Source organism: Callospermophilus lateralis, chromosome 2 (genome assembly GCF_048772815.1).
Source record: "Callospermophilus lateralis isolate mCalLat2 chromosome 2, mCalLat2.hap1, whole genome shotgun sequence".
Lineage (NCBI taxonomy): Eukaryota > Metazoa > Chordata > Mammalia > Rodentia > Sciuridae > Callospermophilus > Callospermophilus lateralis.
In genome coordinates this window covers 205,833,438-205,903,361 of record NC_135306.1, presented here as the reverse complement: position 1 = coordinate 205,903,361, position 69,924 = coordinate 205,833,438, and the positions used below count along the sequence as shown (strand labels likewise).

Sequence of the window (69,924 nt, the reverse complement as noted above, 5' to 3'; positions counted from 1 at the left end):
CAATTCATGGACTACAGCATCTGTTCTTCCTCTTCCTAAGACTTATAGGCAAAGAAAGATTCTCTTCCCAGGATGATACTGAAGTTTACATACTGAGCATCTTCTTTTTCACCCCCATTTCCTCTGCTTTGTACCTTCCCTTAGAATGTCTATGACACTGGGTAGCTTCCTGTTTCTCCTGACTGAGTCGCCCTTCACACCGAGTCCTTGATTTCTCACCAGGAGCTGTCATTTCCTTTCTATTCATGTCCAGTTTTCTTTTGCCTAGATAACCAATAAAATCTGTACCTCAAAATGGTTCTGCTCTCCGTGATTGGATTTTTACCTTCTCTTTAAGCAGGACTAGATTTGTCCTGCAAGCTGATGTCCACTGAAACAGAAGTATGCTTTGTGGTCTAGAGGGCTTGCGGATGGAAAAAGCATGTAATTTAGTTGCATATGACCAAATAAACCTATTGATTTGAAGACCAGCCGATCAACTTTATTTGAAAGACAAATAGGCCAATTGGGAAAAGGTTCTTCTTCCAGGAGCTCATTAATGAGGACACTGGCTTCACATGTTCAGTCTTAGGTCGGTCTTTGGCTTCATATGTTCAGTCTCAGGTCGGTCTTTGGCTTCACATGTTCAGTCTCAGGTCGGTCTTTGCATAATAACCATACTCTGAAGTACTTTACCAGGAATGCTGGCACACACAATCTTTTCAGCTAGTAATTTGGAAACTTAGTTGAGCAGATTTTCCACTTATCTCTAAAGTTGACTTGATTTCCATCTGTTCTAGCTTTAAAGTCCTTTCTGTCTTCTGCTTCCCCAATTTTCATTCTCACCAGTTGAAAAGAGGTTGTGGGATCAAAAGTCTAAAAGGGGTCAGGATGACTGAATTCTTTTCCCTTCTTACCACTTACTTAAGGTGTTATGTTCTAGTTTTCCACAACTAAAATAGGGAAATTCTCCCAGGAATATAGTTAAAATAACATCTATGAAACAATTTGAGAGTTTTAGAATCTTTAAGTTAGAAGAAATCTTAGAGGTCATTTAATCCAGTATTTCCCCACCAGAGGAGCAATGTTTGTTCCAATTTGTTTCCTTCATCCCCACTCCCCCTCCAGAATAGCCTCTCCCTATCTCTTCAGTCTCTTCCTGGTATCCACAATAGAGAACTGATCCAGTTTGCATAGTATATTTGGTTTATTTAGGATTGGGAAACTGACCTATTTTGCCTCCCCATTTCAAGCAATAGTCACTCCAACAGTCATAACAAGTTGATACCTAGCTTTTACTTGAATATCTTATGATAGGAAATTTGCTACCTCAGAGGTGACCCATTCCAGCTTTGGACAGCAGTGGTTTGGTAGAGAGTTTTTCATTATGTCAAGCTAAAATCTCTCTTCATCTCCCCAGCCCTATATCTTCCACCCATTGGTCCCAGATCTGCCCTTTGAAACCACAAAGAATCCATCTAATCCCTTTATAAAAGGGCCTGGGGAATACTCAGGATTGTTATTGTTAACTTGTCACAGTGGTTCAGACCTGGCCTGAATGATTGTATTACAGATGCCCCGTGCTGGGTACACTAGCTGTGTTCCTAAAACATTGTATAAAACAAGTTTTGTGTGAATCAAATCATTTTAGACATACTGGGAAGTTGACTGTTTAAAAGAAATCCTATTATCAGTTCTTTCATGAACTGAAGATACTTTTGTAATGCAAATAATCTCCCCATTTACCTTTTATGCAAATGCAGATTTTTCAGACATTATATTTTACTTAAGGAAAGATTTGCCTACATACCAAACATGTAAAATAATGATGTAGGCAATAGCTAACTTTCAGTGGGCCCCTACCTGGCACTGGTGCCATGCACCTCACAAGCATTGTTTAATTTCTTGCCACAATTTCCTTCTATAAAATTATCTTCTCCCCACCCTCCACCCTTTTTTTAACAGATGAGAAACTCAGGCTTAGATAAGGTAAATACCTTGTCCAAGGTCATACAATTAGAAAATGATGGGCCAGAGTTCAAACAAGGCCAGAGAGTATGGAGTTTGACATCTGAACCACCAGGAAGCTTCAGATGCCAGCAATAGTTGAAATGACTAGTTAGTATTAACTGTGTTCCATGGCACAAGCAAATTAGGCCAAGATACAGAAAATTGACCTCAAATATCTGCAGCTTCAAAGATGAACACAAAACCCGCTCTGGCACTGTAGCTTTCCCAGCACAACTCACATTTTCCAGTGCAATTTGATCAAGGAAACCCAGTGATGTACCCTTCAGCTATTATCATTAAATAGATGCTGTCAAAATTTATTTCAGGCATATGGTTGTGAGGAGACACTTTTTCAAAGGGCCTATATATTCCCAGGAGTTAGTAACATGAGCTGCTTGGAAGAAAGAAGTGATTCATTATTGACTGATAAAATCAAAGGTATTGAGAATCATAGTTAATCCCATCCTGCTCCTGATGGGATGGGTTGGAATCATTCAAATGGGCCCAGTTTTTAATGACATTTAGGTTGGCAAGTTAAAAATAGTTTGGGATGGATAGTCCCTAAATAAGTGTTGTTTTGAATCTAACTGGACAAAGATAAATGGATGTAATATTTCTGTGTCCTCAAATCAGTTCCAGTTTCCCTAGTCAATAATATCATGCACTTGCAACATTGCTCGGATCAGAACACAGCCCTTGGGACTCCTGGGACTCCAGAAAAATTTTTTATGCTATATAGGGTGCTTAGGCAAGGATTCGCTTCCATCATCCAAGCTGCACCTCAACTTACCCCACCTGTTATGTTTATTTGATGTAAGACTTTATCTGCAGTCTCATCTGCAGTCTTTTGTTTTCAAATGCATGTTCAGCCTTTGCAAATCACCACTCAAGCTGGCTGGGATCAAGCCGTCATCCTGGTCTATACCAGTCACAAGAAATTGGGCCAGTCTTATAAGGTGCCCAGCTCCCCTTGCAAACCCACCTACTAATCTTTTCTTGTGTGGCATGCTTGTTTACAATTTCAAGGTATAGACTCAGGTGAGGAAACATATACTTTTCTTTATTCTCAGTCCCTATTTCTATGGATGGCAGAAAAAGAATAAGCCTCACCAATTACAGACAATTCGATTATTGTAAGTTTTAAACTCAGTTGCTTAGATTTCTCTTCTCAGTCCCCTTCTCATGATGTTCTAGTTGGGAGTTTATGTACCATTCTGACATCAGGGAAGGGGCATCAAGGCCAAGTGTTGTCTTCTGTCTCTCCTGCCTAACTAATAAAATGTAGCTTTCTTCCCTTGGTCTTGGCCACTGGGCTCCATGGCCATTGCAGTTGCCGCAGAGTCCCTGGCAGGTGGAACCTGGGCTCTTGCTATAGACAAATAATGGCAATGGTTCTGAGCTTCTGCCTCAGCTCTCCCTGGTACTGCTGAACCTCATCTGGGCCCTGGTCATCCACCCTCAGCCTCTTCGTGGTTTTTTACTTGCACTCCACGCCAGTCCCTGCAGGCACCCTGGCTTTCAGTTCTCAGCACGTGTGAGCATGCGCTCTCTCTCTCTCTCTCTCTCTCTCTCTCTCTTTCTCCCCCACCCCCACATCTATCTTTGTCCAGTTTGCACTATCCATCCCAAACTATTTTTAACTTGCCAACCTAAATGCCATATCTATATATCTATATCTATCTATCTATCTATCTATCTATCTATCTATCTATCTATCTATCTATATCTCCCTGCCCACCCCATGACACCAAGGAACTTCTTTCTGGACTTCTTCCAAATGTCAACATGATTGGGACTTAGCAGATAAGAAGGCTGGGTGGGGCAACGAGAGATTATCTTAAGCCCTTTGCCTGCTTTGCCTGCACAGGTGATGAATGATGCCCTTTTCATTCTGTGGCAATTGCCCCTGGACAGCCTGGGCTACTCTGAAAGGCTGTGTCTTCTCAGAGTTCCAGGAATGAAATGGAGCCTAAGCCTCTTCCATCCCCCACCCTGTGGAGGTGAGGACAGAGCCCCAGGGGTCCATCCCTCCCCCTTTCAATTCTACTCCAAGCCCAGAAAGGATTATATTTTCTATTTGGAGGGGAAAACTCACATGTTCTTCCCAGCTCAACAGATGATGGCATAAACTCTGGGCTTTAGGTTTAGCAGGTTCTGTCTCTTGGTATTTAAAGTGAAGCTTCTGGAGAAAAAAAAATATCCCTCTCAAGCACCTGGCTCTTGCAACTTAAAAATTGGAGCTTTCAAGAACATCATCCCCACAGCAGGAAGTAGCTATAGAAAAATAAAGAAAGAACGTCATCCCATTATAGATTTTTTTTTTTTATGGTGCTGAGATGAACCCACAGCCTCTCACATGCCAAGCATGTGATCAGCCACTGAGCTATACCCCCAGCCCTCTGCTATAGATTTTTGTTTGTTTTGTTTTAGGTGGACACAATATCTTTATTTTACATTTATGTGGTGCTGAGAATTGAACCCAGTGCCTCTTGCATGGTAGGCAAGCACACCACCACTGAGCCACAACCCCAGCCCCTCTGCTATAGATTTTTAAAGGTCTAGTTTAGGGTTTAAAAGCAAAGAATTTAATTCTGATCTCTCTGTAGCATCCATGTGCAGAAGGCAGAGCATCTTCAAAGTGCTTATTGCTGCCTAAGTAATAGGGGATAGAGTAGAGGTAAAAGAAATGGGAAGCATGTCGTTTGAAATGAAAACATTTAGTTTCATCTATTTATAATATTCGTCTTCTCCCCCGCGGTCTTTCCTTGTACTCTTAGTTTATTGCACAAATATCTATGGTTGTGCTCTGCCAAGGCTACAACCATAAAATAAATGTGCTCTCTCCCCTCATGGACCTCACCTTCCAAAAGGAAAGACAACCAGTGGTGGTGAGGATCCAGAATGGAATGCTGTCAGAAGCCCCTCTCCCAGATTTGGAGCCTAGAGAAGGCTTTCCAAAAGAAGGACCACCTATATTGAGACCCAAAGGATGAGTAACCATTGGGTGAAATGGAAAAGGAAGAGGGATTCCAGACAGAAGGAAGAGCCTATTCAAAATCCCACTCGCAGTGGGAAAACTGCTGGATGTGCCTATGGTTAGGATACAGAGCACCAAGGGAGGAGTGGAGGCTGGAAAGGTACACAGCATGCAGAGTCTTCGTTAAGAACTTTCAGTTTTATTCTAAATGGGCAGCTACTGAAGGGTTTCCAGCAGATCTGTCAGACTAATGTATTAAAGACACTGCTTGAGTTGCCCAGGGCATAAGATGGCCCAGGAAGGGTGCATAGAATAAGAAAAGTCCTAGACACACCATCATTAACATTATCAAAGACAATAACAAAAATTAAGTTATGAGGGGCTAGGGTTTGTGACTCAGTGGTAGTGCACTTGCCTAGCATGTATGAGGTAATGGGTTTGATCCTCAGCACCACATTAAAAAATAAAATAAAATAAAAATATTGTGTTAATCTACAACTAAAAAAGAAATCTTAAAAAAAAAATTAAATGACAAACAGAAGAGGAACCCACAACAGAAACAGAGGAGGGACCACAGGAGTTGAAAGAAAATAGAGAGAGTATGGCAATCCTAAATCAAGAGAATCTCCAGAAGTTCAGGGAATAATTGGAATCAATTGCTATCAAGGGGGATAGTAAGACATCAATTTGAAATAACAACTGGATTTAACAATAGGGTTATTGACAACCTTGTTGAAATCACTTTAAATCAATTGCAGCAATGATCGTCTATCCCAGTTACCGTCTGTCCCTACACCAATGTCTTCCAAATGTATATCTTGAGTCCAGATCTCCCCTCTGAACTCCACACCCATATACAATTGACTACTCACTATCTCAACATGATTGATTAAAAGGTATCTCTAACCCGGATCCAAGACCAATAATCTCCCTGCCCAAACCTGGTCATCCTGAAATATTCCTCCATCCTTCCAGTTGCATAGTCCATTTTTGACAAACCCTTTCTTCTCACCACCACCTCCACATCTAACCCATCACCACATCTTGTCAATTTTTCCTCCCTTTGCACTTTGATCTCCACTGCTAACTTCCGAGTGCAAGGTACCATCTTCTTTCTCACCTGAACCACAGTGGTAGCCTCTTAACTGGTTCTCACCACCCACCTCTGCACTCCTTCTACCTCCTCCCTACTCAGCAGCTAGAATCTTTTTTTTTTTTAGTTGGACACAATACCTTATTTTATTTATTTATTTTTATGTGATGCTGAAGATAGAACCCTGCACCTCGCACGCCCTAGGTGAACTCTCTACCACTGAGCCACAACCCCAGCCTCGAAAGTCGTTTTTTTTTTCATATACAAAATTGTTTGTACCCCTTGTTCCACCCCTTCAATAGCCTCCCCAGGATTTAAAGGTAAGAATAAAAATTCTTCAAATGATATATAAAGTTCTGCTTGATATGGCCCTGGCCTGTCTTCCCAGCTGCAATTCACTGCACATTCCCTCCTACCCGCTGTTTTCCCTCCACAATGGCCTTCTCTCCATTTCTTACATGCACCAGGCATCCAGCATCAGCCCTGGTACCATCTAGTCTGTCTCTGTGGCTACAAACATGAGCTCAAGTATCAAACTAGGTTAAAATCCCAGCTCTACTCCTTTCTGGTTCAATGACTCTGAATAAAACTCAATCACTAAATGTCTCCTTATCTGTGAAATGGGCTTAATGCTTACCACTCCAAGAATTCAATAAAATGATATAGGCTGATGGCGCACACTTGTAATCCCAGCTACTCAGCAGGCTGAGGCAGTAGAATTGCAAGTTGGCAGCCAGCGTCAGCAACTTAGTGAGACTGTCTCAAAGTAAATATTAAAAAGGGTTGGGGGGCTGAGGTTGTGGCTCAGTGGTAGAGTCCTGGCCTAGCACGTGTGAGGCACTGGGTTTGATCCTCAGCATCACATAAAAATAAATAAGATTAAGGTATTGTGTCCATCTACAAATAAAAAAAAAATTAAAGGGGGGCTAGGGATGTGGTTCAGTGGTAAAGTGCCTCTGGGTTCAGTCTCTAGTACCAAAAAAAAAAAAAAATGATACATGTAAAGTGTAAGAAATATAGTTCCCAATTAATATTATTGACTGACTGCAATATTATCCTCCATTCTCTGTCTGGTTAATGTTTTTACTATTTCAAATCTCAGCTCATCAACCCCCTTCCCTAATCAGGTTACTATTGTCTGCTAAACTCTCTCATAGTGTTCTGAACATTCATTATACTTTGTTATTATATATCTGAGGGGTTATTTTATTAAAGTCTGTGAACCCACCAGAGAATCCTCCAAGAGGACAATGTCTACATTACCATCATTATATTCCCAGATCTTAGCACAGTGCCTGGCACATGATAAGATATATGGTTTTTTGAAAGAATGCTTGATGGAACAGAGAAGAGACAGAGTCAATGAGTGCTAATAACTCAAGAAGACTGTGAACATAAAGGGTAAGGGTAACATATGCTACCATCGAGGTTTTTTGTTTTTTCAGAACTGGGGATTGAATCCAGAGCCCCTCTACCACAGAGGCACACCCAGCCTTTTCAAAATTTTATTTTGAGACAGAGTCTCAGTAAATTGCTAAGGGCCTTGCTAAATTGCTGAGGCTGGCCTGGAACTTACGATCTTCCTGCCTTAGCCTCCTAATTCATTGGGATAAAAGGCAGGCACCACTGCACCCAGCAAGGAAGGATTCCTTATTTTTTCAGCAGGCAGAGACTTGAACATGTTTAAATGCTGATGGGAAGGAGCCAGCAGAGAGAACTCACCAGAAGGTGTGAGGGCCATGAGAGTGTGGGAGGGGATAAAACTTAGCAGGAGCCAGAAGAAGTAGTCTCAGATGGAAGGAGGGACACCTCTCCCATGGCACACAAACAAGAGCTGTGAACTCAGCTAATTCTGTGAGCTTGGTGGCAGAAGCCAAGATCTTTCCATGAATCTTGGGAATCTAAGCAACAAATCTGGATTATCTGAGAAACTCAGCATATTTAGTGGACATCATCCACTCACTTTTGCAACTGACGTAAAAAGGAAGCAGACATTTTCTTCATCGTTGACTATACTGATTCACTATTGAGCAAAATAACAAGTTTCCAAAGCAACCCAGTCGCAGAGCTGACAAGTGATCTCAGTGTTCCCTTTATTGAGCATGCTTCCTTTCCAAAATGGGTAACAGTAAAGTCATAAAATGGTAAAATATGGCTGATGCTGATTGAGTGCTTACTATGTGCAGGGTGCTGTTCTAGTACTTCACCTGTAATAACTCATTTGATCCCACATTTTACAGGTGAGGAAACTGAATCCCAGGGAAGGTAAGTATGTGTCCTAAGTTACATAAATAAACTTGATTTTAATTTAAGGGAACCTAACTCCAAAACTGATGCTTTTAATCATTATGCTATATTGCCCCTCTGAACCTACTAGGAATCAAAAAAACCTTTGGGGCTGGGATTGTGGCTCAGCGGTAGAGCACTCTCCTAGCATCCGTGGGACCCGGGTTTGATTCTCAGCACCACATAAAAATAAAGGCATTGTGTTGTGTCCATCTACAAAAAAAAATAAAATAAAATAAAATTATATTCTCTCTCTCTTAAAAAAAAAAAACCTTTGAGTTTTTAATCATAAACTAGTAATTGTGTGAATTTGAATATTCACTTAAATGTCTGAAAATCAGTTTACTCATTAATAAAATGAGAATAAAAATTAGAATGCTTACCTTACAAAGGCTTTTTTTTTTTTTTTTTATGGTACTGGGGTCAACCCAGGGCTGTGTACATGCTAGACAGATGTTCTACCACAGAGCTATATCCCCACCCTCTAGAAAGTCTTTTTGAAAGATCATGAAACACTGAAAGTAGGAAATTATTCTACAAAAGCTATTGTTATATTAATGATAAGACCTAATAAGGCCTATGATCTTTGACTTATAACTGGGCCACCATTTAATAAGCTGACTTGGGACCCTCAGTTCCCATAATCAGTACAGCAGCAGCAGTTTTATGGTTCCAGTTCCTTTAGCAGGTCAGCTGATTCTGATCCCATCAACTTTAAAGTTCCTGTCCAAGCCTCCTTGATGACCATTATGTACACCTTGGCCTACTTCTTCCTGAACCTTCCAACATACACTAACACCTCTGAGGACAGTATGACCTTGCTCTTTTGATTCCATTGCCTAAAGGAGTGACTGTCAAAAAATCATCATCATCATCATAAATAGCCTGAAGTGCACCCCAGAAAGCCAAGTTCCATTCGAGTGGTAGAATCACAGCATGGATAGCTGGGAGAGACCTTCAGAGTGGTCTTTTAATGTAACTCCCCACTGGTCTCCCAACCCATTTTATAGACTAGCAAAACCAATGCCTGGTGGATGAGATGACAACTAGTTAGGGGTGGTAGCAGGATTTTGTTTTACCTTGCAAATGTTTTCAAGTCCATTTAACACATGCTATTTTACTTTGCCAAAACCATATCTGGAAAGTAGTTCAATTATTTATTTCAGTTTGCAATAAAGAAAGAAGCAAAATCCTAAAATTCAGTTACCCCAAAAGCCATCATGTAACCTTAAACCCACCTGGTCAGGGTAGCTACTACCAGAGGCAGGAAGATAGTGAACAAAAGGCCAGCCTGGCAATTTAGTGAGACCCTTGGCTTATAAACAAACAACCCTCCCAAACACACACAAATACACACCAAACCTTGAACCCAAGAATTCACTGAAAGCACGTTTTTTGAATTGCCCTTCCTTGACAATTCCAGGCAGTCCCGAGTAGAAATGAGCCCATCTCTTCAGGGGCAGATAGGACCTAATGGCTTTGAACAAAGCCCACCCTGTTATTACCACTTCATCCCTGAGCCTAGTTTAGTTTTCTAATCTGGAAGAACAGCATCTACTTCTCAGAGCTGGAGTGGGGGTGGAGTGTCACATGACATAATGCACTTTTAGCACCCACCGCCAGCACCCACCCCATTCGTTTGTTATAACTCGGGTACATTTCTTCCTCTCCTAAGCAGAGAGCTGTTCACCTTGGTTAATGACCTTAGACCTTGGACCACTCAGCCACTGATAAACCAAGGAAAAACCCAGCCTGTGCCAGGCCTAGAAATGTCCACCCCCGCCCCCACCCCCTTTAAGACAGGCCGGAATTCTGTTGGTTGATAAATGAGAGGAGCCGAGAAGCCGCTGCGATGACTGTTCCGAGAATCTGATTTGGGAGAAGGCGATCTCCAGGAGCACCATGGCGATGCTTTGGGAAAGCAGGCCAGCCTACCTGCCGGAAGGAGGACTAGAGAGAGGGGGGATGACAGAGAGAAATGCTTAAGGGAGATGGCCTGGAGGTGCCCAAAGAGGAACATTTGAAAAGGAAAACAGAGGCCGCATCTCGGGAAGACATCTCCGCGGTGAGTGACAGGAAAAGAAGGATTGCGCTTCCCGGGGATACGGATTTTGGGCCAAAGGCGAAGGACAAAGGTGGGGTATCCAAACTAAGACCGAGCCGCGTAAGCTGTGGGGGGTACCCAGGCTGCCCAGGGCTGACGCGGGGCTGGCTAGCGAGGACCGGAAGGCGGGGGTTAAGGGGACACCCACACGGAAGGCGGTGGGGGTCGGGAGCCGGCTGCGGAGCCGCCACCGCGTTGGCCCCGGGGAAGGTCAACGACCCAGGACGGGGAAGCTGTGGGGAGAACCGAGAGGGGCCGCGGTTGCCATGGCGCCGGGCGGGGAGGGGGCGACTCGGGCCCCGCCCCGAGCCCCGCGGGGCCGCGGGCTCCAGATGGTCCCCGGCCTCCCGCGGGAGCCGGCGGCCTGCGGCAGGGGGAGGCTATTGTCCTCCTTCCGCGGCGCCGCAGTCCCGCCGCTCGCGCCCGCGCGCCGCCGCCACGCGCCCCGCCGCCGCCGCCGCCGCCGCCGATCCCGCGCGCCCCCCGCGCCGCTCGCGCCCCGTGACAGCGCCCGCCCGCTGTGCGCCCGCGGCCCGCAGCCACCGGCCGCCGCCCGCAACCGCCCCACGCGGCCGGGCTGCGGGCGCGGCGACGACCGGTGCGCCCCCGTTCGCCGCGCTCCCGCCCGCCCCGCCGGCGCTCGGCACACAGGTAGGTGCCGGCGCCCCGGCCCGCTTTGTCCCGGCCGGCGAGGAGGCGCGCTTTGTGCAGCCGCGTGCCGGCGGCGGGGTCGGGGTCTGGGCCGGTCCCAGGGAATCGGGAAGGAAGGATGCGGCGCCTGGCCCTGAATCCTGCGGGATACCGGGGACAGGATGCACAGTGTCATGTGCCAGCAGCCAGGTAGCAATGTGAGGACGGTGGGGGTCGAGACTGGGGGGCGCGGGCCTTTCAGGAGCCTAGAGAAGAGTCTGGAAGAGTTGGGGCTTGACAGACGCGCTGATGGATAGGGGTCGGATGGCTCGGAGCGTGTCTGACAGCGCAGGCAGTTCTCTTGCTGAGGCTTCGCAGGCTGACTAACCGGCGCCGGTCCGGATGCCGAGGACGCGCTTGGCTGGCTCTGTCCCGCGTCTGCAGGCAGTCGGCTCCCTGCCTTATTGAGGGCTCGCTCTGGAGCCGCGTGGGCTTCTCCTGACCCCTTGGGTGCCAGCTCCACGTAGGCTCCCTCGCAGTGTGTGGAAGAGGGAGACACGTTGGCGGCGGGGCCCACTGTGGCACTCGCAAAGGCTGAACGAAGCCTCTTCCTTTGGAGCTATGGGGAAGCGTCTTGTAAGGTTTTTCGGAGGCCGGGACATTTACAGGGTTGTGGAGTCGGCCTGTCATACCCCAGGGAGGCGTCCTGGCTGGGCGATTCTACCTCCAGCACCACTGTCCATACCACCATCCACTCTGGCAGTGACTGACTTTGCCCTATTAACCTCATGACATTGCTCCTTGTCTGAGATGCAGGCTTGCCCCTGTTCTAACCTGCTACAGGCTGTCTCAGTGGGTTGTTTCTCAGCAGCTTCCCCCCCTGAGAGCAGCCACAACTCCAACACTGAAAGCTGGCAGATGCCGGCATCTTCCTTGAAGAAGAGGGTGGACTGAGTTCCAAATCTGTATCTTAGCTGGAGGTGTGAGGTAACCTCTTGGCACATTCAGGAGAGCAAAGAATTAGTGAAGGAAAAGCTAAAATGGAGCTTTCTGCATCCAATGGAGAAAATGATGTAAACCCAGGATTGGGGAAGGGAGTGAAAGACTCTAAATGACTCTGCCTAAGTGGAAGATTCTGCAGGAGAGAGTCAAAATTCAGACCCTCTTTAGTCCAGTCCCTAAATTCTTCAGAGCAGAGTGAGTCCTGACCTGGGAAATGGTTTGGGGTTTTTGTTTTTCCTGCCTTCCTCCTCTTCTCTGCCCTGGGAACATCTATCTCTTGCCTCCCTCAGAGCCCTGGGTTTATTGTGATTTCTTTCTCCTTTTTCTTTTTCTGCCAGTCCACCCTTTATACTTTGAAATCAAATAAGATTTTTACTTTGCCAAAGTCCCCATCTCTTCTAATCTATTATTCATCCTGCTGTCATTTATTCCTTTCTGCCTTTCCCTGGCTGCTCCAGCCCTGTCCTCCTTCAGCACTTCTGTGATTCGCTGTGTCAGGGCATCTGCTCAGTTTTGTTAGCTCTAGAGCCCACTCCATCTTCAATCTCCTTCTCATGGATGGGGTTCTAGAGGGGAAGTTATATTGGAATTTAGCATGGGATGGGGACTGAACACACCTAGAAGCTAAATCTAGTCACACTCACCCCTGAAAATGTGTCTTCTCAGTTCTCATAGCTCCTCTAACCAATTCCAGTTGCTTGTCATCCTAGGACAAGAGTGACCCTCAAAGTGTGCTCTCTATGCCAGCAGCTTTAATGTCACCTGGGAACAGGTTAGAAATGCAAATTCCCCATCCCTGAATCAGAAACTTGGGGTAGGGGGAACCATTCAGTAACTGGACCCTCCATTCTAGGTAGCTGTGATTCCCGTGAGTTTTGAGAATCGCTGGTCCTGACCATAGAGCTCAACCCCGAACAGTTGAGGATCAGCTTTTGCACCCCAATTTTCATTCTTTCCTTGATCCTTTCTCCATTCCTAAGAAAGACATTAATTGGATGGCCAAAAAAAATTAAATAAATAAATCGTACTCAATTCATTCAATGTCTCTTTATTGAATACCTATTCTGCTGGGCCCCCAAAACACAAAAAGAAGTTAAGACCCAGCCCTCAATGAGTTAAAATTGGAGCCAGCAGACAGAAACATAAACAACTAACTGATATAATATGATAAGCGCAGCCATAGCTGCAGCTGAAATGCTGTGCAGAGCACAGAGGTGGACCCATCAACTGTCTCTGAGAGAGGAAAAGAATTAATCAGAAGCAGGATAAGGTGAGAGGAAGAATTAGGGTACAAGATAGCTTCTAGCCTGGGGGCAGGATTTCTAGCTTTATACACCAGCTAGAAGAAGAGGGGGAGGGAAGACAGCTGCTCTAGAAGCCCCACATGTACCCAGCTGAGCAGAGTCTGCATCCGACAGTGCTTGGGTGTAAGTTCCCGCAGCACCCCAAGCCTGCATCTGGCGGAAGTTGACATTGTTCTGACACTAACAATATAAGCTACTTGGGCCCAGCTAGAGGTCAGTGGCTAAGAATAAGGGATTGGACAAATTGTAATCTGGATTAGTTGCTGCACCACCCTATTGCCAGAGTTCAGGAATCCCCTGAGAAGAGGGTATAGGGAGGGGGTGGGTTATGAGGCTGGGGGAGCTCCCCAGCAGCCTATGAGCATAGAGCCTCAGGTCACAGGCAAGGAATGGTGCTCTATGAATGGTGCCAGCAAAAGGGAACCAGAGCAGGATCTGGGTAGGAGAAATTCAAACAGAAAACTATAGGAATCTGGAGATGGCAGCCAGGGACACTGACAGAGAACATTTTGTTCAAAAAACTCGGAGGCTGCAGAGTTGGAATGCTCAGAGAAGGCAATTTTCAAGGCGCAGAGATAGGGCCTCAGAGCCACAGTGATGAACAGCATTCTCAGGAAGTCTCTGGAGTTACAGCACAATGCTATTATGGAGATCTCTGACCCCCCATAGTGCTGTCTTGGTTCCTTAACTATATCATGGCATTCTTGGGAACTCAGGTTGCAAAGCACAGATGTCCCTGACTGAACTTTGACAGGGGGAGGTTCCAGTTTCAGGTTTTCTCCCCAAAATGATGGGATTCCACAGAGAATTTGTACCAGCCAGGCCTCCCCTGGAAGGTCTGAATCCTATGCCTGGACCCTGGTAGGTCCTTGAAGGACCAAGTTGGGTCACCAAAAACAAGCAAGAGCAGTGCATGTTTGGGTTCATGAGGCTTTTGGAGGTCTGGGGAACACCTTGGCTTAGAGACAGCAGTCAAAAACTTGTTTCCCTTAAGTATCTGCTCTTTGTGGAGTACAAAGACACATGATAATGGTTTGAAAACCTCAGGGGCCTTCAGGGGCCAGGAGGGTAACATAAATATGTAAATCATATTTGCACAGGAGCAAAAGGGAATGGTGAGGTCTGTGGAGAAGGTAGAACCAATCCTACCTGAAAGAATCCAAAAACAGTTATTTTAAAGCCAATGTTGGCCAAACAAAACACTCCTGGGGACTGGCTTCAGTGAGTTTGTGACTCTTGGTAAGAGGGACAAGGTCATATACACTGACCCTCAGGGGTCTTCAGATGTTGGTGTTTTTGTGTAGGGGTCTCTGCATGGGTTGAGAGCTGGAAGTGCCCTTCCCAGAGCTAAGTGTGACAGTGGCTGCTGATCGGAATTCCCTAACCTGAAGGGCTGGGACGGGGACTGCTTTGCCATCCAGCAACTAAGAGTGTTAGGTGACTAGCTTAGGTCATGCCTGGCCCACAGTGCTCTTTGCTCAGGGTGATTCACCTCTGCCCTGGAATTTATTTTTATATAAATATTTACAGAGCAAATCCAGAAGAATCTGTTGGGGGAAATGATGGGACAGGAGTCCTAGGCCTAATGGAAATTAAGTTCCCTGTTCTGCTACAGGGATTAAAAAGCCCCAATTGAGGGACCTTAGACCTGAGCTCCCTCACACCTCATTAATGCTACTCCCAGGGAAATCCTGATGTGCAAGAAAAGGGGAGGGGCTGGCAGCCCTGCCCTTCAAGCAGGTCAGGTTCAGCTTCGTGGAACCAAGTAATGATAGAAGCCAAGTTCTGCCTTTGCGTGCCCTTGGGAACACACCTTCCCAGCCACCCCAGTCTCACTACCCATTCCTTTTTCCTTCCCCAAACCACAGAAGAGGTTCTCCTTACCTCCTTCCTTCCCAGAACCAGAGACGGCCAAGTTCACAGCCCTGGTCCCAGGAAGTAGAGCTCAGGATTAAAATGTCTTCATATTCAAGAGGTACTAGAAAAATGAGAAATGTAGAATTTGGGATTTTGTTAAAGTTACAGACACCGTCCCCCCACCCCCTACCACCATTCTCTTGAATGGCTGCTGAGTGTCATGTTACACAAGAACTTTGAACAATACTCATTTAAAAAAAAAAAAAATCCCCAGCAACTGATCCCATGCTTGTTTGTTAGGTTTGAGGGCAAAATGTGTTTGAAAGTTAAGGTCATAAATAATGCTGGCAGCATACATGATCCAGGTTTCCCAGCCAGGCCCTAGAGTGCTGTGGTGAGTGCTAATAACCCACCACACTAATAGGCTCCAGGTCGGTCAGAGAACCTGTAAATCTCTATCTCAGAGACTGTAATTAAGAGAAAGAATTTTGCTTCCAAACCTTGGTGGTGCCAGGTGCCGTGGCACATGCCTGTAATCCCAGCAATTTAGGAGGCTGAGACAGGAGGATCATGAGTTCAAGGCTAGTCTCAGCAACTTGGCAAGACCTTCAGCAACTTAGTAAGACTCTGTCTCAAAATAAAAAATAAAAAATGGCTGAGGGTGTGACTCAGTGGTTAAACACCCCTGGGTTCAATCCCCAGTACCAAAAAACAAAAAAAATCCACCAATAACAAAACAACCCTTGGTGATCCTTTCAGCTGTGTGACCTTGAACCAGTGGCTTATTTCTGTGGTGCTGCTTCCTCATCTATGAAATAGGGACAGCCATGGACCCTGGCCCCACTGGGGGTTGTGATGAGGAGATGCATGTTAACAGCAGGGACATATAGCACAGCTGACATTCATGGAGCACATATTAAGCATTCTTTATAGCAAACAAAAGGATATAAAGGGAGAGAACTGTACTGTGTCCTTCTTTGAACTCTGAGGTACTTGGTCCCTACTTGCCTATCAGCTCATCAGTCCATCTAGAGGATCTGTGGTAGATGTAGTAGACCAGAGCAGAAGCTGGGTCTCTCCATCTTCAGTAGCCTACAGGAGGCAGAAGGCTCAGAACAGGAGAAGTGGGGAGGGAAGAACTCTAACTCATTACTGCTCAAGGGGACTCACACCCGCTGTCTGCCTCACACCACTCCACACACTGCCATTCTGACACATGCTAAGCTCAGGGCCATTTTCAGCCCCCAGCTCTGCCCTGCCCTCCCTCGGCTGAGCCCTTGAAGCCCTTCCTGTCTACCCTGTGCAGACACGTGTGCTCTGAGACACTGTGCTACCCTCCTGCCTCCCTCCACAGGCCATCTGCCATGTTCAGTCTCTCCACATTCCTGTCCCTCATGGTGGCTTCCCCTCTCCCACTGGGGACCAATTTTCACAAACTAAAACAAACAACCCACCCCTGGCCTTGAGGACAGCAACAGCAGAGCTAGGGAAGGAAGGACATGATGAGGGTGAGGTCCAGAGGCCCGGAGATGCCCTTCACCCGTTTCATCTTCTTGCAGGAGCAGGAAGCCACCCACCACCATGAGCAGCACTCTGTCACCCACAGACTTCGACAGCTTGGAAATCCAGGGCCAGTACAGTGACATCAACAACCGCTGGGACCTGCCCGACTCAGACTGGGACAATGACAGCAGCTCAGCTCGCCTTTTTGAGAGGTCTCGAATCAAGGCCCTGGCAGGTGAGGTCAGGGGAGGACCACTGGAGGTGCTGAGGAGACTGGAGGAGGCTGGTCCCAAGCAGGTGGTAGAGAGTCTTTCACCCCTATGGGAAGACCTCACTTTTTAAGTTGCTGTACTAAGTGGGAAACCCAGAATAGCTCACCAGGCCCCTAGTCCCCAAATCCAGCCTCAAGAGCAAACTTCCTGCAATCCAGAACCTTACGCAGCCTCCCTTACCCCAGGCCCAGAGAGGCCAGCAGAGCTGACCCCTGGACTTGCTCCACTGACTCAACAGCTTCCTTCACTGGCCTGGGCCCTGGGTCATGTCCCTTCCTCCTTTTGTACTTTCACTGTCACTCTGTCTCCGCCCCCACATCCCTGCCTTTCATTGCCTTCCTTGATTTCCACTGTCATTTCCCACTCCTGTTCTCCCTCCCGGCCGCCATCCTCTCTGCACCCTCCCCACCTGTTCCTTCCACCTGCCACCTGTTACTCCCATTATTTCATCTACCTGTTTCCGGAAGCAGGTCCTCTCCCACTGCAGTCTTGTCCGGGGGCCCATTCTCCAGAGTTTGCTCTCCGCCCACCTGGGTCCCTGCCCTTCCCTGCGGCCAGGGCTCTCCCTTTCGGTGGTTCTGAGCACAAACAAACTCGTTCAGCGGGCCTCCCTGCGTTCTGGGGGAGGAGTTGTCATGGCAACAGTGAGGCTGCCACCTGACACCACCAGCGGCTGGCTGGCGTGGGGCTGAGTCACCCACACGCCCCTAGGCCACCCACCCAGTCTGGCTCCCCTCTTCCATCCCTCCCTTGTCGTTGCCCAGCCCAGTCCAGTGAGAACTCAGGACTACTCCTAAGAGGTGGCACCCCAGTGGGTGGCTGCTGAGAGAAGAGACACTGAGGCTGAGGTTCCCAAACCTGGCTGCACGCTTTATCCAGAAGCTATCGTCACAGGCTCCCAAGCTCCTCCCTGGCAACAGTGAATCTTTGGCCATATGGGCCATAACTGAGGCTTTTTAAAAACTCCCCAAATAGCTGGGCACCATGGTGCAGGCCTGTAATCCCAGTGACCAAGGAGACCCAGGCAGGAGGATTGCAAGTTTGAGACCAGCTCAGCAACCTAGCCAGACTCCGTCTCAAAATAAAAAATAAAAAGGTCTGGGGATGTGATTTAGGGGTTGAGTCTCACTGGGTTAAATCCCCAATACCCTCCCAAATCTCCCCAACGCAGCATCAGCCTAAGAATCCCTGTGTGGTGGCCATTGGTTCTAAGGACCTGGACCCTTTTCCCTTTTGGCTGGGTCTTTGGCTGACTGTTGAAATTGTCATACCAATGCTTCTCTATCTCAGAGAAAACAGAGGTGTGGGATATGGAAAATGTCTCCTCTTTGAGGGAAAGTGTACCTGGAACCCTAGTTTTTGGTTCATGATTCTCTACTACTGTCATGGTATCTACACACAGCGCATGTGTGCACACCAACCAGGACTCTTACCATATCTGTAATGACACATGCCTCCCAGGACTGTCATGGTGTCTGTGCATGCTCCACAGGCCAACCTGTATGATCATGATGTCTGGGTGCACAGGACATGTGCCACCCAGAACTCTGACCACGTCTGTGTACACACCACCCAATATTGTCCTAACACCTGTGCCCTCGAGACCTGTGCCCCCAGGACTGTTATGAGTCTGTCTGTGCACACATGCGAGCCACTTGGTGCTCTTTATCTCTCCACTACACGGGTGATGCCCTGAAGAGGCAGTATGATTGTGCTGGTGTACTCTGTGCCTCACACCCCCAGGTGCTTCATGAATACTTAAAGGAAGGCGATGGGGGAGGGGCGAGTATATGAAGCTCAGGAAGAGGCAGGAAGGAGATGTGGTGGACTGCCCAGCAGTGAGGCGTAACTGGGGAACGGGACATTGGCTGAGGAGAGCCCTCGTGGGCAAGGAAGGGGTTGGAACCATAGATGATGCTAACCCCCTAGTGGCGAGGACCCTAGCAATACCTATCAGCACTGCTCGGGGCTTGGCTTCTTCCAGAATCTCCTTGTTTCCAGGTTTCTGTTTTTCTGCTTTCTGAGCTAAGATCAAAGCGGGCGTCCTGGAGAGGGACCGCCCAGGGTCACCCAGAGAGGGGCCGGCTTGCAGCCCCTGCAGACGGCTTGCTTTGAGGGCCTCTCTCACGGGTCTTCCCCAGTCTTGGGCAACCTGGGCCTGACGGGCAGGTCTCCCGGCACTGGCAGCTCCCTCCTCCGCCCCCGCGGGCCTGGCCCTGCCGCAGCACGGCTCCGCCCCCCAGCCTCCCGCCCCTCCCCCGCCACGGTCCGACCTGTTTGTCGGGAGCTGCTGGTGTCTCCTCTCGCCACAGCCAGGTGTGCCCCGCTCACTGGTTTCAGGAGCTCAGACATCCCGTAACTCCTTTTTCCCTCTCCTTGAAACTCCCAGCATCCTTGAATCCCCGCCGCCAGGGACGGCAGCCTCCCGGGACCCCCGGCCCAGGCTCCAGGGGACAGACACTTGCCAGCTACGAGGCGCAGGGGAGCATGGACTCTGGGCCGCGGGCTGTGTAGGGGCAGCGGGCGGCATGAGCGGGAACGCAGTGGGCAGGGTGCACGGGAACGGCCTGAACGGGGCCGAAGAGCTTTACTACGAGGCTGTGGAAGGGTCTCAGAACCCGGGGGGCCTCTTGCTCTCACCGGCTGCCTTCATCAACCCTGCTCAGTATGCCAGCGTGTTGGAAGGACGCTTCAAACAGCTCCAAGGTGAGTGCCCCCAGGCAGCGGGAAGCCCGGTGTGCGAGAGGGGACTAGGGCAGGGGGAACAGCCAGGGCCCAGGAGCTGGAGCCGTCACTTTCTGTGACTCAGATGTTTGTGTTGGGAGACAACGTGACCAGCCTTAGAGGGAATCATTACAAGTGGCCAGAAACTCCAGAGATGTAGACGGAATTGGGAAAGGTTTGGACCCACTGGGAAGGACCATGTGGGATAGTGGGGGTGGGAGGTTGACCTTGAGGGCCCCACTGGGTGCAAAGGTAAAGAGGATGGAAGGAGCCCTAGGTCAGTGCCAGCAACGGAAGCCTCAGCAGGTTCAGGCAGCTGGCCTCCCAGGGTTTGGCCGTGCTCCCCCAGTTAGGGAAGACAGGGAGTGGGCCAGAGGCGCAGGATCTAGAGCTCCTCTGTTTCCATGGGCTTCTGAGTGGGCATCTGAATGTGTGTGAGGGGTCGTGTGTGGAAACTGGGTGTGTGTCAAAGGTAGATGTCTGAACAGGCATGTCCATCCTGGCACACATATTTAAATATATTTCTGGCAGTCGCTGTTTCATGGTGTGAGTGTGTGTGTGTGTGTGTGTCTAGGGATGCTATAGGCATTTTGTGACGTTATACTTTGGGACTTGGCATTGCCCATGTTTCTAGCCATCACCGTTTCCATGTCTTCCCCTTTTATTCTACCTGTGTGCTGAAGTGGCCTCACCCCACTGTGCCTGATAGCAGGGCAGTTCCCCCTGGATCCAGTCATGGCAGGATGATCTGGGCCATCCCCAGCTTAGGCAGAGCCTGTAGACTCTGAATGGTGTCCAGAGGCACCCTTGGTTCCACAGGTGCTCTGGAGCATCCCATGCGGTCATTAGGACCCCAGGTTTGGCACAGGTACAGGGGCTGGAGGTGAGAAAGACAGGAATAGACATGGGTGTGTTGCTGTTCTGTGGGTGAGGTGCACAGGAATGTGAGATTAAGGGATGAGTCTTTTCAGTTTCTGAGATGCTGGGGCTGAGATGGGAACAAAGGTGACTTTTCACGCCAGGCCACTTGGGCTAGGTTTTCACACTGGGCTCTTGGAGGAGAACTGGCAGGAATCATAGCCACCAGACAGCTTCCCAAAGGCCTGAACCTCTTTCTTCCTTTGGCAAAATTCTTAATTTTCATTTTTCTTTTGGTACTGGAAATTTAACCCGGGCCTGCTCTGCCACTGAGCTACATCCCCAGACCTTTTTGGTTTTTATTTTGAAACATGGTCTTACTAAGTTGCTTAGGGCCTTGCTAAGTTGCTGAGGCTGTCTTTGAACCTGCAATCCTCCTGCCTCACCCTCCTGAGCCACTGGGATTACAGGTGTGCACCCAACGCCCTGCTAATTCTCATTTTTCTATGGAACCTGACAGCATCCCCTGACCAGGAGCCATCCTGTGGGCCAAGCAGCAGGACTTTTTCTATCTTTTTTTTTTTTTTTTTTTTTTTAATTGGCACCTAACTCAGCCTGCCTGCCTCCCTTGTTTTGGAGAGCTCCCCGACTTGCAAGGTCTTGATTCTCAATCTTGGGATGTTGGTGTCCTGCGACTAGGTACCCTGCAGCCAACTGGGTGACCCCACCCCAGAAGTAGAGTGGCCCATCCTTTCTGTCCGTGATCTAAGGACAGTGAGCTGAGGAGGCCCGCAACCTCTCCACTGTCAAGTCCTAATGACCACTTGGTAGAGCCGCTGCTGTAATTTCAGACCACGCCCTCTGCTTTGTTCCTTTATGGCAGCTCCTTACCAGGAAGCCAGCTGTGCCAGGTACCCACTAGGTGTCCCATACTAGTATCTCATTTAACCAACATGATGAGTGTTAAAGTAGAAAGTAGTGTGCCCATTTTACAGGTGGGGAAGTTGATGGGTGGAGTAGCCTGCCTAGTGTTCCCCCACTGTTACATGAAGGAGCCCAATCCCAGCCCCTTCGTGGACAGTTTCTTTTCTCTTTCTCCTCAGAGCCTGCTTTCTGTCTCTCCTTTTTTTTTGTTTTTTACTTTGCTTATGAGCTCATTCCAAATTCCTCACTTCCCACCTCACTTCCTACTCCCCCCCCCACCACACAACTGGTATTTAGAAGCAGGCATACCGTACTCAAAGGATAAAAATGACCCCACGTTGCCACCACAGATGAGCGAGAAGCCGTGCAGAAGAAAACCTTCACCAAGTGGGTGAACTCGCACTTGGCCCGGGTGACATGTCGGGTGGGAGACCTGTACAGCGACCTCCGGGATGGGCGCAACCTCTTGAGGCTCCTGGAGGTGCTCTCGGGAGAGACACTGGTAAGCTGCGATCATGGGGGTGGGGATCAGCAACTGACCAAAGGGACAAGCCACAGGAGGGGCCCCTAGAGAGACTGAGTCACAGCAGGGCAGAGCACAGGAAGCCCCTCTGCCCAGAGGATGGTTCCGCTCCATGAGGCTTTGCTGTGTGGATTTCACAGGGGCCTTGCTGCGCAGAGCCAGGAACAGTAGCCCCATTGAAAACATTTCTTCTCCCACCCACTCTGGGTGCAATTAATTCCCTTGGGAATCTTAATCTGCCCAAGCCTCATCTATTACCTTAGCTTCAGCTCCTTGACCTTTGCCCCGGCCCTGAGGCTGTCCCTGTGTTCCTGAGGGAGGACATGGGAAGGTGTGCCCAACACGGCCCTGGGAAGGCTGGGGAGGAAGGGGGAGACCCGCAGCCCCATGCCACTGTGCCACCTCCCCACTGTCCCCCAACAGCCAAAGCCTACCAAGGGCCGCATGAGGATCCACTGCTTGGAGAATGTAGACAAGGCTCTGCAGTTTCTGAAGGAGCAAAAAGTGCACTTGGAAAACATGGGCTCCCATGACATCGTGGATGGGAACCACCGACTGACCCTTGGGCTGGTCTGGACCATCATCCTTCGGTTCCAGGTACCCTCGAAGGTGTTCCTCAGTGAGCGGACCAAGCACCTGTTCTGCACAATTAAAGCTGGTCCGTGATAAGTTCAAAAATGGAATGTCAGGAACCTGGCCCAGAGTTGGCCAATGTAGCCACATCTGTGTGCCAGATCAGGGGACTCACCTTGTTATACAGGGGAGAGACCAGTTTGGAGTAGCCCAACTCCCTGTGGCAAAGTTCCCCAGAGCCTGCTCTGTGTGCTGGTCATGTGCCTTGGGACCCCAGGGTGGTTCACAGGGGATTAGGAACTTATAAACTGGTCCGTCATTGCAGAGAGTTTGAAAGTTTGAGAACCACAGGAAAGGTCTGGCCTCCTCCTCCATGTGCTTATGTCCCAGTGTCATCTCAACTCTCCTGATCACACCTGACCTCTCTGCCTCTTCTAGCCCGAAGCAGAGTGCTGTCGGCTTCACCTTTGAAAGCAGATCTCAGAAAATGTCCACTGATCTGCCCTCAGCTCCCCACCCGGAAGAACCAGCTCTCTTCGCAGGCACTTGTACTCACCTGCTTCCTGCCCCTCCTGCTGCCTTAAATTCCTCAGACCCAATGGTTCATGTCACTTGCCCAGGCTGAAAGGGCCCTAGGCTCTGTCCCTTCACCTGTATGACAGCAGTCTAACAAGTCTTTTCCTGCCATTTCTGAGTGTCTCTGATAACGCCAGGTGCCCCTGTCCAGGGAGTGAGGTCCCTGCATTTCTTCCTTTTTAGATCCAAGACATCAGTGTGGAGACAGAAGACAACAAGGAAAAGAAGTCAGCCAAGGACGCCCTGCTGCTCTGGTGCCAGATGAAGACCGCAGGGTGAGGAGGCCCTGGGCATGTGGCAGTGGAGGGCCAGGTGCATTGAGGCTGTGCATCAAAGGAAGGACGGGCTCTGGGATCCACAACCTGGAACTGTCCTTCCCTCCCAGACCAGGGTTCGGCCCCACTCTCCACTTTTCCCTATTTACAGGTATCCCAATGTTAACGTGCACAACTTCACCACCAGCTGGAGGGATGGACTGGCCTTTAATGCCATCGTACACAAACATCGGTAAGACGGGTTTGCAAGCACGTGGGTTAATGACCCAAGGGATACATAGGTAGGCCAAAGGCGATGAGATGAGCTCACCTGGAACGTGGGAGCATCATACTCCACCAAGAACTTATGTTAGAAGTAGGGGGTGCTATGGGGGAGGGTGGGAGCAGTGGAGATTTGATTTGGGTTACTCCCTTTTTTTTGGTACTGAGGATTGAACCCAGGGATACTTAACCACTGAGCCACATTCGCAGCCCTTTTTTATATTTTATTTAGAGATAGGGTCTTGCTGAGTTGCTAAGTGCCTTGCTAAGTTGCTGAGGCTGGCTTTGAACCCATATCCTCCTGCCTCAGCCTCTGGAGCTGCTGAGATTACAGGCATGTGCCACCGCGCCCAGCTGCAGTGTTCCCTTCTAGACAAAACTGAGTTGGACTCTTAGGGATAAAGGGGAACAGATTGACTTTTCCCTTTGGGAGTCTCATGTGCTTTTGTTTTAATTTTTAGTGTAAATGGACACGATACCTTTATTTTATTTATTTTTTGTATGTGGTGCTGAGGATGGAACCCAGTGCCTCACACGTGCTAGGCAAGCACTCTACCACTGAGCTACAGCCCCCAGCCCTCATGTGCTTTTGATATCTTCTATCTCCCCTTGCCCCAGGCCAGACCTGCTGGATTTTGAGTCCTTGAAGAAATGCAATGCACACTATAATCTGCAGAATGCTTTCAATCTGGCTGAAAAGGAGCTGGGATTGACCAAGCTGCTGGATCCTGAAGGTGGGGCAGAGGCAGAAGGCATACTGGGCTGGAAGGGAGCTACCTGTGGTATGGGGTTTCTTGGGGCAGGGGAGTGAAAATGTTCTGGAACTATGTAGTCAACAATGATTGCCCAACCTTGTGAATATACTGAAAACCACCGAGCTGTGTAAAAAGATGAATTTATGTTATGAAAATTATATCTCAAAAAAAAAAAAAAGTCTGGAGGAAGAAAGGGATTCCTGCAGAAGAAAGATCCCAGGGCTCTGGGCTCCATCCCAGCTCCTGCGTAGAGAAGCTCTGAGACTGAGAGCTAGTCCACATGGTTTCTGGGGGCCCTTCTTATTCTAAAATTCTAGGGTTCTAACTTAAGCTACATGAGCTTGAGGTTCCACTGAGAACTGGCCCCTGGTCAGCTGCCCCTATGGACTGGCTCCTGTGCTTCTGCTCAGAAATTTGATGAGATCAGTGATGGCCACTTGGCTCTTCCTTTGTACCTGGTGTAGCACTGCATTTGACATGTTTTAATTAATCAAATCCTTACGACAACCCTTTGAAGCCCATACCATTATCATCTTCAGTTTAAGAAAGAGAAAGAACACGGAGCCTATAAAGGTTGAGCACCTGGCTAAGGCTGTATGACTGGTGGAGCTGAGATCTGACTTCCAGCAGCCTGGCTCCAGGGTCAATTTCCTCAGCTTGCCTTTGGCAGAGCAGAGAGCAGTCTGGTGCAGCCAGAAAGGGGAGCAGGGAGGGGCCAAGCACCTGCCTGTTGGAAGTGCTCCTTCCTAAGCTCGCTGGGCAGGTTTGGGTCTGGGTCACTTTCTCCTGCTTCCCACCCCACCTGTGGCCCCATCTCCTGAGCGCTCTTAGTCCAGCATGGCGACATCACCGTCAGCTACCTAGAGACAGAAGTAGGCTGAATTGAGTTCCCTGGAGAGCTTTTGAGAAGCACATGGCTGTGTCCTGCGACTTCCAAGATGATGTCAGTGGCTCCTGGCTGCCTGCGAGTTTTCAGAAGCAGTCAAGGGGCTTCTAGTCTCATGGTCTGACCTTTGGGAAGGATAAAATCTGGCCTAACTAAAGGAGCCCAGGGATTTCAAGTCATGGTCAGCCTTGCTCAGGTGGTGGAAGCTGTTTCTGCTTGAGGGACTCTCGCCGTTGGGTGGCCCATCGCTGAGGTTTGGGACTTAGGCTGGAAACAAGGGTGGCCATGTCCCAGGACAGGGCTGGGCACTGGCCTCCGTGTCTACCGCGCAGCATCCCAGGTCTAGGAGGCTTAGTCTTATGTCCCACTGCCCCAGAATCTGTTGGCTTATTAGACATCTTTCCAGCCTGCAAGCCCAGGCTCTGACCTCAAATGGCAAGCTCTTTCTTTTCTAGTGTTTCTTCCCTCAAGCAACTAGTTTTCATGTCCAGTGGGCATGCTGGGAAAAAGCGTGCTTTGGCTTCTAGGTTGTGTACACTGTTTGAAGGGCCTATCTTTGTCTAGGAGAGGGGGAAAAGGTGAGCTTTTCTCAGCCCTTTTAGTCTGAACAGTGGAGTGTCACTTTGTTTGTAAGGGAGCTGAAGACATGCCCACCGTGGAGGGTTGGGAGGCCCGGGCACAGTGCAAGTGGATCAGGTTTCAAAGGAGGCAGGTTTCTGAAGTCCACCTGACCTGAGTATTCCCATTTCTCAGATGTGAATGTGGACCAACCAGATGAGAAATCCATCATAACCTACGTGGCTACCTACTACCACTACTTCTCCAAGATGAAGGCCCTGGCTGTGGAAGGCAAAAGAATTGGCAAGGTACTGGTCACCGTGAGACAGGAGGTGGAAAGGCCGCAAGAGGCCTGGCCCAGGGGTCTTACTCCCCGAAAGCAGGAGCAAGGTGGAACTGCAGGACTGTGCCAGGGACCCCCACTGGCAAGAACCCTATGTCCTTGTCTCCTGTGGTGCAGGTGCTGGACCACGCCATGGAGGCAGAGCGCCTGGTGGAGAAGTATGAGTCCCTGGCCTCTGAACTGCTGCAGTGGATCGAGCAAACCATCGTGACCCTCAATGACAGGCAGTTGGCCAACTCCCTGAGCGGTGTCCAGAACCAGCTGCAATCCTTCAATTCCTACCGCACCGTGGAGAAGCCACCCAAGTAAGTGCCCCCCCAGGCCCCACCCTGCCAGGGCATGCCTGTCCTGAGCTGTGCCCACGTGAGAGGAAGCCTCATTTACAAGTGGCCTTATGGGAGGGACGTTTGGCAGTATATGAACTCAGGAGGCTCATTTCCCCTAGCTCAGCGCCAGAATCATACAAACGACATAGGTGCTCCAAAGTAAAAATTCTTAATCATGAGCCATTTTTAAAAATCTGTGCTGTGGAAATGCTCACCACAGTGTGTCGAGTCATTGGGACCCGTCAGATGAGATTACAGGCCAGGTGTTGCAGCACCCCAGTCCCCCCGCAGGGACCTGACAGGCAGGTCACACCCAGCAGCACGGGGGTGACTGGTGAATGAGCATTGTAGAGGTTCTTATCATTTATATATTTTAGCAATTAACTGTTTTCATGTGTGGAATTGCTATTAGGTGATTCTATATGGTACATGCTAAAACTTATGGGTTTTTTTTTCTGTTTATCATTAAACTCTTTTTAAATTAATGTGTCAGCTCCAAAACTAATTTTCATTGAGAAAATAATTGTTTCTGTATAGTCCAGGGATTAATTTAAGGTGTGCCTTTGCCCAGAGAGTTCTGGATACGAAACAAAGATGTAACTTCAAGGATGTTCACGAACATGACCTTTGTAAAAGAAAAATAAGTCAGGAAGTCTGGCATGGTAACACACGCCTGTAATCCCAGTGATGGGGGAGGCTGAGGCAGGAAGATTGCAAGTCTGAGACCAGCCTCAGCAACTTAACAAGGCTGTGGCTCCAAATTTTTAAAAAATCAGAGGGACTGGGGTCATAGAGCACCCTTGTGTTCAATCCCCAGTACTGCAAAAGGTGAGGAGGACAGGGCAAGTCACAAGGCAACCACTGAAAATAGTATTGAACAAATGTATTTAATGACATAAAAAGATATTAATGAGAAATAATCAAAGAAGCAGGCTATAGGAATTCTTTGTGGACCACAGAAAACAAAGTGCTAAGTGTCCAGCTTCCAAGCACCTGAGTTCAAATCTTGGCTTTGCTACTGAGCCGTTGTGTTGAACAACCTCTTTGGCCTCTCTGTGTCTCAGCTTTCTCATCTGTAAAATGGGGATAATTGAGAGAATGTAGACTATGGAAAGAGAGAAGCAAGTTAGTGCTTGCCAGGTGCTGGGAGCCTGCCCAGCTTACAGCAAGAGAGTCCTGGTCTTGTTAGCTGTGGATACACCGGGACTCTCTGGAAAACAAAAATTAACAATCATGTACAAAGGGGTCACAGTGGTCATCATTTCTGTGTGGCTTTTGTTGCTCTAAAACAATGTTTTTGGGTTTGCCGGTTTGTTCTGGCTTTCACACAAGGGCGTGTGTTGCTTTTATGACAAGAAAAGCAACCTAAGTCACTCCATGTTGTAGTTGAGTCCTCACAGGCCCCTAGTGGCCCTTGCCTCTGACCCCTGTTTGGCCCCTGCCTCAGGTTCACTGAGAAAGGGAATTTGGAGGTGTTGCTCTTCACCATCCAGAGCAAGCTACGGGCCAACAACCAGAAGGTCTACACGCCCCGCGAGGGCCGGCTGATCTCTGACATCAACAAGGTCTGTAGGCACCCTGTTGTCACTTAGGGGGCCATCCTCGGCAGCCCAGGCCCAGAGCCCTCTTGACCTCCACCAAGCCCTACCACCCTAATTGAAAACTCCACCTCACTGTCCCCACCCTGAGACATGACTCTTGGTGCTCCTCTTAAACATCTTGCCCAGTTCCCCTTCCTCTGACTGTCCCTACAGGGTCATGTAAGGAATTATACTCCAAGTCCCTTGTCTTGTTCAACAGGTCCCCAACTCACTATTTCTACTTTCTATTTCATTTTTTCACAAACAACACAGAGAAGATGAATAAAAGTAAAAAGGTTTGCCCACACTCCCACCACTGCAAACAAATCAAGCAGTTTCCAGTGATTTCCCTCCAGCCCTGGTCCAGAAGCAGGCGTAGTTATTGTGAGGTTTCCCAGCATGCCCGGCGCTCCTGTTTCTCCATACCACCACACACAGGCAGGCGCCTAGCCGACCACATTCCATGGGTCTGCTGGACGTGGGACTTACCTGTGCCCCTGCACCTCCTCTCTGACACTCCCCACCCTGGCTCTGATGCACTGATCCTATCCCCACCATGCAGGCCTGGGAGCGGCTGGAGAAAGCAGAGCATGAGCGGGAACTGGCCCTGCGCACTGAGCTGATCCGCCAGGAGAAGCTGGAGCAGCTGGCCGCCCGCTTCGACCGCAAGGCCGCCATGCGGGAGACCTGGCTCAGTGAGAACCAGCGTCTTGTGTCCCAGGTAGGAAACCAGGGCCTCCAGGGACATCCAGGCTGGTGGGTTGAAATGGAAGGGAGACAGTGATGAGTAAGGAGCCCTGCAAAGTGGGGAGATGATCAAACACGAAATCCATCGCACAGGTAGAAAGACCGAGAAACTCAGGAGCAGCCAGGCACAGTGGCACATGCCTGTATTCCCAGCAATTTGGGAAGCTCAAGCAGGAAGATCACAAACAAGTATGAGACCAGCTTCAGCAATTAAGCACGACCCTGTCTCAAAATAAAAAAACAAAAGAGACGCCCCTGAGTTCAATCCCCAGTCAGAACAAGCAAGCAAGAGACAGACTCAGGTCCTGGGGCCAGGAGCTCAAGCAGGAGAAAAGATCGTGGGATGGGGGAGGGGAAACTGAGAGCCACCTCGAGGGGCTGGCATCTTGCAGCCGGGGCGTTCTGGGAGGCAGCCGGGGCCAGCAGAGTTTCTGTCCTTTGGTTCCCAGACCTCCCCTCTCTGCTCTCTGCCACAGGACAACTTTGGGCTGGAACTGGCTGCGGTTGAGGCAGCAGTGCGGAAGCACGAAGCCATTGAGACCGACATCGTGGCCTACAGCGGCCGGGTGCAGGCAGTGGATGCTGTGGCCGCCGAGCTGGCCGCTGAGCACTACCACGACATCAAGCGTATCGCTGCTCGGCAGCACAATGTGGCTCGGCTCTGGGACTTCTTGAGGCAGATGGTGGCTGCACGGCGGGAGCGGCTCCTCCTCAACCTGGAGCTGCAGAAAGTGCTTCAGGACCTGCTCTACCTCATGGACTGGATGGGAGAGATGAAGGTAATGGCCGGCGCTAGTGGTGGGACTCCAGTGGTTGAAATTGTGGAGGTGCTGAGAGGGCCTGAGTAGATAAAGGGGGGAGCGGCCGGCTCACTAGGGCTTTAGGGTCAAGGAGTTTGAACTTTATTCAAAATAACATGGAGCACTTAGTGATTCAAAGATTCTGAGAGGGAGAGATGAAATTCTGCCTTACCTGTTAAAAGGGTCCCTTGGGCTACTATGTGGAGAAGGCCATGGGCAGCCAGAGTGGGAGTACAGAGACCAGTTAGTGTTGCAGTCTTCTGTGCCATAGGTGGCCCTAAGGAAGGGTCTAGGAGAGGCACTGAAGGGAGCTGGGCTGCTGGGGCAGAGCAGTGACAATAGGAGGGTGTCTGTCTGTGATTCTGGGGCTAAGGAAATGAGTCACAGCAAAGATTCCAGGAGCAGAATTTGCAGAAAGGCCGTTCCTTGGGAGGGTGCCTAAACAGAACCGTGGTGCGTCCCTGCATGTGGGTGTGAGCAGGTATGCTCGCCTGGGTGCAACACCTGGAACCACCCAAAGAGGTTGGAAGGGAGACCCCAGAAGGTTGGCACGTGTGCCTAACTGGCAGCGAACAAGAAGGCTCTCAGACGGGCACCAGCATGCTGCGTGTTCCCGGCAGGGGCGGCTGCAGTCTCAGGACCTGGGCAAGCACCTGGCTGGAGTGGAGGACCTGCTGCAGCTGCACGAGCTGGTGGAGGCTGACATCGCCGTGCAGGCTGAGAGGGTGCGGGCTGTGAGCGCCTCTGCCCTGCGCTTCTGTGACCCAGGGAAAGGTGAGAACCAGAGGGGAAGGTCCTGGAGATGACAGGGCTGGGAAGGGCAACATTAAGAGCAGAGGCAGAAGACTAGGAAAAGCTGGGGACAGGAGAGCTGATGGTGGATGCTGGGTGAGGAGCTGGAGCCAGGGAGGGGGTCGGGGATTTGTCACCAAGGTGGGTGCAGAGGATCCAGAGCTCTGGAACCCCACATGACTATTTTCAGAGTACAGACCATGTGACCCGCAGCTGGTGTCAGAGCGGGTGGCTAACCTGGAGCAGAGCTATGAGGCCCTGTGTGAGTTGGCAGCGGCTCGAAGGGCTCGTCTGGAGGAATCACGGCGCCTCTGGCGGTTCCTCTGGGAAGTGGGAGAGACTGAGGCCTGGGTGCGGGAGCAGCAGCACCTCCTGGCCTCAGCCGACACTGGCAGGGACCTGACCGGTGTCCTCCGCCTGCTCAACAAGCACACGGCTTTGCGGGGGGAGATGAGTGGCCGGCTGGGGCCCCTGAAGCTCACCCTGGAACAGGGCCAACAGTTGGTTGCAGAGGGCCATCCTGGAGCCAGCCAGGCTGCTGCCCGTGCAGCCGAGCTCCAGGCCCAGTGGGAGCGGCTGGAGGCCCTGGCCGAGGAACGGGCCCAGCAGCTTGCTCAGGCTGCCAGCCTCTACCAGTTCCAAGCCGACGCAAACGACATGGAGGCCTGGTTGGTGGATGCACTGCGCCTAGTGTCCAGCCCTGAGCTGGGGCACGACGAGTTCTCCACACAGGCGCTGGCCAGGCAGCACCGAGCCCTGGAGGAGGAGATCCGAGGCCACCGACCCACCCTGGAGGCCTTGAAGGAACAGGCTGTGGCCCTGCCTCCCGCACTGAGCCGCACGCCCGAGGTGCAGGGCAGGGTGCCCACACTGGAACGGCAGTACGAGGAGCTGCAGGCACGGGCGGGCGAGCGTGCTCGGGCCCTGGAAGCAGCCCTGGCACTCTACACCATGCTCAGCGAGGCTGGGGCCTGTGGGCTCTGGGTGGAGGAGAAGGAGCAGTGGCTCAACGGGCTGACCCTGCCTGAGCGCCTGGAGGACCTCGAGGTGGTACAGCAGAGGTAGGGCCTGCAGCTGCTATGGACCCCCTTCCCTATGAGCTGGGGCCAGGGTGAGAGGTGGCCACTCCCACCATAAAGCTGCCCACTGCACCTCACTGAGCCTTAATCACATCCTTCTGTCTTAATGGTTGTCTTTTCTAAGTTTTAATGATAATGTTAAACATAACAAAAGTAGACAACATTTCACAACAAAACCCTATCCATCCATCCCCAGGGTCCAACGTTGTCAATATAGTGCTCATTTTGATTCACTCCCTTTTTTAAAAAATTATTCCCGGTTACTTCACATGTATAGTCTTCAGGACACATCCTTTAAGAAAGAGGAGGAAAAGCCAGGCTTAGCAGCACACACCTTTAATCCCAGCAACTCAGGAGGCTGAGTCAGTAGGGTTACAAGTTCAAGACCAGCCTCAGCAACTTAGGGAAAACCTGTCTCAAAATAAAAAAAAAAATAAAAAGGGTTGAGGATGTAGCTCAGTGGTAGAGCACTCCTGGGTTCAATCTCTAATGCTGGGGGGATAAAAAATAAAAAGGAGAGAGAACCCTTACATAAAAATATATTTTTTTAAATTAAATATGGAATTATAATATATATTATAATATTATTGACCGTTTAGGCAGAATCTCTCATGAGGTTCACAGAATAATATCTTAAAATCATTTTGAAGAGAGTTTTCTTATAGAACCTCAGTACCATTATTACTTAAAACAAAATGAGCAATTACTTGATATCACCTACCATTAGTCCATAATCAAATTTCCTGACGGTTTAAAAAAAATATAATTAAACTTTTTTTTTTTTAAGTTTTCAAGATATCCTATTAGAGGTTTTGATAAACTACAACCCTTAGGCCAAATCCAGCCTGCTCTCCGTTTTTTTGGTAAAGCTTTGCTGGGCGGAGCCATGCCCACAGACAGGAGGTGATCCTGTCTGTGGTGACCCTTATCACTACTACCCCAGAGCTGAGGAGCTGGGACAGACACAGTGACTCTCAGACCTAAACTGTTACTGCCTGGCCCTTTACAGAAAAATCCTGCAGACCTGCCCCACTAGAATATAAAATATCCCTGAGAGAAGTTAGAGTTCACGTCTTTGTCACTTAGACACATGTTTTTGGTTGTCACTTCATTTTTTATTGGTGGGGTAGGACTTGGGTTGGGGGCTAAAGGGTGAGCCCCAAGAGAGTAAGTGAACCTCTGTTAAAGGTCGAGTTTGGCTATCCCTCACCATCTTTTTGAACAACTCCAGAGAGGAGAGTTTTTCCCCTGAGAACCTTGTAGGCAAAGCATCGCAGAGACAGAGTCCTGTGTTGAAGGGAGGCAGTTCTGCAGGCATCTAAGGGAGATGGCCTGGGGCCTCTCTGCCTCCCATCCTCCTGCTCTGCTTGTTTACCCCACTCAGGTTTGAGACCCTAGAGCCGGAAATGAATGCCCTGGCAGCACGAATTACTGCTGTGAATGACATAGCTGAGCAGTTGCTAAAGGCCAACCCTCCAGGGAAGGACCGGATTCTCAACACTCAGAAGCAGCTCAACAATAGGTGGGCTGGGGACATCAGCCCTGGGCACTGGGGGAGAAGGAAGCAGCTGGAGATGGTGCTTCAAAGAGGGTTTGGCAGGGCCTGGGAGGGGGCTAAACACAAGGGGAAGGACCAGCCTGGAATGAGTTGGGGAGGATAAATAGAAAAAAGGATGAAATGGGATCAAAGTGGTCCCAGGAGGCTGAGGATTGGATGGGGAACAATCAAAAAGAGAAGGAGGCAAGGGAATGATGGGGAGCAACCTTCTTACAAAGGCAGAAGTGGGTGGGTGTGCACCATGTGGGGAGAAGCAGGGGTACCCCAGATGTACCTGGCCAGCCAGGGAAGTTGAGCAGCTCAACATGCTACTCCCTCCCTCTACTCAGATGGCAGCAGTTTCGGTCCCTGGCAGATGGCAAGAAGGCAGCTCTGACATCAGCCCTGAGCATCCAGAACTACCACCTAGAGTGCACGGAGACCCAGGCCTGGATGAGAGAGAAGACCAAGGTTATCGAGTCCACCCAGGGCCTGGGTAATGATCTGGCTGGGGTGCTGGCCCTGCAACGGAAGCTGGCCGGCACCGAGCGGGACCTGGAGGCCATCGCCGCTCGGGTGGGTGAACTGACCCGAGAGGCCAATGCCCTGGCTGCTGGCCATCCGGCCCAAGCCCCTGCCATCAACACCCGGCTTGGGGAGGTACAGGCCGGCTGGGAGGACCTACGAGCCACTATGCGGCGAAGAGAAGAGTCCCTGGGTGAGGCACGGAGGCTGCAGGACTTCCTGCGCAGCTTGGATGACTTCCAGGCTTGGCTAGGTCGCACGCAGACCGCTGTGGCCTCCGAAGAAGGGCCGGCTACCCTGCCTGAGGCTGAGGCCCTCTTGGCCCAACATGCAGGCCTACGGGGAGAAGTGGAGCGTGCCCAAAGCGAGTATAGCCGCCTGCGGGCCTTGGGCGAGGAGGTGACCCGGGACCAGGCAGATCCCCAGTGCCTCTTCCTACGGCAGCGGCTGGAAGCCCTGGGAACCGGCTGGGAGGAGCTGGGCCGCATGTGGGAGAGCCGGCAAGGCCGCCTGGCCCAGGCTCATGGCTTCCAGGGATTCCTACGGGATGCTCGCCAGGCTGAGGGCGTGCTCAGCAGCCAGGTGAGAGGCCAGGGGTCAAGGTCCCATCCAGGAAGAATAGGAAAATAGGGAGGGGGGGGATGTGTGAGGAAGAGGATAGTGGGATAGTGTCAGCGGGTGGAGTAGTTGAGGAAATAACACAGGTAGGAAGGAGTGGGAAAAAAATGATAAACAAAACTTACCAAAGCTGACTTTAGATGACACAGAAAGCGTAGCAAGTCATATAACTATTTTAAAATCAAATCGGTTGCTACAAATAAGGTCGAACAGGATTTGGGCCCCAGCTCAGCTCCCTTGGAACTTTCTAGGGTCCCCCAAGTTAGTGATACCCCACCCCCCTTCATCTTCAGAGCCATCTGGCTACTCCACCCTTGCTGAGGCTGGCCACCCTCTCATCTGTGTCCCTGGCTGGGTCTGAGGGATGGAATCTGTATGCTTTGAGAAGTGAGCTTGCTCCCTGCTCCCACACAGGAGTATGTTCTGTCTCACACGGAGATGCCAGGGACACTCCAGGCTGCTGATGCTGCCATTAAAAAACTGGAAGACTTCATGAGCACCATGGATGCCAATGGGGAACGCATCCGTGGACTCCTGGAGGCTGGGCGTCAGCTGGTGTCAGAGGGCAACATCCACGCCGAGAAGATCCAGGAGAAGGCAGACTCCATCGAGAGCAGGTGGGATGAGGCCAGCGGATAAATGAGGGGTCTGAGAGAGAAATCAGTAGAATAGGACGGTCTCAGAGATGGAGATGTGGCATGGGAGACCTGACAGGTGGCAGGAGATAGGGAGCTGACAGCAAAGTAGTAGAGGGGGAGAACAGGGTGGTGGGAGGGGTACTGGATCAGGAGCTGGGATGGTCTGCCTCCTGCACACTTGGGCAAAATAAAGCCTACTAGGTGGCAGGCCTGGAAACGTGATTCCTGCCTGGAGTGTCTGGTGGGGTTTCTGGGAGGCTTATCCCTACAGGAAGAGGACTGAAGCCTCTAGGTTACTTAAAGGCCACATCCTCTCACAGCAAGGCCTAGGGTTCACAAGCACTGTCATTACAGACACAGGAAGAATCAAGAAGCCGTGCAGCAGCTTCTGGGCCGCCTGAGGGACAACCGAGAGCAGCAGCACTTCTTGCAAGACTGTCATGAGGTGAGGCACCCAGGTCCCTGCAGCACCTCTAGCCATCCACCCCTTTCCCAACCCTCACCCTGGGCCTGGTGTAAGAGCATCGCAGGGTTGCTGGAGCCTGCAAACACTTTCATGGCCTCTTCCTGAGTCTTTCACATCTCCTGGTCCCCTTGTCCCCTCTCTCTCTCCCCCTCCAAAATGCCCCCTACCTTCTCCATCCTGGCCTGTGCTTGCTCCAGCTGAAACTCTGGATTGACGAGAAGATGCTGACAGCTCAGGATGTGTCCTATGACGAGGCCCGCAACTTGCACACCAAGTGGCAGAAGCACCAGGCATTCATGGCCGAGCTAGCCGCCAATAAGGACTGGCTGGACAAGGTGGACAAGGTGAGTGGCGTGACAGGAGCAGCAAGAAGTGAGCGTCTGGGGCCGCCTCAGGCAGTGTCCTCTCAGCGGTGCAGGCTACAGTCCAGGTTACAGGCCTAGCTCCAGGCCATGGTTTTCAGAATTAGAGATCATGGGTTTCTGGAGTCATACCACTGAAGTGGCAAGTTGTGTTCTAGGAAATAAAATGTCTTTGGGCTGTGGGACAGTGATTTCAGAGCTTTGAGAAAGCCCAACTTAGTAGGGTGCCAGGCCATACATAGCCTTGGCTCAAAGCCATAACTGTTCCTGGAGCAGATGGCTGTCTTCATCAGTACTATGCAGACACTCTGTAAAGGACCAGAAAGTGAATATGTCAGGCTTTGTGGGCCATATTGTTTTGCTGCAACTACTTGTCTCTGCCATTGTGATGCAAAAGCAGTCATAGAGAATACATGAATGAATGAGCATGGCTGTCTCCCAATAAAACTTTATATAAATAGGCAATGGCCAGCTTAGCCCATCTACCATGGTTCGCCAGTCCTTGCTCTTGAGGATTGCTGTTCCTGATACTTGGTCTCCCACCCAGCTCTTCTGGAATAGCTTTATTTCTACTCAGCAAATATTCTTGGAGACCATTGTGTGTGCTCAGCACATTGCTATGTTGCCTGGAATATAAAAAGACACCTTCCCTCCCACAAGGGCATTATGGCTGGGGAGAGGAAACCAGGGTGTTTTCAGTGTTTCCATTTGTTCAGCAAATATATACTTGCTGCTGCTGTACAAGATGCCACTGCAGGCTCTACTCTCAAGGAACAATACTGTGGCCAGGATATGAGATGTATATACAAACAGCTGAATCAAATCCAGAGCAGATTTTGTTGAGTGCCATATGAGAGTCCAGTAAAGTCTGGGGGCTAAAGAAAGAGGAGATTTGGGGATTCTAGAAGCAGGAGCAAGCCAGGACAGTCTGTGAAGGATGAGCGAATGAGGTCAAGCCAAGACATTGAAGGAAAGATGTTGTTAGGTAGAGAAAAGAGTGTGAACAGAAAACCAGAAGTGTAGAAGGGGCACCTTTGTGGATAAGGAGGAAATGTGGCAGGAGTGCAGAATGTGTGAAGGGGCTGGTGGAAGCAAAGGCAAGAAGAGCACGTTTGGCCAGGTCAGGAAAAGTCCCTGTTCCTGAGTGCGTAGTATGCCCCAGAGCTACCTAAGCAGTGCTAGCCTTTGACACCTTCTCCTTGGCAGTGTTATAAAGAGGCCTGAAGGGAGTGTCTGCCTTGTGTCCCCAGAAGCCGACCCTGAAATCAGGATTCTAGTACAGGACACTTTCAGGGCAGGTGATCCCAGGAAGCACTGGTAGGGGAATGAGGAGAAGCAATGGAAGGTCAACCATCTGGATAGGGTACTTTGGGTCGGGGTATAGCCCAGGGGTAGAGTATGTGCTTAGCATGCTTGAAGTTCAAACCCAGGTATGAAAGAGAGGGTGAGGAGGAGGAAAGGAAGGGAAGGGAGGAAAGGAAGGGAAGGGAGGAAAGAAGGAAGAAGGGAAGGAAGGAGAGGAAGTCCTCAACCAAAAGGCGGGGAGTGGGGAGACCAGGTAGGACTTGCTCGCTCCAGTTCAAGTGAGGAGTAACAAGTGGAGAAACATGGAATGAGAGCAAATAACCCAAGTTCATGTGCAGCATAGCAGCAGAAGCCATGAGCACCAAGAAAGATTACAATGGCTTCTTAACTGAAGTGAGGTTTGAGCAGAACTGGGAGGAGGAGCCGGTTTAACCAGAAGTGAGGACTGTGCAGTGAAGAAGGGGCCTAATTCTTTTTTTTTTTTTTTTTTTTTTTTAAAGAGAGAGTGAGAGAGGAGAGAGAGAGAGAGAGAGAATTTTTAAATATTTATTTTTTAGTTATCGGCGGACACAACATCTTTGTACGTGGTGCTGAGAATCGAACCCGGGCCGCACGCATGCCAGGCGAGCGCGCTACCACTTGAGCCACATCCCCAGCCCCTCTTTTTTTTTTTAACATTTATTTTTTAGTAAGAGGTGGACACAATATTTTATTTTTATGTGGTGCTGAGGGTCGAACCCAGGGCCTCACACATGCTAGGCAAGTGCTTTACCTCTGAGCCACCCAGTGGTGTCTAATTCTAATTCTGGCACTTACACCCTCTTTGTCTTGCCACCCAGGAAGGGCGAGAGCTGACCCTTGAGAAGCCAGAACTGAAAGCGCTGGTGTCAGAAAAGCTGGGGGACCTGCACAGGCGCTGGGATGAACTGGAGACCACAACCCAGGCCAAGGCCCGCAGCCTCTTTGATGCCAACCGTGCTGAACTGTTTGCCCAAAGCTGCTCAGCGCTGGAGAGCTGGCTAGAGAGCCTGCAGGCCCAGCTGCACTCCGATGACTATGGCAAGGATCTGACCAGCGTCAACATTTTGCTCAAGAAGCAGCAGGTGCGCCGTGGGCCTTCAAGGGGGGAGGGTGAACTGGAGAAGAAAGGAGGAAGTGCCTTTGATCTTGAGATTGGGAGATCATTCTAAGGCCTGCTGCATGATATCTTTTGGTATTTCTCAAGCTGCTGGGATTATAGGCATGTGCCACTGCACCCAGCTCTCAGAATGATTTCTACAGGCCAACTGTGTCAGAATCTCCAGGAGTGAGTTAATGGTCAGAGGAAAGTCAGGAGACAGACTACATTAGTAAACTGAACAGGGAAACTTTTGTAAAAAGACGTATTTATTAGTAAAAGGTGGATAACTTTTTTTTTTTTTTTTTTGGTACCAGGGATTGAACTCAGGGGCACTTAACCGCTGAGCCATATCCCCAGCCCTTTTTTGTTTTTTATTTAGAGATAGGGTCTCACTGAGTTGCTTAGGGCCTTGCTGAGTTGCTGAAGCTGGCTTTGAATTCAAGGTTCTCCTGCCTCAGCCTCCCAAGCCACTGGGATTACAGGCGTGTGTCACTGCGCCTGGCAAAAGGTGGATAACTACTGAAGATGTTTCTTAGACTACTTTCTGTTTCTATAACAGGATATCTGAGGTTGGGTAATTTATAAAGCATAGAAGTTTATCTTGGCACATGGTTCTGGAAGTCAAGAGTATGGCGCCAGCATCTGTTCAGCTTCTGGTGAGAACCTCAAGCTGCATCATTGATGGTAGATCAGAAAGGAAGTGATTTCATGTGAAAGAGACAAAACACAAGGGACAGCCTTACTTTATAACAACTGGCTCTTGTGGTAACTAATTTAGTCCCACAAGAACTCTGTGAGTGCACCTTAATGACCTCTTATAAGTGCCTCTACCTCTCAATACTGTTAAAACTGGGGATCAAATTTCAACATGAGTTTTGGAGGGCATAAACCACACCTAAACTGACAGGTGTAAAGAGGACTCTACAGCAGGGGTCAGAAAACTTTTTTTGTAAAAGGCCAAATAATAAATATTTTGACTTTGTGAATCAGATTGTTTCTGTCACAACTATTAAATTCTGACCTTGTAGGACAAAAAAAAAAAAAAAAGGCTCAGACTGTATTACAATAAAACTTTATTTACAAAATAAGTAGTAGGCTGTATTTGCTGATCCTTGTTCTTAAGAATCCTAGAATAGCTAGGTGTGATGTCACACACCCATAAACCCAGATATTTGGGAGACAAGGCTGGAGGATATCAAGTTTGAGACCAGCCTTGGGAAACTCAGCAAGACCCTGTCTCAAAATAAAAACTAAAAAAAAAAGGTAAAGTATCTCAGTGGTTGAATGCCTCTGGGTTCAATCCCCAGGACTGTAGGAAAAAAAAAACTAAAATAGCAAATGTAGAAAGAAGCTATACTCCTAGGGCCAAGGAGGAACCCCAAGGAAGCAATCATACAGCTGAATTTCAGATCTCTTTGGAGAGCCAAAGTAAATGGACTAGAAATTTGCTGGGGTGTCATGGGCCAAAGCAGGTCTGCATCTAGCAAGCCCAGGCTGGCCAGCAGGAAACTACCCTGGGAGTGCCAGCAAAACTTGCTGGAGGAACAGAGTCACAGGATCTCTTGCACACTGTAAGCAGTTTTGCTGTAGGAGACAGAAGTACCCTGGAAGAGAGGCCCTTCCTGTACTGAGTTGTAGCATCCCTTCAGCGGCCTCTACTGACAAGGCCTGGTATTGCACCAGTTGGCAAAGGAGAGATGTTGACTGGGTCCATCCAGTTCCAACATAACAGAGCAGGGGAAATGTGGATTTGCAACTGAAGTGGATTTTGGACAGACGATTCCACCTGACAATTCATAACAGGCACAGTTATCACACAACCTGGATTCCTCCATATATCAAAGTTCAAGATCAATCCAGGACAAAAGGATGTACTTCCTGGAGTAAGAGCTGGGGATGAGAAATCATGATTGGAAACTAATGTCTCCTCTGAGTTTGAAGGTGGAAATGTGCAATTTACATTCCCTTCCTCCTCCTCATTTGCAGATGCTGGAACGGGAGATGGCTGTGAGAGAGAAGGAGGTGGAGGCAATTCAGGCCCAAGCAAAGGCACTGGCCCAGGAAGACCAGGGTGCAGGGGAGGTGGAGAGGACCTCAAGAGCTGTGGAGGAGAAGTTCAGGGCCCTGTGCCAGCCCATGAAGGAGCGCTGCCAGCGCCTGCATGCCTCTCGTGAGCAGCACCAGTTCCACCGGGATGTGGAGGATGAGATTGTGAGTCCCCGGGGCTGGGCCTGAGAGCATCTTCATCTTGGCAAGCTGCCCCTGCAATGTGGCACTCCAGCCTCCTTCCTGGCTTCTGGGGAGATGCCAGCAGTGCTCTGTTCCCTCTTCCCTTCAGCACTGAGAACATCCCCTCTAAAGATACTTGGGGATGTCCTCTAGATCCCTTTGTCCTGAAGCCAGAGATGACCGTTCCCTACACACACACACACACACACACACACATACACACTCACACCTGTAACTGTAGGTATCCCAACTCTCCAGTCCCTCATGCTGACTCTTCCCTCTGCACCTCCACTGACGTCCTCTTTCTCATCCAGTTATGGGTGACGGAGCGGCTGCCCATGGCCAGCTCCATGGAACATGGCAAGGACCTGCCTAGTGTTCAGCTTCTCATGAAGAAAAACCAGGTGAGGCAGAGGCTGAGGGCAAAAGAAAAGTTCCCAAGAGTCTCCCCACACTTGGACATTTGTTTCTCTAAGAAGGGGTTTCTCTGGCCCCTCCCTGACACTGTGTCTCCCCAGACGTCAGTGGTTTGCTTTTCCCCACCTGAGGAGGATAGGTTCTCTTGGAGGATTGAAGGGGCATCATCACCATCCTGTCCTGGGGCGAGGGAAGTGAGAGGGCTCTGGAAGGAAGAGAGGGAAGAGGGTGAAAGGGGTGCTTGAAGTTGTACAGGTCGGAGGGTGTGGAGGCTCCACGTTCCCTTTGCAAGCCTTATAGTGTCCTCTTCTATGACGGGGACAGACCCTGCAGAAAGAGATCCAAGGCCACGAGCCCCGGATTGCTGACCTCACAGAGCGGCAGCGGACTCTGGGCACAGCAGCAGCAGGCCCCGAGCTGGCCCAGCTCCAAGAAATGTGGAAACGCCTGAGCCACGAACTGGAGCTTCGGGGGAAGCGATTGGAGGAGGCCCTGAGGGCCCAGCAGTTCTACCGTGATGCTGCAGAGGCCGAGGCCTGGATGGGTGAGCAGGAGCTGCACCTGCTGGGCCAGGAGAAAGCCAAGGTGAGAGCTGGGACTGAGTCCACATGGCTGATTCTTTTCACTGCCAGCCTTCCCCGCCACACACTGCCTGAGGCCCACTGTCCCTTCTCCAGGATGAGCTGAGTGCCCAGGCAGAGGTGAAGAAACACCAGGTGTTGGAGCAAGCCCTGGCTGACTACGCCCAGACCATCCACCAGCTGGCAGCCAGCAGCCAAGACATGATTGACCATGACCACCCAGAGAGGTGAGCCCCCAGGAGGTAAAGGGGCCCATCCCCTGGAGGAGAGGGAACTGGTTTTCTGAAGGTGCTGGGATGTGGTGCCTCTGTACTGTGTATGTACAGAACATTCTAGAAAGCTGGAGAAGCCTGAACTTGATGAGCAGTTGGGGGCCTAGAGGGACAAGGCTCAGAACAAGCCGGGCATCAGAGCAGCCGTATCTCCTAAACCCTGAGGTGCCTTCCTCATTCCCTGCAGCACGAGGATATCAATCCGCCAGGCCCAGGTGGACAAGCTGTATGCCAGCCTGAAAGAACTGGCTGGAGAGCGGCGCGAGCGCCTGCAGGAGCACCTCCGGCTGTGCCAACTCCGCCGTGAGTTGGATGACCTGGAGCAGTGGATCCAGGAGCGTGAGGTGGTGGCAGCCTCCCACGAGCTGGGCCAGGACTACGAACACGTGACTGTGAGTGTGGGGAGGACACCAAGATGGGACCAGGACCCAGGGGAGACGAGGCCTGGACCTGGGCAGAGCATGGAGGGGCAGGGACACAGGGCCAGGCAGAGCAGCTGCCATCTCCTGGATTTTAAGGTTTATAATTGGAAGAATTGTGCAGAAAAAGGAACGTGGGGCCAAGTGTGGGCAAGGATAGAAAGGAAGTTAATTACCAATCAGGCCTGTGCCATCTTGTGCCACATGACAGACTGCATCATCTTAGCCATCTTAGTTTGTGTGGTGCATTTGTCAGGATGTGTCCTTGTTGAGTGGCACACACTGAACAGGTGGGTGGGAAGCTTCTGCAACTGCTTGTTGACTCGCACTGGCACACCTGACACAGGGAAGAGAAGTGGGTCCCCAGTTTGGGGGAAGAGGACCCACTCTATTAGTCAGGAACCTCTTCCCTCAGTGTCACAACTTGTCCCTTCAACTGCTTCCTCCACCAGATGCTCCGGGACAAATTCCGCGAGTTCTCTCGGGACACAAGCACCATCGGTCAGGAGCGTGTGGATAGCGCCAACACGCTGGCCAATGGGCTCATTGCAGGGGGCCATGCCGCACGGGCCACCGTGGCTGAGTGGAAGGACGGTCTCAATGAGGCCTGGGCTGACCTGCTCGAGCTGCTGGACACACGGGGTCAAGTGCTGGCTGCTGCGTACGAGCTGCAGCGCTTCCTGCACGGGGCCCGCCAAGCCCTGGCGCGGGTGCAGCACAAGCAGCAGCAGCTTCCAGATGGGACCGGCCGTGACCTCAATGCTGCTGAGGCTCTGCAGCGCCGACACTGTGCCTATGAGCACGACATCCAGGCCCTCAGCGCCCAGGTCTGAGCCAAGCTGAGGAGGTGGGGAAGGCTGAGGGGAGACTGTAGGAGATGGGAGCAAGGGGGTGTCCTAGTTGCTGGGACGGATCTCAAGAAATGCAGGAGGATGGCCCCTCTGGAGGGCCATTCACAGATGAGGTTAGAATAAGTCCAGGAAAACATCCCAGCAGAGCAACATCTGTCTAGCCACCATATTCACTGACTTCTTCACAAGCCTCCATGAGGGCCATGACATTTTTAGGTGGTCTTGATGGCTGGACTATTCTTGCTGCCTGTTGGTACCACCCAGACTACAGCTCTAGATCCAGTGAAATAAGCATGAATTTTTCCTTCATCTATTATACAGCCAGTCGGCCCCCCCAAATCCCTTCTGCAGGCTCATCCTAGCTACCTAAGAGGTCCCTCACATCCAGAACAGGCCTTGGAAAGCTCTACTGGCCAGTGGCCCCCTTTAGAGCCCCACCTCCTGGGCGAAGCCCAAGCCCTTAAATGAGATGCACCAGAGCAGCATTCTGCTAGGCATTTGCCATCATCTTTCTCGCCCCACCCCCACCCCATTTCTCCCCTTCCTCTTTGGCTAGTGAAATGGGCAGGAGGTAGCAGCTAGGTCCAAGGGAGGCTGCAGCTCCTTCAAGTCTCTCTGCTCTGCCTGACTCTCAGTTGGGACCCTACAGGTCCAGCAGGTGCAGGATGATGGCCACCGACTCCAGAAGGCCTATGCTGGAGAAAAGGCTGAGGAGATTGGCCGCCATATGCAGGCTGTAGCCGAGGCCTGGGCCCAGCTTCAGGGAAGCTCTGCTGCACGCCGCCAGCTGCTGCTGGACACCACAGACAAGTTCCGTTTCTTCAAGGCTGTCAGGGAGCTGATGCTGTGGATGGACGGCATTAATGTGCAGATGGATGCCCAGGAGCGGCCCCGGTGAGACACCCAGTAGCCTCTATGACTCCTGTGGGCTGGTGGCTGTGATGGGACTGGGAGCAGTAGGAGAAGATACTGTGTCTGTATCTTCCCAGGGACGTGTCCTCTGCAGACCTGGTCATCAAGAACCAACAAGGCATCAAAGCAGAGATTGAGGCTAGAGCAGACCGTTTCTCCTCCTGCATCGACATGGGGCAGGAGCTGCTGGCCAGGAGCCACTATGCAGCCGAGGAGGTGGGTGATGCCTGGTGGGGGTGGGCCAGCCTCACCGAGTAGAGCTCAGTGCTGATTTTTTCGGAGTCTTCCTACTTCCTCTTATTCTTTTTCTGCAAGAACTCTTTCACTCTCTGTCCCCTTGGTGCTGTTCAGAGAGTTTTCACATCCCATCCTTCCTCTAGAACTACCAACCTCTTGATATCAGAAATCACTAGTTTCCCTCAGTGAACCCCTGAGGACTCTGGAAAGGCCCTACTGGGTGCTGACTCCCGTCTCTGTCCCCCAGATCTCAGAGAAGCTGTCTCAGCTGCAAGCCCGGCGCCAGGAGACAGCTGACAAGTGGCAGGAAAAGATGGACTGGCTCCAGCTTGGTGAGCCTCTGCAGGGAACCAGGCCAGGACAGGGGGATGGGAGAGATCAAGAACCCTGGGTGTGAAACTCCAGGCACCCACCCTTGGCAACATCTGTTGGTGCTCTGGGGCAGTGGCTTTCTCTGTGCCTTCTCTGACCAGCCAACTCTCTGCAACCCCTAATCCTGGCAGTTTTGGAGGTGCTCATGTTCGGGAGAGATGCAGGGATGGCAGAGGCCTGGCTGTGCAGTCAAGAGCCACTGGTGCGGAGCGCAGAGCTGGGCTGCACGGTGGATGAAGTGGAGAGCCTCATCAAGCGGCATGAAGCCTTTCAGAAGGCAGCGGTGGCTTGGGAAGAGCGTTTCAGCGCACTGGAGAAGCTCACTGCGGTGAGGGCTCTGGGCCCCGGGGCGCCTACTCCCTGCCCCAGACCCATCCTCTCTCTTCCCTCTGATCAGCACCTCCTGCGCGTGAGCTGAGAGTGCCCCATGACACCACAGCCTTCATTTCCCCCGGGGGACGCTAAGACCCGCATCTCCCCTGTTGCTCCTTGTCCCCACCATCTTGTCAGTTTCTCTTCTCCCTCCTTCCAGTTTCAGACCAGAGCTAAGACATTTCAACTTCCCCAGTGCCCTGCTCCTCTTAAATGAGCCTTCTTCACGCTGACCTCAGCATTTCTTGACAGCTGGAAGAGCGGGAGAGGGAGAGGAAGAGACAGAGGGAGGAGGAGGAACGGAGGAAACAGCCCCCTGCTCCGGAGCCCACAGCCGGTTTGCCCAAAGGAGACCTGGTGGACAGCCAGACAGCTCCTGATGCTGCCTGGGATGGGTGAGAGCCAGGACACCTGGGCCAGCAGGATGAGGCTAAGCCCAAACAAGCTAGGAACTAATTCTGTGTCATCTTTGGCCGTTCCAGAACCCATCCACGACTGCCACCATCCACACAGGTGCCCAGCGTTAATGGGGTCTGCACAGATGCTGAATCCTCACAGGTAACCCTATCCCCAAGCGTCCCCATCAACCCTGCCTACCTCACACACCCTCTCACAGCTTCTTGTCCTTGCAGCTCCTGTTGGAACAACAGAGACCTGAGCAGGGTAGCCTCCCAGAAGGGCCTGTGAGTCCCCCTGCAGGTGTGGGTATAGATACCTGAGATGAAGGGCTAAAAAGGGGGGCAAGGAGTCTTGAGGATGGGAGAGGGCAGAGACTCAAGGAAATTTGGCGCAGCCAGGGAGTTTCACAATCCACTGAGGAGACACCTTCCGTCTCATCCTGTTTTCCCCCGTAGGGATCTGGTGCAGGGGATGAGGCCAATGGGCCACGGGGAGACAGGCAGACACGGCCCCGCGGCCCTGCTGCTCCTGTGATGCCCCAGAGCAGGTCGTCTGAGTCAGCCCATGTTGCCACCTTGCCCACTCGAGGCCCAGAGCTCTCTGCCCAGGAGCAGATGGAGGGAATGCTCTGCCGCAAACAGGAGATGGAGGCCTTTGGCAAAAAGGCTGCCAACAGGTACCCAGCCTGGCCATGCAGTGCCTGTGGCCTCTCAGGTTCTTGCCTCTGGGGAGGCGTCCCTGGAGGGGATGTTTCTAGAGGCAGGAAAGTTATGCAGAATGGGGCACTTCACAGACTGTGACCTTTGGAAAAGGGATGGGGCTCAGGACCACTATGGCCCTTAGGGGACAGCCTGAGGGGGTAAAGAAAGGAGAGGAACTTTAAGTTCCAGGACATCCAAGGGGGCCCCAGAATGTAGGTCCCATCCACGCCAGTTCCTTTCACCATCTGGCCTCCTGACTGGCACAATGTCCCACCCAGATCCTGGCAGAATGTGTACTGTGTCCTGCGGCGTGGGAGCCTTGGCTTTTACAAGGATTCGAAAGCAGCCAGTGCAGGAGTGCCATACCATGGAGAAGTGCCTGTCAGCCTGGCCAGGGCCCAGGGCAGTGTGGCCTTCGATTATCGAAAGCGCAAACATGTCTTCAAGCTGGGGTAGGAACTGCACTGTGCTCTCAGGATGGGAGGAGGAGTCAGAAGTGACACAGGTGGGCCCAGTGGGAGTGGTCACCTGTAAGAAGTACAGGAATAGAGCTGCCAAGCCAGGACTTTGGGGACACCTTTGTATGAGGGAGAGGCAGGGATTATACTGCACACTAAGGAGGGGATGGATGGGGTGGGGGGTAGGTGGATAATGGGGGGGTTAAGACGCAGGCTGATGACTGATGATGTCAAGTTAAAAAGCCATCCTGGTGGGAGACCCCAAGGCAGCTTGCTGGCACTGCTCTGCCTCAGGGACCTTCAGAGGCATGGCCCTGCCTGGCAGCAAGCAGCTGGCAAGGCCTAGGATGGAAGTGAGCTCACCCTGGCCCTCTGCAGGCATTCAGAAAGGATTTGGTTTTGCACATCTGCAAAAACCTGGGAATCTGAAAATGTGCAACACCTGTAGATACAGCTCTGGGGGCTGCCTGGATGTTCTCCAGTTCCTCTTGGGTGAGGACTGAACTCTTAACATGCACTCACCTGGCACATACAGATTTTCATCTCTGCTCTGTGATTTTTCTCTCTCAACAGCTTACAGGATGGAAAAGAGTATTTGTTCCAGGCCAAGGATGAGGTAAGCTTTCCCCTCCCACCCACATGTTCCTGGAGGAAAAAATCCTGCAGTAGCAGATTTCCTTCCTTCCCTCCTCTCTCTTTTTCCTTGTCCACCTCTCTTGTTCTTTATAATAACCTACCCCATGACATGCCACTGGTTTTCTAGGAGGCCCACACCAAAACATGCTCTCCGAGATGAAATAGTTATTTTTTTTTGCCTTTTCCTTTCACATTTCTCTGCTGTCTGCCACCAATAGCCCCCACACAGGGTCCTGGAGGCTGAGATGTTGTCTCCCTGTCACCATAGGCAGAGATGAGCTCGTGGCTGCGGGTGGTGAATGCGGCCATTACTGCTGCATCCTCGGCCTCTGGAGAGCCAGAAGAGCCAGCAGTGCCCAGTGCCACTCGTGGCATGACTCGGGCCATGACCATGCCCCCAGTGTCACCAGCAGGGGCTGAGGGGCCTGTCGTGCTGCGCAGCAAGGACGGCAGAGAACGGGAGCGAGAAAAACGTTTCAGCTTTTTCAAGAAGAACAAGTAGATAGGGGGACAAGACTCCCAGGTCAGCTCCCTCCCTCTGTTCAGGAAACTGCCAGGGACTGTTGACAGGGACCACCCTCTTGTCAGGACAACTGCCTGCTGCTAGGGTCTGTTGCCAAGGTCAGCCCATCACCAGGAACTGTCACTGGGGACAAGCCAATGTTCTCAAGTACAACCTTCTCTTCTATTTAATTCCAGACTGGTGGTGGGACTCGGGCAACCCCCAATCCCACTCCTCCCATCCCCTTCTCCCCTCTTCCCCAGCCTTATGGTCCCATCCCCCCAGCACAGTGCGGATAGCACTGCATCCCGGACATAGGCCATGTGGGACACGGCTGCCCCACCTCAGGGTCGTTCTCTTACTACAAGTAGGGCGCACTGTCCACCACTGGTTCCTTGCCCCTGGGGACCAGCCAGGAACCTCAGAGCTGAAGCAGGCCCCAGGGGCAGGAGCGCCAGATGATGGAGTCGGAGGCGCCACAGCTGTCCCTTCCCATCCTGCCTCACCCTCTGACTCAAGTGGCCATTTTATCTTCAGTTGCTCTCAGTGGCTTCCAGGTGTGGGTTGTTCAGGGGCAGCCACAGCCTTGATTCTGGTCAAGGAGGTGATTAAACGGCTCAGCTTCTCTCACTGCCTCTGGGTGTCTTTGCTTTCCTGACCACAGCCTTTGTGCCTAAGCCCATGTTCCTCTCTTAGGCTCTGATCTCCTGCATGCCACGTTTCCACTCTGTTCCCAGCCTCCAAGCCCTCAAAGAACCATATGATTCCGAGAGCCTCCCTAGCAGGTCAGGGTGATGCTAACAAGCAGTATTTCTGTCAAAAGGCAGAGAGTACCCCTTACCTGGGACACAACTTTCTTCACTCATGAGTCTCTCAACTCTCCTGACCACAGCCCTGATGGTGGGCAAGGGGTCCTCTGTTCTCTGCCCTGTGACTTTTATCTCCCAACAGTTTAAGGGGTGAGCACAGAGGGTGACTACCGACCCCATGCCTATTTCCTCCCCAGAGAGCTTACTCAAGGATCAAAGGAGTAGCAGTTCCTAATCCACTTGCCATGAGGTACACCCTAAGCATGTAAATAAAAAACACACACAAGACCATATAGTCTAGATCCAGTCAAGTATCTTAAAAAGAGCAGGCAGCTTCTCCCTTGACTCTGGCTTGGCAATTGGAGGTTGCAGGGCAACTGCGTTTGACTCCAGATGTTGTTGACAGCAGCCACTCCTTGCTGACCTCCTGCAGAAAAAAAAAACTTTGTTCTTGCATTGTTTTCTCTACACAAACAACCATTTTTCAGGAAAACTTCCCTATCTTTAGCATAATTGGTTAGGAGCCCTGAGCAAACCCCTGACTGAATAAGATCAGTTAAGACAGACAGGTAATGTGCAGTCCTAGGACTAGCACAGCATAGTCCCAGACTGAGCTGCAAACATGAGATCTGGTGGACCAGATAACCCACATGATAATTATCCCTTTCTATTAAGAAAGGGAGATTCAGTCTTCCATGGTAAACATGTGGAGATATATATATAACTGCAAGAGCATGTCCTGGGACTAAATGTGTAGTGCTGCTCTGTTATTCCATTTAGTCCCAGGACATACTCTTGCAGTTATATATAGAGCAGCACTACACAGAGACCGTCTTTTGTGCTTCAAGCACAGCGGTAAAACCTCCACTGTGTGAAGGAGACAGTCACACAGTCACACAGCAAACCGATCGTTGGAAATTTTTACATGGGGGGAGAGGAATTAATGGAGAAATGATCATTTGAATGTAAAACATAAGTGTAAATAGGGCAATTGAAGTGACCCCTAAAGAACATCATTGTTCATGGAAAGGTAAGATGGAAATTGTGGTCTGAGAATCATCTGCACACACCTGGCAGCTGAAGCTACTTGAGAACATAATTCTGTAAGGACAGGTTGGAGAAGAGGGTAAGCCAAGGGCCAGGCAGAGACTTTGAGCTGTGGGTGGAGGAAAGGCAAAGTTCTAGGAAAGAGAACAGGTGGAATGGGGCAGTAAAGGATTCAAGACAAAGCACAAAAAAAAAAAAAAAAAAAAAAAAAAAAATCAAGGCAGGCAATGGGAATATGGACAGATCAAAATGGATGAATTCTCTAGAGATCAACATGTCTGCATTCTTATTAACCACCGCCTGCAAGGGTGGACCTGAATAATCCAATATGGCAGCCACCAGCCACATGGCTACTGAGCACTTGTAGTGAATACAAGCCAAGATGTGCTGCAAGTCCAAAATGCTCACTGGATTTCAAGCACTTCAGGGGAATTTTTTTTTTTAATCTCATTTTTATATGTTGAAATGATGAGTCATTAAAGTGGATTTCAAACTTTGGCTTTAGTCTTTTTGATGTGTTTACTGAAATTTTTCTGCTATTTCATGTTTATTTATTGTGGTGCTGGGGATTGAACCTAGGGCTTTGTGCATGCTAGGGAAGTGCCACACCACTGAACTACATTACCAGCCCTATTGGACATTTATATTTTCTATTATTATTATTAGTCATTGCAGTGCTGAGAATGGCACCTGGGACCTCATGCATGCTAGGTAAGCACTGTACTACTGAGCAACACCCAAGCCATTTTAAAATTACTTATGTGGCTCACATTATATTTCTGTTGGATAGCATTTCTCTAAATGGACTATAGACCTCACTATGAAAGGTAAAAAAATTAAAACACTGTTAATAGAAGAAAATGCAGAATATCTTTGTGATTTGGGGGTAGAAAAGACATGAAACTTCAAAAACAAATTTTTTAAGATAAAAATTGATTTCATAAACAATAATTTCTGACCGATGAAGGACACTGTGGCCAAAGTTAACATGGTGAAATGAGAAGATTTTTTAAACCAATGCAGAGCAACATCCAGAAATATGCAAGAAATTCCTACACATCAACAACAAAAAAGAGACTGCAATCTGAGACACAGACAAAAGACACAAAATTCATGAGAATAAACCCAAAAAACTTAAGAAGAAATTCTTAAAATCATTAGTAACCAGACAAATGCTAATCAAAACAACAAAGAACTATGGCTACTGAGCACTTGTAATGAATACAAGCCAAGATGTGCTACGAGTCCAAAATCCTGGCAAAAATTAGGAACCCAGATAATGTCAAACATTATGGCAGAAACAGAAATAACAGGGTCTCTTGTGCCCTGCTGGAGGAAGGGTATACCAGCACAGCTTTTCCAGAGAACAACTTGGCACTACATAGACAAGCTAGTTTTCTGTATACTCACCAAGCATTGCAGCAATATCCCCCCACACACTACCATGAGAATTAGGGCACACACATAAGGATGTTAATTAAAACCTTGTTCATAATAATGGGGAGCAGAGGCAGTATTCTATATCCAGATGATGGTAGATAAAATGTGTGACTGCACAGCATGGAGTATTACTTAGGAGTTAGATATCACATAGCATAGACTGCTTAATGGAGAAAAGTAAGAAACAGTGAGCTATACACACATAATTTACATTATTTATGCAAATATACAATGGGTAAACTTTGCTTAGGTCCATATTAGAAGAGGCCAACTGTGAAAAGGCATTTGTTAACAATCTAGGCAAAACTTGAATACAAATATAATTAACACAGCATATGGGCTCAGTAGGTAGTGTGCTTGCCTAGAGTATATAAGCCCTGGGTTTGATCCCCAGCATCAAAAATTAAGTGCTGATGTTCTAAATTAGAAGCAGATAATGAGGTACTTATGGGGAAAATAGCATTATATCTTGATATTTGTTTGAAAATACTCCAGGGGAGGGGAATAAAAGGAAAGGCTGCTAGAAATAAGATCAGCAAAATGTTGATAATGCCACAGCTGGATAAAGTGTCCAGAGGAGTTCATTAACCTATTCTCTACATTTGTACTTTTTTGACAATTTCTTCAACAAAAAAGTTTTTGAAAAATAAAAAAAAAAAAACATGAATGAAAAATGTCTTCCAAGAGCACAAAGTAATATACATTAAACTTATTAGAATTGTTGCCTATGGAGGAATGAGAATGGAGATAAAAGGGAATAAATTTAAAAATGGGGGGAAGGTGAGGGAAGGAGATGGAATGGTACAGTCAGCTAAGAGAATAAACAGTGTTAAGAACACAGAGGAGACTGGGCATGGTGGTGTGCACATGTAATCCCAGATACTCTGGAGGCTGAGGCAGGAGGATTGCAAATTTGAGACCAGCTTCAGCAATTCAGCAAGACTCTGTTTCAAACTAAAATCTTAGAAAGGGCTAGAGATATGGCTCAGTGGTAGACCCCTTTCCTAGCATGTATGATGGTCTAGTTTCAATTCCCATGTGATAGTCAATTCTTCCTCACTGGGACCAAAATACCTGACAAGAACAATTTAGAGGAAGAAAAGTTTATTGGCTCACAGTTTCAGAGGTCTTAGTCTTAGGTAAGCTGACTCCACCACTGTGGCCCTGAGGTGAGGCATTGTGGCAGAAGGGTGTGTAGAAGGAAAGCCACTCACCTCATAGTAGCCAGGAAGCAGCAAGAAAGAGACAGAAACAAGGGGATAAGATGATTACATTTTGAGACCTATTTCCTCCAATCACACCCTGCCTGCTTATAGTTATCACACAGCACAGTAGTAATATAGTAATATTTTCATTATTAATCCATCAAATGAATTAATCGACTGCTTAGGTTACAGCTCTCATAATCTAATCATTTCACTCTGAACATTGCTACATTGTCTCCTGAGCTTTTGGGGGACACCTCATAGTCAAATCACAGCACTCAGTACCGAAACATACACATACAAACACCATACAAGGAAAGGGATGGTGAGTGAAAAGAACGATTTAGAAGGATGAAAATTACTAAGGAAATATTAGCTTCAGAAACCTCAGAAAATTGGAGAATTGGAGAGAACAGAATCCAAAAGACATAAGTTTCAGACTATCTCGAGAAGTCTCTTCTGGAGCATCAGTGGAAAAGGAGAAGGGAAGGAGACAGGTAAATAGAATTTACCTGAAATCGCTTTTGCTAATATGGAATATAATAATAATAATAATAATAATAATAATAATAATTATTATTATTATTAATGAAAGCTGTTTCAGAAATGGTGAAGGAAGCTTCTAGAGATGCCCAAAAGTAAAAAGTCTGAATACAGAGAGAAACTGGAAATGTCCAGAGAAAACGGAAAGGGACAGGAGAGGTAAATAGAATTAGCTGGGAGCCAAGTACCAGCATGGGTTATTAAAATTGTAGACAGTGCAACTTCGGAAATGGCTGGGAAACAAAAAGAATTCAGTGAAGCAAACATAATCAAGTAGTTGGGTAGAGGAGGGCAACTGAGAATTTGTGCCTTGAAAGTATCAGAGAAGCTGTTACGGAGACACCACAGTGAAAAATGGTGATTGACAACCACCGGGCACCTCTATTCTGAGATAAATTCAACCCATCAATCTCCATAAATGTCTCTGCTTTGTTGGAGAATGACAGCGAACCCACCTAATAGCTTCCCTTTTGCCACAAGGAGGTGCCCTTAGACCGCAGCTGAATTTTGAATGCCAGAAAGTCAGTCAGGAGATTCACAGTTACCTTCCTCCAGTATCTCGGTGAGGACTTGAAGACCTGTCCCACCCTAAAGCAAGGAATCTGTCTCGTCCTCTGTACCAAGTATTCTTTTGGCGTGTCCACCACCAACGACACACATTTTGAACTCTGGCCAGAGAGAGAAAACCAGCCACGTATATAGATGAATAAATTGTAGTTTGGGTAGATATGCCTCCTAGCCCTATCCCAGCTCTATCGCAGATCATCTTCTGTTCCTTGGTTCTGTTTTCTCACTAATGAGTAACTCGTTTGCAATTAAAAAAAAAAATTAATTGTTTAAAGCGCTACAAAAAAATAAAAGTCAAGGTTTGCTGTGTTTCTGAAATGTTGCCCCCAGGTGCCATAAAAACGGACAAGCCCGCTAAGTAACCCCCTTTTAGAGGACCTGGTGAGATAACCCTTTGTCATCCGCAACCCCTCTGCAAGGGCCCAATAGCGCGGCCCATTGTGATGGCTAGCTACTCCCCCGAGCTTCTGCGTTTACCCACCCAGTGGTTACGTCCCGAGCCCTTCTGACGCGGAGCTGCGACCCCATCCCAGGGCGGTGATTGGCTAGCCGGGGTTGGTGGCGGACTGACCTCGGCCCCGCAGCGCCGTCCCCTGCTGGCCCCGCCCCCGAGCCGGGCGACCATTTGTGTGCGGCCGCGGGATTGGTCGCCCGGCTCCCGCGAGGGGGAGGGGAGGAGGCCGCGCGCACCCGCGCGTGCGTGAGCTGGCGCGCGAGAAAGGGCCCGGTCGCGCCGAGGCTCGAGCGGCCGTCGCCATTTTGTCGGGTTCTCTCTGACGCGGGAGCCGCCGCCACCGCCGCCGCCACCGGGAGGTACAAGAGGGTCGTGTGGGTGTGCGGGGAGCCGGGGGCGGGCGGGCCGGGCCCCTCGCGGACGGGCTTTGGGCTCCTGGTGGCGCTGTGGGCAGCCCCGGGAAGACAACGAGGGGAGGCGGGGCCGGACGGAGGGGGCGGGGCCGGGGTCGGGCCGAGTCTTTGTTGGGTGAGGAAGGCGGAGGTCGGGCCGCAGCCGGGGTCCTGGTTTGGCTCCGAGCGGGCCTTTTATCTTAGAGCGTGTGGGAAGGCGATATCGTGCAGTGCAGAGGTACACAGATTTCCCTCCAAAACCGTGTCACCCGGGACACTCGGGTGCCTCTTGCCCTACGCTTGCTTTTTCCTCGCTGTTTAGACATGCAGCGCCAACCCGCTGCTTTAAGCACGCCTCCTCTCCGGGAGATGCATTGTGTTGTGCATGCTGACCTCCGACCTCCTATTTGCTTGTCACAGGTACCTCGCAATGCTCATTGTCAAACCTTCCCGCCTCCCTCTAGGAAGAATAATGAACTTATCTGGGAGGGTCTTGAAGGTGCCTAGAACTTTGGAGGATTAAACAGAAATGTTGAGGTGCACTTGAATTTCCCACCCATCCGACTTTTGAAATCTTGTTTCTTCTCTTCCAGGCTCTTGTCAGGATGGTGAAGCTGTTCATTGGAAACCTGCCCCGGGAGGCCACAGAGCAAGAGATCCGCTCACTCTTCGAGCAATATGGGAAGGTGCTGGAATGTGACATCATTAAGAACTACGGCTTTGTGCACATAGAGGACAAGACGGCGGCCGAGGATGCCATACGCAACCTGCACCACTACAAGCTGCATGGGGTGAACATCAATGTGGAAGCCAGCAAAAACAAGAGCAAAGCTTCAACCAAGTTACATGTGGGCAACATCAGTCCCACTTGTACCAACCAAGAGCTTCGGGCCAAGTTTGAGGAATATGGCCCAGTTATCGAATGTGACATCGTGAAAGATTATGCCTTTGTACACATGGAGCGGGCAGAGGATGCAGTCGAAGCCATCAGGGGCCTTGACAACACAGAGTTTCAAGGTGAACTGCTTTGGGGCCTGGGTGGCAGAGCTGAGTGGGGTCTAGCTCAAGACAGGTGCAAAAACAAGACCATGGGGCTGGCAGAATCTTTTAACTGGAAATAATAGATTATGTCTACTGCTCTTAAGCATAACTTACTCTTGTTCATGTTTGCTGAGATGTTCCTCAACAGCTATGTAGGACCACAAAGTGGGGGTCACTTTATCCTGTGGTCTTCATTCATTCAAATGCTGATGAAACTGTTTGCTGAGGAGAAGGGAGGATAAAGGTCTGTGACTTATCTACTTCTTTTGTTATGCCTAAGAAGCCTTTGGTTTGAGGGTTTAAATGCATAGGGTTTATATTCCACTGCCTTGGGTGAGGGGTAGTGATGGGGAAAGGGTATTTAGAGGAAGCCCTATATTATAAATCTGAGTGGTGAGTCTGGATTTGGGGAAGTGTCTTTTGGGTGAATTTGTTAAGTCTTTGGACTATATAAGCACAACCAAGAAAAAAGTAAATTTTTCTAAAAATTCAAGGTTAAATGGAAATGATAGTCTTACTTCTATGATAAAATTTCAGTTAAGCATCATAGAGTGTATCATTGTTTATATTGATAATAAAGTTATATTTGTTCATTAATACCACGAGAGGATATCTGAAAACTCTAGAACTGTGCTAATATGGTAGCCTCTAGCCACATGTGGCTGGTAAGTTTAAATTAATTGAAATTAAATAAAACAAAAAATTCACTTTTTCAGTTGTCCTGGACACATTTCAAACAATAGTCATATGAGGGTAATGGCTATTGAATTAGCATATGTATAGAATATTTTCACTATCACAGATAGTTCTATTGAATAGCATTGTACAGCAAGGTTTTTGTAAAAGTATCATGTTGGACTACACATTCACAGCCACTTCTGGTTCTTAAAATAAACACCCTTTTTGCCCTGAGTGCCACTAAAAGAGTTGTTAAGCACTTCAAGTTTCTCTGCTAAACCTAGAAAGCAGAATAGAAAGAATAGGAAAAATATAGAAATTGAACAGAAAAAAATGAGAAACTGTGCAGATAGTGGAGTTTAATGGTTGAGGACCATCAAGTATATGTGGCTTCAGCCAGTGATGCTTTGGTCTTTAGCTACTCTTAAAAACATAGGGCAAAAGTTGTTGGTATTAATTACCAAGTGGCCAAATGTTTTAACCTCTTTCTGCTTCATTTGCCCTACTTACAAAATAGAGTTAATGATCCCTGTTGTACCATCCCCACAGTATGGTAGTGAGACTAGGATGAGGTAATAGTTGTGAAAATGTTTCCACAGTGAAAGCACTGTATGATGAAAGGTGAGTGCTGTTTGCAACCATGAGTGTTTGTATTGAGAGAAAGTTATTTAAAATATGATAAGATAGTTAAGTTTTTCTTATCTGTTTTTTAAATTTATATTTGTTTTTCTTTTATTATTTTGGAATGCTGGTGCACTTTACCTTTAAAAGTTATTGTTTTCATTCAATGGTGGAAGGAGATCATGGATGGAGAATGGGGAAAGAGGGTTCTCTCTTAACAGGTAATAAACAGAATTTAAAAGAATGTAAATTCAGGTACAGACTCTTCAGAGGTGTTGTAGCAGTAGCACTACATGCCCTTACCTTTTAATGTGCAATTGATTAAAAGGAAAAGAGCAAAAATATGTATAAGGAAAATCAGTTAACTGGAGGAAGATGGTTTAGAATGACTATTTTTTGTTTGTTTTTATTTTTGCAGTGCTGAGGATTGAACCCAGGGCCTTGTGCATGCTGGGCTTGTGCTCTACTACTGAGCTATGCCCCTAGCCTTGAGTGTTTTAATAAAACTGGTGTTATTACTTATGAAGTAGATACCTGAATAATGCAATGGCTCCCATGAGACATTTAAAAGTGTTATCATTTCCTTAGAAGCACAGACACTAAACTGAATTAGGAAAGAAAAATCTTTTACTCGTTTTATGTTGTGTGCCTTTGCCTTCTGGAGAGTGATCTTTGAGTTACACATGCAGACATTTTTGTAACCTTCTATATTTTCCCAAAATGACAAGTTTATTATTGGAAAATAAATCAGTTTTGCAAAAAATACAATGTAGATATCAGTTTGCATAATTTTCTAATAAAAGCCTTTTTAATTATCTACTAATGAAGACAGCCTCTGGAAAATGCCACTTTGGGCATCTTCTGAACCTTTATTTATGTACTTAATGGTTGCCATTTAGGTTTCTGCATTGTATGATTTCTAAAAGGAAGCAGTAGAATCTGAATTATCTGTGCCTTTCAGTATCTGTTTTCTCTCCATAAGCAGCAGAGGAACATAGTTGTATTGGAAAGGAAGGTGTTCCCAAATTTGTATGTCTTGTTTTCAGAATTAAATCAGACTATTGCTGTATATCAACTACATCTCCAGCCATCTTTGGATCCTGGCACATAATAGGAGCTAAGAAATTAGGACCCCATTTTTCCCACCTTAGTATTTTAATATTCTCTTCTATCCAGCTTTCAAGATAAAATAGTATTATTGCGCTAATTTTGTGAGAAATTTTGGCATATTTCAGTAACTTTGAGGTCTCAGAAAATCTTTTAAACTTCTGGCCTATCTACATGTGGTAGAATAGAGTGGTAGAATTTGTCTTGCCCTGATTCTGAAAGGTAATAGAGAAACACAGTACTTTTTAATTATTACAGGAACTTTAGGGGGTTTAAATTAAAAGCTTGGTTATAATTGTGTTGGCAAGACTATTTAAAAAAAAAAAGCCTACTATCACTTTATTATAGATGTTTTTTAGTTCTAGATAATTTTTTTTTTTAAACTGGTATCCTTTTCACAACTACACCGATAGATTTTGATTTTGCTACAGATGTTTATACACTTAGGAGTTCCCACCCTCTAAGAAAAACAGAAATGAAGATTGGATTTAGTATCAGAAAATCAAGGTAAAATCACTGGATTTTGTTTCTCTAAAAAACAGACCCAGAATCTATAAAAAACAAAATGCAAGTTTAATTGGATTTTTTTCCCCTTATAAATGTTACTTCTAGGTCTCTGGATTGGCTACTTTTTAGATTATCATTGTTACTTTGACTTCAGAATTAGAGCACAGTTTGTGTCTGTCACATAGCTTAATGTGTATGTTTGAAAGCCAATAATTTATAATTTTATAGTCTAAATTATAGAGAATTCTATATTTGATATGTAAGAGAGAGTGTGTGTGTGTGTGTGTATGAGAGAGAGAGAGAGAGAGAGAGAGTGTGTGTGTGTGTGTGTGTGTGTAGGGGCAGAAATCTATTTCTTTTGTAAGCATAGGTAACATTGAATAACTTGTAAAAATTAGATGCGAGTATTTAAATCTCTGAAAACTGGGATGGCTCACTAAAATGCTGCTTGCAGAGTTATTGCTGCTTGGTGTCTGCTAATTGAGTCTGGTGATGGTGGATGCTGTCTGTTCATTAGCAGCTGGAGGTCAAAAGCCTGAACATCTTTTGTTTCTGCTGAAGTGAGTTTTGGGGCAGAACCAAGTTAGACTAAAGTGATAGGACTGCACTAATCCACAACCCTCTCATGGTTAGTGCATGGTGGTGTTTTGGCTCCCATCCTAAATCAGGTTGTTCCCAAAAAGAGAGTGGAAATACAAGGCTTCCTATTGCACAGCTGTATTCAGAACAAGATCTATTAAAAGAGAACAATATGCTGACGGCAAAGGGGGAAACTCTTCTGAGCAGCCCTTAAAAATGACAAGAAGCCCATTTTCTCTATTTTTACTGTCCTTATGGCCACAATTTTTTTAAAGTATTGACTTGATCTCCAGAATTTTAATGCAGTTCAGTACTGAATTACTGCCAGTACCACTCCCTTTTCCTGAACTGCTTTTAAAGACTCCAGATGATTTCATCTATCAGTAAGGGACCTTGAGTTTGGCTGCGCACAGCCTTGAGCAAAGGTGGTTTCTTCTCAAAGCTGTTCCTCAATGCTAGTCATTTCTTAGAAGCATGGATGTGAATTGTTTGAATCGGGGCCCAGAATCCTTTAGGCAAATGCTGAAATTTTCAAGCAAACAGAAAATCCCCTATAAAGAATTATAAGCACTGAACACAGTGACATAAGTCTATAATCCTGGCTTCTCAGGAGGCTAAGGCAAGAGAATTGCAAGCTCAAGGTTAGCCTCAGCAATTTAGCAACGCCTTGTCTCAAAAACTAAAAAGGGCTGTAGATGTAGCTTAGTGGTAGAGCACCCATGGGTTTAGTTCCTAGTACATTAAAATAAAGAAAAGAGGGCTGGGCTTGTGGCTCAGTGGTAGAGCGTTCACCTAGCATGCATGAAGCACTGGGTTCGATCCTCAGCACAACAATAAAAAATAAAGTTATTGTATCCACCTACAAAAAAAGATTTTATATATATATATATATATAATTATTATATATATATATATATAATATATATATAATTTATTTTTATTTTTTTTTTTTTAAGAAAAGAATTGTAAACTAAGTGGCAAGTTGAAATCCTGATTGTTCCATTACATGGGAACACATTATCCCTAAGCAGCTGGTACTGTTTTAAGATCTTCCTAATTCTTGTTGAGAGGCCTTGGTCAGAGTTTTCTGCAGTAGACATGGATTAACCCTTGAGGATAAAAGTGAGGATGAGGTTAAAATGTCTTATTTCTCAGAAATACAGGGGATGAAGCAATTGATGAGCCAGATATGATTTGGCATCCAACACAGCCTTCCCCTGCAGAAACTGCTGAAGGAAACAAGGTGGAAAGAAGACTGCTATTGGGTCTTGTTGGTGGTGATTGAACCCAGGGCCTTATGCATGCTAATGAGCACATGCTCTTCCCACTGTGAAACAACCTGACCTATTGCTGGGGTGGTCCCCTCCCCACCCCTCCAGCCATACTGGGGATTGAAACCAGGGGTACAATATCCCTGACCTATATCCCTAGCCCTTTTTATTTTTTGAGACAGGTTCTTGCTAAATTACTGCAGTAAGTCACTGAGATTACAGCATGTACCACCATGCCTGGCTGTTGCTGTGGCTTCTAAGCTGCAGTAAGTGCTCAGGCCTTATATGGCCTTCAGTAAATCAGGGAGAAAGAACGAAGATGCCTTCCAGATCTAGCATAACTGAGGTTTTGTTGGATATATCATTGAAAAGTATTCAGGTTTTGAATCATTATAATTGATAATAATCTTTAAGAATTAGAAATTTTTTGACTTTTGTGTTTAGGGGGAAAAGGAAAGTTGCAGAGACAGAAGTAGGTAGGAATTTGCTACTGTGGTAAGTAGAAAGGACTAACTGGTCTCTGAGGTCTAACATTTTCTGGCTGTCTTCTGTATTGAAACTTCAGCTGAAATAGGGTCACAAGAGTGTGTGTACGTATGTGTCCTATGTTTACTTTCCTTTGGGGGAGGATAAAGAGTGTCAATGAGTTATAATCTTCTTAATCTATTTCTTCAAGGCAAAAGGATGCACGTGCAGTTGTCTACCAGCCGGCTTCGAACTGCCCCCGGGATGGGAGACCAGAGTGGCTGCTATCGGTGTGGGAAAGAGGGACACTGGTCCAAAGAGTGCCCAGTAGATCGTACTGGGCGTGTGGCAGACTTTACTGAGCAGTACAACGAACAGTATGGAGCAGTGCGCACACCCTACACCATGGGCTATGGGGAATCCATGTATTACAATGACGCCTATGGAGCACTCGACTACTATAAGCGCTACCGGGTCCGCTCTTATGAAGCGGTGGCAGCGGCGGCTGCTGCTTCTGCATACAACTATGCAGAGCAGACCATGTCTCATCTGCCTCAAGTCCAGAGCTCAGCTGTGACCAGTCACCTCAACTCTACTTCTGTTGATCCCTATGACAGACACCTATTGCCGAACTCTGGTGCTGCTGCTACCTCAGCTGCTATGGCTGCTGCTGCTGCCACCTCTTCCTCCTATTATGGAAGGGACAGAAGCCCACTGCGTCGTGCTACAGCTGTGCTCCCCACAGTTGGAGAGGGCTACGGTTATGGGCCAGAAAGTGAGTTGTCTCAGGCTTCAGCGGCTACACGGAATTCTCTGTATGACATGGCCCGGTATGAGCGGGAGCAATATGTGGACCGAGCACGGTACTCAGCCTTTTAAAAACTGGAGGTGAGAGTGGGGTGGGTGTGATTAAGAGATTCCATTTAGTTCCCTTGCAAGAGACCTTCATAGAGGAGGCTAGAGGTACTTGTTTGCTATTAGAACAGAATCCAAAAAGTACTAATTATGTGTTATTCTTTATTATTTCTCTAGCTTAGGCCACAGGTTCTCTTGGCCTGTTGAGGTTTTAGCGTGTGACTTCATATACTAAAGGAACAGTTTGTTAGGAATAATATTCCTATAATCAGCTGTAAATCCACTTGAGTTGCAGAAAAACATTTAAGATAACTAATGTTTGTTTGGTGACCTGTGTATATTAATATCTAGACAGTAAGAGATATTTCTTTATACAGGAAGGGGAACTAAGGCTCCAGAGATTCAGTAGTTTGCCCATCATCATTTGGTAAATGAGGGAGGTAAAGCCAAAATTCAAATTCAAGCCTGACTCTTAAAATTCCCACTAACAGTCAGTGTGGTATTAAGCTGAAGGGTACGGGTTCAGGACTTAGTAATGGAAATACAGAGTATTTGCTAATAAGATTGTTTATTGGGTCACTAGCCTTTATCATGGAAGCTCTTCAAGTATGATATCTGCAAGCCAGATAAAGTCCTATAAATATTAAGTGTCTAATTCTAAGATACTTGTTTGTTGAATGTTTGATGCTCTGCCCCATGTAGTTCTTTCCTTATTCAGATCTAGAGCATTGGAGTGCTTAACCCCTATTTTCTTGTAACCTATGATACGTTTCCCATTTCTTTCAGCATTTTGGGTTTTTTGTGTGGGAACACTACTTAAGGAATTAGAAATTGGCAATCTTCTGATGTACATAAAATCCTATAGGTTGTGACTCTGAAAAGTTAATGTTCCTACTTCAGGAATTGTGTATCAAAGTTGCTAAGTTACTGCAAGTCACTGGGTTAGGAAATATTGAGTATTGAGTTAATCAGAGTGGAAATAGCATCATGACATTATATTTTCATGGTTTTACTTATACTTTGAAATTGGGCATCACTTGAATTTGAGCCCCAGTAGCAAGGTTAAACCGAATTACTACTGAGCTTCCAAGATTTCAAGTTATCCCCTCTTTGGTATAGGTGTAGAAGAAAGAAAAGCTACAGAATTTGCTTTTTGTGAAGTGAGAAGCACTGTGTCATGAACCTGTGATTTTATATCTTATATGACCATGTCAGTAAGACTTGGGATTTCCTGAGACCACTGTGCAGCAGTGTGTTCATGTGTGTGAAGTAGATTAAGCTTAGAAGCTATGGAGTTTGCCATTAATTTTTACAGCTGGATCTACCATGAGTTGAGGTGCGTCTGAAGTGAAGTAAGTTGTTATCAATCTATCAGATAACTTCTGTTTCTTTTAAGTATGTTTCAAAGTTAATTTTTAAATTAATATATTGTGGTCTTTAAAGGGTATTGATACATCATTTTAAAAGTGAATTTTAACTGAGAACAGTGGTTGTTCAACTAACCTCTTTGTAGTGATGACTTTTAAAGAAACTTACCTTCCAGGTGTGAACCTCAAATGGACTGAATAACCCTGAGTTGGTTGCAGTCCCAGGAGCCTGATGTTAATGAGGCTGCCAGGAGGAAATACTCCAGAACTGTTGGGGATCCAAATTCGGGTCTCACTAGCAGAACTGATCCAAGAACGTCACAGCTTTTGAAGTCGATTGGCACAGATCAAGACCAAGATTTGGCCCTTTGTCTGTAATAAGTAGAGGAACTTGGTGTGAGTTAACTTCTTTTTTCCCCCAGCCATTGGTGTCTGGAGTTTCCATCATCAATGGAAGAATTAGAGAATTCTAGCAATGATTTCTTCTTTCGATTTGGCAAGGGAGATTTGGTCAATTAGAGAAAACACTGGAACTGTGGTTCTAAATCTGTGACAGTGTGACATGTAGTTGTGTTAGAGATTGGTGAATGACCCACTGTTCCTTGAGAACTGTACCTTTTACAAATGTCATTTCTAAAGTTTGTTTACTATGAAAAATTAAAAATGGGGGTGGTTATTTGCGCCTATAGTCCCAGCTACTCAAAAGGAACACTTATAAGCCCAGGAAAATTCAACCAGAGCAACATAGTGAAATTCCATATCATTTTTTTAAAGGGGAAAAAGTAAAACAATTGGCCATATTTGAGATCTCAGTATCTTCTGCTTTTTCCAGATCCAAAAATTAAACTGTCCTTTGTTGGAGCAATAGTAGCCTTCTGTTAAAGACGTTATTTTGCCGGGCGCCATGGCACACACCTGTAATCCCAGCGGCTTGGGAGGCTGAGACAGGAGGATCACAAGTTCAAAACCAGCCTCAGCAACTTAGCAAGGCTGTAAGCAACTTAGTGAGACCCTGACTCTAAATAAAATATAAAAAGGGGCTGAGGATGTTGCTCAGTAGTTAAGCTCCCCTGGGTTCAATCCCTGGTATCAAAAAAATAGTTATATTGCTTAAAAGATGGCTAAGAAAATGAGAAAGTTGAATTTATCACTAACACAGCAGACTTTCACCTAGATTACATCTGTATGTCCTATATAGCTATTAGTATATTCCTTTATAGACCTATTTAATAGAACCTTAGATGATTTTGTGGAATATAAATTTGATCCAATCTGACTTGGTTTTGTTTTGTTCTTTGTTTTTTTTTTTTTTTTCCCCCTGGAATACAGGACGGGACCAGGGCCCTTGTACTCGGAGCCAAGCTGCTCTCCAGGCATTGTGTAAGCCTCTTGTGTTGTGCTCTCTTTCAGGTAGGATAATTGCGGACTGAACCCTCGGGCTGCGGTCATATATGAGAACTTGCTCCGCGCGGTCCCCTTTGCCGGGATGTTTCCATTGCTTCATGTTTCAGTAAACAGAGGAGTTTGAGACCAACTATGTTTTCTTTCTTAATTTAATTCTTCTAAGTTTACTTTTCTTTCCTCCTGATACTAGTCTTAGTAGCCTTTCACTTTGTTCCTTATATTCTCAGCCTCAGATCATCCCTAGGTAAGGATTATGCTGGCATTCCCTTTTTCCTGTACAGTGGAACCCCTCTTATCTTGCTTTCCTTAGGATTTGAACCCTTCCTCCCTGCCTACCTACAGCATCTCCCTTTAAAATGACCATGTAGTGGCAAACAGCCTTTTACTCTTCTCTGTTAGCTCTGGACTCTTAACATTGAAGCTAATCTTCCGAAATTGCTAGGACCATTGGGGGTTTTGTTGTTGTTTTTGTTTGTTTGGTTTTTTTTTTTTTTTTTTTTTTGGTCTGACCTGTGATCGTGGTACAGCGTTAGCTGAAATTTAGCCTTGTTTTAACTCCACTCCTCCCACTTTTTTTTTTTTTTTTGACAAATAAATATTTCTAACACTGAAGTATCTTTGGTTTGAGGGTTTAAATGCATAGGATTTATATTCCACTGCCTTGGGTGAGGGGTAGTGATGGGGAAAGGGTATTTAGAGGAAGCCCTATATTATAAATCTGAGTGGTGAGTCTGGATTTGGGGAAGTGTCTTTTGGGTGAATTTGTTAAGTCTTTGGACTATACAAGCACAACCAAGAAAAAAGTAAATTTTTCTAAAAATTCAAGGTTAAATGGAAATGATAGTCTTACTTCTATGATAAAATTTCAGTTAAGCATCATAGAGTGTATCATTGTTTATATTGATAATAAAGTTATATTTGTTCATTAATACCACGAGAGGATATCTGAAAACTCTAGAACTGTGCTAATATGGTAGCCTCTAGCCACATGTGGCTGGTAAGTTTAAATTAATTGAAATTAAATAAAACAAAAAATTCACTTTTTCAGTTGTCCTGGACACATTTCAAACAATAGTCATATGAGGGTAATGGCTATTGAATTAGCATATGTATAGAATATTTTCACTATCACAGATAGTTCTATTGAATAGCATTGTACAGCAAGGTTTTTGTAAAAGTATCATGTTGGACTACACATTCACAGCCACTTCTGGTTCTTAAAATAAACACCCTTTTTGCCCTGAGTGCCACTAAAAGAGTTGTTAAGTACTTCAAGTTTCTCTGCTAAACCTAGAAAGCAGAATAGAAAGAATAGGAAAAATATAGAAATTGAACAGAAAAAAATGAGAAACTGTGCAGATAGTGGAGTTTAATGGTTGAGGACCATCAAGTATATGTGGCTTCAGCCAGTGATGCTTTGGTCTTTAGCTACTCTTAAAAACATAGGGCAAAAGTTGTTGGTATTAATTACCAAGTGGCCAAATGTTTTAACCTCTTTCTGCTTCATTTGTTTGTATGATTGTTTTTACCACCAGAATCTTCACATTCTTGTCCAGTGTGCTCAAACTACAAAATTCTAATCACTGAATGTCTCAAACATACATGTAGAAGGAAGGAATTAGTGAGTAATATGGCTTCAGAAATAGGTGATAGTGAGAAATAATGCCAGAATATTGAGACACTGATGAATGTGTAAGCTGGTGGTCAGGCTTTTCTCTAAATAACCAGAATTGCTCTTGACAGTTTAAAGGCTAGAACTTAGATTAGTAGTGATAGAAACCCCACAGGAAACTTTTGAGTCAGGAAAAGGCTCAGCCAGAATATCTACAGGAACCTATCAGGTGACTCAATTTGACTTCATAGTTTGCTGGGCCGGTATAATGAACATATATTTGAGAGGCTGAGGCAGGAAAATCAGAAGTTCAAGGCCAGCCTTAGCAATTTAGCAAAGCCCTAAGAAATGTCATGAGATCCTGTCTCAAAAAAATAAAAAGGGATTGGGATGTAGCTTGGTAACAGTACTCTTGGGTTCAATCCCCAGTACCACACCAAGAAAAAGGGTGGGAGGTAGGCCAGTTGCAGTGGTACACACCGGTAAACCCAGCTACTTAGGAGGCTGAGGGTGGGGGATTACAAGTTTGCAACCTGGGAAACTTAGCAACATCTCATTTTAAAATAAAAGGACAAGGGGTGTGGCTTAGTGTTAGAGCACTTTTGTCTTGCATGCAAGAGGAGGCCCTGGGTTCAATCCCCTGCAGTAACGAAATTTTTACAGTGTCATAATACTTAGAGCAGAAAAGCAAATACTGGACTACGGCCATACCAAAAGAAAAAGAGAAAAAAAAACAAATAGTGTTTTAATATACGGTTATAATATTGTATAGTAAAGCGTGTCTATATTTGAGGCTTTTTTTCCTTTTCTTTTTGTTGTTGTTTTTCTGGACTTGGGATTGAACCCAGGGGTGCTTTACCACTGAGCTACATCCCCAGCCCTTTTTACTTTAATTTTGCTAAATTGCTGAAGCCTGCCTGGAATTTTGCCTCAGCCTCCCAAATAGCCAGGATTTCAGGTATATGCCACCATGGACAGCCTGGTTTTTTGTTTTCTTAAAAAAAAAAAAAAAATTATTGTTTTGTCCCCATAAAATGAATATTTAATGATGGATTCAACCATGCTTAAGCTTTATTGTGACATATTATTTCTGGCTACATGTGAAATTTTACCTACAATTGTAGCATTCCCACACCCTCCCTACCTTGGGGATCAAACTAGGGTCTAGAGCATGCTAAGGACACACTTCACCCCTGAACTACACCCTTCAGCCCTCCCATTTTATGCTTAAAATAGTCCTGGCAGGGTTCAGTGAAACAGAAGTTTTCCCTGATTTGGGAGACAAAGGGCCTAAGGATGTGGTGATATAAAGATCCATGCCCACATTTCCAACTAGTGTATTTCACACAGGGCCCAGGTTAGCTCCGATGGGGACACAGGACTGACAGGACTGTCCATGTAACAAAAGAAAAGAAGGCAAAGATATGCTGGGGTTTTCTCATGATTGATGTGCATGATACCAGGCATAGCCAACCACCACAATCTAACGTTAGGTTAGGTTTTGACCAATATTGTTTGCCAGATGTGGTGGGTGCGTATCTGTAATCCGGTAACTCGGGGCTAAGGCAACAGGATGACAGGTTTCAGGCCAGCCTCAGCAACTTAGACCCTATTTGAACATTTTTTTTTTTTAAAGGGCTGGGGATGTATCTCCGTGGTAAAGCACTCCTAGGTTCAGTCTCCAGTACTGAAAGGAAAAGAGAAGGAAGGGAGGGAGGGAAGGAAGGAAGGGAGAGAGAAAGAAAGAATAGCCCTGTATCCCTCCAAAGGATTAAGTTTTTAGCCAGTTAAAGAACTCCTGAGGGGCTGGGATTGTAGCTCAGTGGTAGAGCACTGGCCTCAAAAGCGTGAGGTTTGATCCTCAACACCACATAAAAATAAAGATATTTTTAAAAATTTACTGAGGTAGGGACAAGTATTTATGTCTAAACCTCAGTTCTTACATGAGAAATTGCATGTTGTAGAAATCCTTTTATTCACCAAGACCCAAGTTTCTTGTTGTAGACTACACTTCAGAGTTCCATGACTTCTCACACTAAAAGCTCCTAAATTCCTTTATCAACTGTGTGAACTCCTACTGTATGCCAGAATCTGGGGATATAGTGATAAATGGAATTGGAACACTCCTAATAGGAGAAGCAAACCTTAATTACATTTTTGGTAAGTACTATGGAGTGAAAACTATTACAGTGATATAGCAAGCCTAAGCAACTTAGCAGGACCCTAAGTTTTTCAAAAAGGTTGAGATTAGCTAAGTGGAGAGCTTGCCAAGCATTCACAAGGCCCTGGGTTCTAGATCCCCAGCACACCAAAAAAACAAATCACAAGGACTGACGTGGGAGTGTGGTTACAACAAAGTGGAGAAGGCAGCACATGTGAAGGCTCCTAAGTAAGATGCCATTAGGATCCAGAAAGGCAGCTCTGTGGCAGGGAAAAACTGTATACAAGAAATCTGAAGAGGTAAGTTTATGGCAAGTCTTTAAGCTCTGTTAAGAAATTTCATTTTTAACCTTAGAATAACTGGAAGCTTCAGGTTTTAAGCTTAGGAATAACAGGCTGATTCTTAAAAGATTATGCCAGGGGTGGGGCTGGAGTTGTGGCTCTGGAGTGTTCACATAGTACAACCCCCTGGGTTCGATTCTCAGCACTACACAAAATAAATAAATAAAGCTATTGTGTCCAACTACAACTAAAAAATATATATATATATTAAAAAAAAATCATGCCAGACAATGACACACACCTGTAACCTCAACTGAAGCTGAGGAAAGAGGATTGCAAATCTGAAGCTAGCCTGGGCAACTTAAAGAGAACTTAATGAGGGCTAGGGATGTGGCTCAAGTGATAGCGCGCATGCCCAGGTTTGATCCTCAGCACCACATACAAACAAAGATGTTGTGTCCGCAGAAAACTAAAAAATATTAAATAAAATAAAGAGAACTTAATGAGAAAATATAAAAAGGGCTAGGAGGGCTAGGAGTGCAGATCAGTGTTGAAATCCCTGTGTTCAATCTCCAGTACTGCCCCCCATCAAAAAAATCACTGAAACAAAAGTGAACAGCATTTGTCTAATGTGTGAGAGGTCTTCTCCCCAATCAGGAAGTCAGCAGAATTGATTATCTTGTTTTTCTGGTACTAGGAATTGAACTCTGGGATGCTCTGCCACTAAGCTACATTCCAACCATTTGCTAACTTGCTCTTCCTGCCTCAGCCCCCCAAGTCGCTGGGATCACAGGTGTGTGCCACCACACCTGATTTAAAGTTTTATTTTAAAGGAAGAAAAGATACCTTTGTAGACAGGAAATGGACCATTCATGAGGATGTGAGATTCTGGGTACAACCCTAAGGTTGATCAAGTCATAAATAAGAAGACAGGCTGTTTCTCCAACCTTAATATTTGTTTAGTACCTGGTATAGGTCAGGGTTTGCTGGAAGAATCTGCAAAAAGCACCGTTGAGTGCTAAGGGGCAGAGGAGATGAGATAGGATCCCTCAGAGATCTTCAGAGACTACTGAGATTGAGTATAGTGGTTAGAAACAGGTCTGAGGTCAGAGTTCTGGGATTAGAATCTTATCACTACCACTTAAATGAGACCTGACACAGATAATTGTAACGAACAGGATTAAAATGGTAATTGTGATGAGAAATCTAAAACAGCTGTTAAGAGTTGTGCCTTAAGATTGACTTTTGCCTATAATACCACCAAGTCAGGAGGCTGAGGCAGGAGGATCTCGAGTTCAAAGGCAGCCTAAGCAATTGTGGGAGGCCCCAAGCAACTCAGTGAGACCTCTCTAAATAAAATATTAATAATGTGGCTTACAAAAGATGTGGCATAGTAGTTAAGCACCCCTAGATTCAATCCCTAGTCACATGCCCCCCACCTCCAAAAAAAAAGACTTCTTTGAAAATGTGTGTCTTGGAATATTACTTACTGTCCTACATAGACAGTGAATGTTTCTGAGGGATGGATGAAGGCTAAGGGGATGTCCCTGGCCCAGGACAGGGTTTATTTTCCCTTGGACTTCAAGTGCTTCTTAGAATATGACCACTGTGCCGGGCCCTTGCTTGGGTGGATGCCCAGAACCCTGCCCTAAGTGGCTGACTACTCAGGAAGAAATTCATGAAGGCTTGGGTTACTGTTCTCCAAAACTGGGCCAGGGACATCCCCTTGGCTTTCATGATCCCTCACATTCACTGCCTATGTAGGACAGATTAGTTCTATTCCAGACATTTTCAAAAAAGTCCGGGTTGTTTTTTTTTTTTTTTTTTTTTTTGGGAGGGCGATGGGGGGGGGGGCATATTACCAGGGATTGAACCTAGGGGAGTTTAACCACTATATTAACCTGCAGTCCTAAGAGGACCTACCTGTCCACATAGAGGGGAGGATTCCCAGCTCTTCATATGCTAAGGCCAACAAGGCTACCAGTGTTGTGG

At 47.8% G+C, this 69,924-nt stretch overlaps 2 protein-coding genes and 1 long non-coding RNA gene across 6 annotated transcripts; 2 read left to right on the top strand and 1 right to left on the bottom strand.

Annotated features, from left to right (window-relative positions):
• Window positions 1–19,295: 19,295 nt before the first annotated feature.
• On the top strand, window positions 19,296–48,161 carry Sptbn2 (spectrin beta, non-erythrocytic 2). The gene is made up of 36 exons (XM_076847650.2): window positions 19,296–19,723; window positions 21,874–22,025; window positions 22,470–22,643; window positions 23,379–23,470; window positions 23,622–23,702; window positions 24,350–24,465; window positions 26,126–26,238; window positions 26,391–26,578; window positions 28,047–28,164; window positions 28,742–28,900; window positions 29,403–29,705; window positions 30,347–30,500; window positions 30,709–31,579; window positions 32,982–33,119; window positions 33,485–34,241; window positions 34,692–34,894; window positions 35,270–35,360; window positions 35,579–35,725; window positions 37,888–38,151; window positions 40,155–40,379; window positions 40,712–40,801; window positions 41,139–41,399; window positions 41,492–41,622; window positions 41,855–42,059; window positions 42,539–42,913; window positions 43,587–43,831; window positions 43,927–44,065; window positions 44,334–44,418; window positions 44,590–44,786; window positions 45,083–45,225; window positions 45,313–45,388; window positions 45,463–45,513; window positions 45,685–45,905; window positions 46,209–46,382; window positions 46,962–47,004; window positions 47,293–48,161. Exons 1-36 carry the CDS (start codon window positions 19,546–19,548, stop codon window positions 47,524–47,526), a joined length of 7,194 nt encoding a protein of 2,397 aa, XP_076703765.2. The 5' UTR covers window positions 19,296–19,545; the 3' UTR covers window positions 47,527–48,161.
• Window positions 48,162–48,631: 470 nt separating this feature from the next.
• Window positions 48,632–53,730, bottom strand: LOC143393060 (uncharacterized). Its single transcript, XR_013090440.2, has 2 exons — window positions 53,619–53,730; window positions 48,632–48,762 (listed from the first exon to the last, which is right to left on the bottom strand). It is a non-coding gene; the product is annotated as an uncharacterized LOC143393060 (long non-coding RNA).
• Window positions 53,731–53,813: 83 nt separating this feature from the next.
• Window positions 53,814–65,228, top strand: LOC143393057 (RNA-binding protein 4B). Of its 4 annotated transcripts, none has more exons than XR_013090439.2 (4): window positions 53,814–53,950; window positions 54,577–55,000; window positions 60,464–62,870; window positions 63,804–65,228. XR_013090439.2 is itself a non-coding variant. In XM_076847644.2 (4 exons), exons 2-3 carry the CDS (start codon window positions 54,589–54,591, stop codon window positions 61,129–61,131), a joined length of 1,080 nt encoding a protein of 359 aa, XP_076703759.1. In that variant the 5' UTR covers window positions 53,814–53,950; window positions 54,577–54,588; the 3' UTR covers window positions 61,132–61,140; window positions 63,885–65,228. The 4 variants fall into 4 exon arrangements, 3 of the variants coding, with proteins under 3 accessions (XP_076703759.1, XP_076703758.1, XP_076703757.1); XM_076847644.2 differs by having other exon boundaries at window positions 60,464–61,140; window positions 63,885–65,228; XM_076847643.2 differs by having other exon boundaries at window positions 60,464–61,140; window positions 62,651–65,228.
• Window positions 65,229–69,924: the final 4,696 nt, after the last annotated feature.

What these genes read in the sequence shown, in the direction of transcription:
- Sptbn2 (XM_076847650.2), top strand. Translation starts at nt 19,546, where the DNA reads ATGAGCGGGAACGCAGTGGGCAGGGTGCACGGGAACGGCCTGAACGGG. An exon ending in GGGATGTGGAGGATGAGATT is followed by an intron (nt 40,380 to 40,711) that starts GTGAGTCCCCGG and finishes TTTCTCATCCAG; the next exon opens with TTATGGGTGACGGAGCGGCT. An exon ending in GATGCCCAGGAGCGGCCCCG is followed by an intron (nt 43,832 to 43,926) that starts GTGAGACACCCA and finishes GTATCTTCCCAG; the next exon opens with GGACGTGTCCTCTGCAGACC.
- LOC143393057 (XM_076847644.2), top strand. Translation starts at nt 54,589, where the DNA reads ATGGTGAAGCTGTTCATTGGAAACCTGCCCCGGGAGGCCACAGAGCAA. An exon ending in TGACAACACAGAGTTTCAAG is followed by an intron (nt 55,001 to 60,463) that starts GTGAACTGCTTT and finishes TATTTCTTCAAG; the next exon opens with GCAAAAGGATGCACGTGCAG.